Here is a 72,089-nt window from a genome sequence, read left to right on the forward strand (position 1 = left end):
GGAAATCTCCTCCCCAAAACATATATATTTATGAAAATAAAATAAATACAGCTTTTCCTAAAAGAGAAACCACTGGATGCAGTACAACAGCCAGGATATATCTACATCTGCGAGAACTCAATATCACATGAGGGGGTAAGATACAAGCACTGGCCAGGCAGGACCCGAACCTTCGGGTACCAGAAGAAGAAGAGAGAGAAAAAGGGATAGAAAGTGTCTTTGAAGAAATAATTGCTGAGAAATTCCCCAAACTTGGGGAGGAAATAGTTGCTCAGACTACGGAAGCACACAGAACTCCCAACAGAAGAGACCCAAAGAGGACAACACCAAGACACATAATAATTAAAATGTCAAAGATTAAGAACAAGGCAGAGTATTAAAGGCAGCCAGAGAGAGAAAAAAAGGTCACATACAAAGGAAAACCCATCAAACTATCATAAGACTTCTCAACAGAAACCTTACAGGACAGAAGACAATGGCATGATACATTTAATGCAATGAAACAGAAGGGCCTTGAACCAAGGATACTGCATCCAGCACGATTATGATTTAATCATATAATATAAATATGAAGGAGGGATTAAACAATTCCAAGAAAAGCAAAAGTTGAGGGAATTTGCCTCCCACAAACCACTTCTACAGGGTATCTTAGAGGGACGGCTCTAGATGGGAGCACTCCTAAAAAGAGCACAGAAAAAAACACCCGACATATGAAGAATGGAGGAGGAGGAATAAGAAGGGAGAGAAATAATCATCAAACTGGGTTTATAATAGCTCAATAAGTGAGTTAAGTTAGACAGTAAGGTAGTAAAGAAGCTAACCTTGAACCTTTGGTAACCAGAAACATAAGCCTGCAATGGCAATAAGTACATACCTTTCAATAATCACTCTAAATGCAAAGGGACTGAATGCACCAATCAAAAGACACAGAGTAATGAATGGATAAAAAAGCAAGACCCATCCATATGTTGCTTACAAGAGACTCACCTCAAACCCAAAGACATGCACAGACGTAAAGTCAACGGATGGAAAAAGATATTTCATGCAAACAGAAGAGAGAAAAAAGCAGGTGTTGCAATTTTCAGACAAAATAGACTTCAAAATAAAGAAAGTAACAAAAGATAAAGAAGGACATTACATAAAGATAAAGGGCTCAGACCAACAAGAGGATATAACCATTATAAATATATATGCACCTAATACAGGAGCACCAACATATGTAAAACAAATACTAAGAGAATTAAAGGAGGAAATAGAATGCAACGCATTCATTTTGGGAGACTGCAACACACCACTCACTCCAAAGGACAGATCCACCAGACAGAAAATAAGTAAGAACACAGAGGCACTGAACAACGCACTAGAACAGATGGACCAAACAGACATCTAAAGAACTCTACATCCAAAAGCAACAGGATACACATTCTTCTCAAGTGCACATGGAACATTCTCCAGAATAGACCAAATACTAGGCCACAAAAAGAGCCTCAGTAAATTCCAAAAGATTGAAACCCTACCAACCAACTTTTCAGACCACAAAGGCATAAAACTAGAAATAAATTGTACAAAGAAAGCAAAAAGGCTCACAAACACATGGAGGCTTAACAACATGCTCCTAAATAATCAATGGATCAATGACCAAATTAAAATGGAGATCCAGCAATATATGGAAACAAACAACAACAACAACACAAAGCCCCGACTACTGTGGGACACAGCTAAAGCAGTCTTAAGAGGAAAGTATATAGCAATCCAGGCATATTTAAAGAAGGAAGAACAATCCCAAATGAATGGTCTAATGTCACAATTATTGAAAGTGGAAAAAGAAGAACAAATGAGGCCTATGGTCAGCAGAAGGAGGGACATAATAAAGATCAGAGAAGAAATAAATAAAATTGAGAAGAATAAAAAAATAGCAAAAATCAATTAAACCAAGAGCTGGTTCTTTGAGAAAATAAACAAAGTAGATAAGCTGCTAGCCAGACTTATTAAGAGGAAAAGAGAATCAACACACATCAACAGAATCAGAAAAGAGAAAGGAAAAATCATGATGGACCCCACAGAAATACAAAGAATAATTAGAGAGTACTATGAAAACCTATATGCTAACAAGCTGGGAAACCTAGGAGAAATGGACAACTTCCTAGAAAAATAAAACCTTTCAAGACTGACCCAGAAAGAAACAGAAAATCTAAATAGACCAATTACAGCAACAAAATTGAAGCAGTAATCAAAAAACTGCTAAAGAACAAAACCCCCGGCCAGACGGATTTACCACGGAATTTTATCAGACATACAGAGAAGACATTATACCTATTCTCCTTAAAGTTTTCCAAAAAATAGAAGAGGAGGGAATACTCCCAAACGCATTCTATGAAGCCAACATCACCCTAATACCAAAACTAGGCAAAGACCCCACCAAAAAAGAAAACTACAGACCAATATCCCTGATGAACGTAGATGCAAAAATACTCAACAAAATATTAGCAAACAGAATTCAAACATACATCAAAAGGATCATACACCATGACCAGGTGGGATTCATCCCAGGGATGCAAGGATGGTACAACATTCCAAAATCCATCAACATCATCCACCACATCAACAAAAAGAAAGACAAAAACCACATGATCATCTCCATAGATGCTGAAAAAGCATTCGACAAAATTCAACATCCATTCATGATAAAAACTCTCAACAAAATGGGCATAGAGGGCAAGTACCTCAACATAATAAAGGCCATATATGATAAACCCACAGCCAACATCATACTGAACAGCGAGAAGCTGAAAGCTTTTCCTCTAAGATCGGGAACAAGACAGGGATGCCCACACTTCCCACTGTTATTCAACATAGTAGTGGAGGTCCTAGACACGGCAATTAGACAAAACAAAGAAATACAAGGAATCCAGATTGGTAAAGAAGAAGTCAAACTGTCACTATTTGCAGATGACATGATATTGTACATAAAAAACCCTAAAGACTCCACTCCGAAACTACTAGAGCTAATATCGGAGTTCAGCAAAGTTGCAGGATACAAAATTAATGCACAGAAATCTGTGGTTTTCCTATACACTAACAATAAACTAATAGAAAGAGAAATCAGGAAGACAATTCCATTCACAAAAGCGTCAAAAAGAATAAAATACCTAGGAATAAACCTAACCAAGGAAGTGAAAGACCTATACTCTGAAAACTATAAGACACTCTTAAGAGAAATTAAAGAGGTCACTAACAAATGGAAACTCATCCCATGCTCCTGGCTAGGAAGAATTAATATCGTCAAAATGGCCATCCTGCCCAAAGCAATATACAGATTCGATGCAATCCCTATCAAATTACCAACAGCATTCTTCAATGAACTGGAACAAACAGTTCAAAAATTCATATGGAAACACCAAATACCCCGAATAGCTATAGCAATCTTAAGAAGGAAGAATAAAGTGGGGGGATCTCACTCCCCAACTTCAAGCTCTACTACAAAGCCACAGTAATCAAGACAATTTGGTAATGGCACAGGAACAGAGTCACAGACCAATGGAACAGAATAGAGACTCCAAACATTAACCCAAACATACATGGTCAACTAATATTCGATAAAGAGACCATGGACATACAATGGGGAAATGACAGTCTCTTCAACAGATGGTGCTGGCAAAACTGGACACCTACATGTAAGAGAATGAAACTGGATCACTGCCTAACCCCATACACAAAAGTAAATTCAAAATGGATCAAAGACTTGAATGTAAGTCATGAAACCATAAAACTCTTAGAAAAAAACACAGGCAAAAATATCTTAGACATAAACATTAGTGACCTCTTCTTGAACATATGTCCACGGGCAAGGGAAACAAAAGCAAAAATGAACAAATGGGACTATATCAAGCTGAAAAGCTTCTGTACAGCAAAGGACACCATCAGTAGAACAAAAAGGTATCCTACAGTATGGGAGAATATATTCATAAATGACAGATCCAACAAAGGGTTGACATCCAAAATATATAAAGAGCTCACACACCTCAACAAACAAAAAGCAAATAATCCAATTAAAAAATGGGCAGAGGAGCTGAATAGACAGTTCTCTAAAGAAGAAATTCAGATGGCCAACAGACACATGAAAAGATGCTCCACATTGCTTGTCATTAGAGAAATGCAAATTAAAACCACAATGAGATATCACCTCACACCAGTAAGGATGGCTACCATCGAAAAGACAAACAACAACAAATGTTGGCGAGGTTGTGGAGAAAGGGGAACCCTCCTACACTGCTGGTGGGAATGTAAATTAGTTCAACCATTGTGGAAAGCAGTACGGAAGTTCCTCAAAATGCTCAAAATAGAAATACCATTTGACCCAGGAATTCCACTTCTAGGAATTTGCCCTAAGAATGCAGCACTCCAGTTTGAAAAAGACAGATGCACCTCTATGTTTATCGCTGCACTATTTACAACAGCCAAGAAATGGAAGCAACCTAAGTGTCCATCAGTAGATGAATGGATAAAGAAGATGTGGTACATATACACAATGGAATATTATTCAGCCATAAGAAGAAAACAAATCCTACCAGTTGCAACAACATGGATGGAGTCAGAGGGTATTATGCTTAGTGAAATAAGCCAGGCGGAGAAAGACAAGTACCAAATGATTTCACTCATATGTGGAGTATAAGAACAAAAGAAAACTGAAGGAACAAAACAGCAGCAGAAGCACAGAACCAAAGAATGGACTAACAGTTACCAAAGGGTAAGGGACTGGGGAGGACGGGTGGGAAGGGAGGGATAAGGGCGGGAAAAAAAAGGGGGCATTACGATTAACATGTATAGTGTGTGTGGGGCCCCGGTAGGGCTGTGCAACACAGAGAAGAGAAGTAGTGATTTTACAGCATTTTACTACGTTGATGGACAGTGACTGTGAATGGGTATGTGGCGGTTACTTAGTGAGGGGGGAAGCCTAGTGAACATAATGTCCTTCATGTAAATGTAGATTAATGATATTGAAATAAAAAAATATTAAACATACAACCTCAGGATGCTTTTAAAAGTAAAAGGAGATTATCTCTAGGAAACTGAGATGTATTATCACACTACATACCAACTGTTAATTTGGTTGTCGGTCTAGTTTCCCCTGCTGCGTTCATCAAGAGTCTCTCATTTAGTTTGCAGTGAGCCTTGATTTTTTTGAAGAAATGGTTGTATTTTAATAGTTATTTTTATGGGGAAGTAATAGGGGGCTGCATGACATTTTCAACTGCAAGTCATCCCTCTTCTGACATAGAGGCCAATGTAGTAAGCTGCATTATGGTTCAGCATACATACTCGTGGCCCCTTCTTGAACATCCTCTTTTAGTGGCCCTATTTGCAATATAACCCCAGATCTTTTGGTCCCAAACATGAACACATAATTGACTATGGCCAGTCATTTGCTAGGGAGATTCAAGAGAAAATGCCCATATTCATTTCCTACAAATTCTGTATTGCCTCTGACTTACATTTTCTACATGAGACTGATAATGTTCTAGATAGAGATCCTCAGTAAGCCTGGATAGTGAAGTAAAACAACATGAAACAGAGTCAGAGCCAAAGGATGATAAACATACAATTTCAGATAGAAACACAATTTTGTTGTGAGTCACTGAGATCTTGGTGTTGTTTGTAACAGTGTCATAACTTAGTCAAAACTGACAGCAGGGAATAGTTTGCCCCCTGCTGGAAGAATAAAAATAGGTTTGAGTATTACCCCTTATTCATTTATTTGGTATTGTCTCTGTATTCTTGACCAGTTCTATTGCAATTATGTATTCCATATCCATTCTTCATATATGAACAGCTAAGGATAAAAGGCCCTACCTAGTAATGATCTATACCTCTAAATTGGGTACAATTCTTAAAGACTAGCTCCCTTTCTAGACCTAATAATGATCTATACATGGAAAAACTTGGACAGGGATATTTTGACTATCGCGGGAAGCCATAATGATTATCTCCAGTGTTTCCATTCATTTTAGAGATTTTTGTTTAGTTCCTTGCCCAGGATAGGAGTTTGGAAGGAAAATTTCATTTTAGATTTTCTAAATTTGAGGAAATTTAGAGAAACTGGAGAAAAATTTCTGATTAATAAAATTGTTGAAGTGAGCATATTGTGGAATAAAATCATGTAGAGTATATATCTTAACTAGGTTCTTAAATTTTGGAGGCAAAAGGACAGGAAATCTATTTCCAGATATAATCTTTAGCTGCTTACCTTTACTTAAAGTATTATCTAGAGTTAAATTTATCCAGACTTTATCTTAAGAGGCATGTACTATACTTGTACTCTGTGGGATTGGACATCTCTCTATCCTCTCTCATCTAAGAATCCCTATTTAAAGTGAAATAAACCAGCCATCCAAAAGCCCATTGGAAGTTTAAGACCTAAATACAGCATGAGTTGCACAAACAGAAAGTCAATCAAGCTGATTTCAGTGACTTCTGAAAAAGGTATTTTCTTTTTTTTTTTTAATCTTATATTATACCTTCCACAAGCTATTGGATAATGCCTGGAAATATCCCATTGGAAATTTTGATGAGGTTTTATGGAAAGAACACTAGGTTGGAAATTAGATAATGTGAATTCCAATTCTGAGTCTATCCTTCTTAACCTTTTTGGATTTTAGTTTTACTCTTTGTAAAATGAAGTTACTTGATGAAATTTTTCATATGCTGGCCTAGCCACTAAATTCCAAGTAGGACTCTGGACATATCAAACTACTTTTCTCACTGAAAACGCCAGTGTTTGAGTTAATTTCTAAATTAGTGTTATTTTTGAATGGGAAAAGACTTAAGAAGTCACCTAATTTAATATCCTAACTTAATATATGAGGTCTTGCCTTAGCCCAAAGGACTGTAAATTTAATAGCAGAGGAAGTTGCGCAGCTCCCTCCTGGGCCAGAGAATGCTTCCTACCACCACTGCTGCACCTCTGTTCTCATTAGTTTATATCTAATAAGCTAGAACACTGTTATTTTCTCCTTCCACTTTCCTGTCCCTGGCTGCCAGACTAGGCTCCTTTCGTGAAATATAAAGCTTTTCCGGAACAAGATGGATCTTAAGGAAGACTTGTGAAACAGCACCAGACACTGGCGGTGGCTCTGCTGGCCACAGAGGGGCAGGAGGGGGCAGAGGAGCCCATCAGTGTTTGCAGCCCTGCTGAATGGTATGGAGCATATGCAAGCCTTGTGCTGTTGAGGAGGGCTAGCAGATTTAAGTAAACTCAAGCTGTCTCTTCCAGGTAGAGGGGGAGGATATTTATATAACAAAGAGAAGTGCTGGGTCCCTTTCTCAAGGTTTGGAGTATGAGGTAGAGACCACTCCAAATGTGTTCCTTTTTGCCTGAACTTCTGGAAAATTGGAGTGGATATTATGACATCAAGTTTGCTTAGACTCTTAGTTCTTAGAGATTTCATCTGTGTCCTTCTAGTATAGTAATGTAGGAGAATACAATTTGTGAGAGAAAGGAAAAAGAGAGAGAAAATATAATTAAAGACAAGGTTTTCTTGAGCTTGATTGGGTGCCTCATCAGGCACCTCTGTTAGTAATAATTTGTCCAGAAAGTAGCTCGGAATTCTTTTAGAGGGAAACAGACCAGATTGAAATCTTTCCTTATCAGAGCTCTTTTACTGGCCATCTAAAGATCCATATATCTTGGTGACCATCAGATATGCTATTTTTCTGAAAACATGTAACAGTTAGTTTAAGCTTTGAGTTTAACAAAGAAAACATTTCTAGCAGTTCCCAATAAGGATAGGATTATATGCAAATTATTTTTAACCACACAAATTTCTTATGGCAGAGGGAATGTAATATTTTTATGAAACAGTTAAGTAATTTCACAGGAGAAAGTTCAACTATATTGTTTAATTTAATGATATTTACTGAGCATCATCTGTGTGCCAAGTATTGTGCCAGGTTCATCTTTCTAGAACAGACAAAAATAGGTAATAAAAACAGTAGAGAGAAATTACTGAGTACTCACTATGGGCCAAGCATCTTTTGGTTCATTTATGCATTTTTCAGGTATTAACTCAATTGCTCTTCTCAATAACCTAATGACGTAGGCATTATTATAAGCCCCTATTGCATTCATAAGGATGCTTAGGTATAAACACTTTAAATAGATTTTTTTAAGAAAATTCAATAATTAAATGACAGAACCAGGACTCAGGTCAACAGTCCAATTGTAGAAAGAATAGTTAGAATATATTTAGAATATATTGGTTTGTTTGAAGGACTGCATCATTTCTTTCGCAGCACACTGGATTGTATTGGTTCATCCCACTAAAAGGCTGTGAGGAAGTGGCCGAGACCCTGCAGGCTGGGCATGCACTCCCAGTGCTAGGAGGCCAGGACTACCTCTAGCCTACTAACACCAGAGTTTATATGTTGTGACAAGCAGGACTCACCCAGTTGCTTCCTTGTTTTTCGCTGCCTGTCCCTTTTCTCATCTTGGATCACTCATTTCTCTTGACTTTCCAGAGAAACAGATTTCTCACCACATTTTCTCTCCTGTATACTATTTTGGGGGACAAGTATAAGACACAGAGGGAAGAGTAGCCTCTGGAGTCTTTGGTCCTGGAAGTAGATGCAGACATATTAAAATTTCTTAAAGGTTAAAAAGTCAATATTATTAAATGCAAAATACATCATCGATTTATACTACCCTAAGGGCAGAATGAATTATTTCTGAGAAACAATTCTAGAGCTAAGAACCCAATATATAAGGAATCTGATTTAAATCGTTGAAAATATTTCAATATAAAAATTTTTAAAGTACTTGACATTTGTGAAAATGTAAACAAAGAGCATAATTAACATGTCTTTTAATATGTCATTCAAAATAATTAAAAATCCTAGGAGGAATTATTATGAGGTACTTTGCAGTATGAGTTCTAGAGTAAAGACAGTCTTATTTTAAATTTAAGTTTCATCTTTTCCTTTATGTGAAACCGTCGACAAGCAACTCCTTGTAACTGGAGTTCACTTTCCACATTAATGAAAATAGGGCCAGTTTAGTGTTTCTCAGATTGGTGCTGTGAAGATTAAATAAATGACTGCCAGTAAATCACTCAGGGTGGTAACTGGTAGTGAATTATAGATAAATGTAGAGAAACCAAGAGAATACCCCAAGAATGATGGATGAAATCACTGTAATGAATGGTCACGGACATATTGCAGTCAAAGGTGTGAAACTCCACAAGAAATTCCTAGCATCACACTTGCCTGTTGTTTGCTGGGTATTTTCTACCCTAACTGGATCTCATCCCTATGCTTCTCATCAGACAATTCCTACATGTTGAGCCAAAAGTCCCGCCAATTTCTGACTTCCCATGGTTTGCACAGGGCATGTTATCAAAACTCCAGGGCAAGTGACAAGCTTTAATATTTAAGTCTTGTCATGGGTTTACCTGAAATGAATAGTCGATTCTTTGAAATAATATTTGTACAGCTTTTACAGCATCAAGATGCTTTCACCATTTGGTCCTCATAATAACACATTAGCTTCTCACTGTCCCAGCAGTCCTGTAAGGAACCCAGAATTGTCCACATTTTAAAGATGACTGATTAGAACCACTCATTCAAACTTGAACCCAGATCATTGGATTGCAAATGCTTTGCTTTTTAAACTTCAACTGGCCCATGGAGTAATTTTTAAAAAAATAAATATAGTTTCAAGTAGATGTTTTCTGTCAATGTGAATAAAGTACTCATAGAATGCTCTCAAAGCCCAGGCTCTCAGTGTTCATCACAGAACTCATTTGAAGCCTCAGTTGTATTCAATTTGGATTTGCCTAATAACTAAACCTGACTCATTTATTTAGTTTGGGAATTTTCTTTCTTTCATAAGTAGCCTGTTGAGGACAGTTTGGGTGTAGCGATGGTCACGTCCTGCCAAAGGGTGGCAAAATACTGAGATATCTATGCACAATCAATCATGCAAATACAACATATGCCCATATGTCCAGGGACCAGAAGAAACCACACCACACCTTGAGCATGCTGCACACTCTCACTAAATATTTATTCTTGATTGATGATTGCTTAAAATATGACCAGGTCATGGGAAACTGGGCAGGGAGCCAGGAGAATTTTAATGAGCTTGGCTTCTTGCCCATTCCAATTGTAATGCCTGCACTTCTTTCCACACTAACATTTAAGGTTGTGAAATGCAACCTGTCATCTCATTTACCATTTGGCACATTTGTTTTTGTTGTTTTGTTTTGTGGCTTATACTGAATTTGTAAATAAATTCTGTATATTGACTTTCAGCAAATGACTTCTGAACTATAATGTACAAAGCAGTCCCCTTGGGAAGCCTATTAAAAATACATATTTCCTATTAGGTCTCACCTCAGAGATCTGGATGAGACAAACAAATGTGCACTTGTAGAACAGGTAAATGGTTGGGGCCACATGGTAAAAGAGATGTTGTACAGAAATCTGTATATCCACTTTCGGAAGGGGATTGGAGGTATTAATGACATATTGTCCTAATAAAGTGCACTCTCATTTTTTATAGCAACTTTAACACAAATCTTATCATTAACCAACTAGATCTCTGATGATTACCAACACCATCAGGTGATTTTATTCATTAATTATGGTACAAAATTCTCCAAACCACTGAAGGTTTGATCCACAAAATAGTTGTTGGGTTAACATCAAAAATAAGCCTTGGTCATCATTAACATGGAATAAATATTCAGCCCTTTAACAGAAGGAAATAAGGAATTTTAATAATTAATTCTGTACACATAATGATTTATCATTTTATTTTTTATAAATATTAGATGCATCTTTTCCATGAATCATGAGTAAAATCAAGAAAAGGGGGTGTAGGGCATAGACAAAATAAGAAAGAAATTTTAAAATTTATTTTAATAAGTATACTGGAAGTTAATTTTAAGTAAAATTTAGTGAGAATTTAATGATCTGGTGACAATATTGCGACTCATTATTTAGCTATCAAATTGGAAAATAGTGAACATTAATGTGTCTCAATATTATCACCAGATCAAATTTTAATATTAATTTGGTTATAAAATTTGAATATAACAAAGTATCTCCTGTTAGGATACTATTTTCCCTGTGCCAATATTAGTGATAGTTGATTGGATTATTTTCTCTACAATTTTTTTTCCTTACATTTCTTGACAATGTAATTCAAGGATTAACATACAAGTCTGTACTTTGTTCTAGTCCTTTAACAGATATTTCCTTCCATCCATCAAAGTTGGTTGCATTTAGGTTTTTTATAACTCAGAAATATATTAAGCTTTCTGGCCTGAAAAGTTCTGAGTTGTGTGTTGTGGTCACCCGCAGGGTGGTCTTGTCCAGGAACCACCCACCACTCCTGCAGAGCTAGACCATGTGTCGGCCTCACAGTATCACTCCCTGCCTGTAGCTAGTAGGTCAGGGTATAGACCTGAAGAACACTGGGCTAATCAGGTTTTCTCTTCAGTAAATTTGGATTGGGACCAAATGATTGTACTCTCTGTCTGTGCTGCTCCTAAGTGGAAGAGGTACATAGTCCCTCTGTGAACTGAGGAGCAGAGAAAGTTCTGCAGAGAGAAAAGATCAAAGCAAATATGACTTTTAAATATGTATTTCCACGTGGACCTCTCCTCTGAACTCTAGGTTGTACATAGACAGCTGTCTACTTAACATGCTGACTGAGAGGCCCAAAAATGTTTCTAACACATGTCTAAGCCTGAAATTCCAATCTGCCTTTCCAAAGGTTTTCCACCTGCAATATCCCCCATTTCACTTACTGTAACTATATACTTTGTGCATCTCACACATGAAATGCTGTCATGTTTTACTCTTCTTTTATCTCATGACCCATGATTATCAGTGAATCCTTATTTCTTTAAAATATATTCAGTCAGATCACTTCTCACCATCATTACTGCTTAGTTCCCTTGTCCAAGCTCTCTTCATCACTCAGCTAGGTTATTGCAATGGTCGGCTAACAGGTCCCCATTTTTCACCCTCTGCATTCTATTCTCACAAAAGCAGCCAGAACGATCCTTTTAAAATGTAAAATTGTGTAATTTCACTCATCAGAGTCCTGTGACACTTCTCCAGTTCATTCATATTAAATGTCAAATTCATGTCTCCTGCCTAAAAAGCCCTCCTTAGAACTTGTAAACCGAAAGCCCTACTAATACACAGGGGTACTTTGATGGCCTAACCGTGGTCTTGTAAGACTGATTTTTCACTACTTAGTGAATCCAGGCAAATCCTTCAAGCTCATCTAAGTCTTGGTTTGCATGTCTGGAAAATAGGACTGACATCTGCTCTGCTACTTTCATAACATCCATTTGAGGATCAAATTGGGAAATCTGCACATATACAAACAATCATCATTGGAAAGTAACACAGATGTTGTACTTTGGTATTCAAATAATAGGAAGGCTATAACATCCAAATAATGCAGCTCTTAAGAGTAAAGAAAGCATGTCAGTTTAGTTTTCACCTTCATTAAACTACTAAATTCTCTTACAACTATTCAAAATGTAAGTGAATTTGAGAGGAAATCTGAAAGATGGTTGCAGTAGAGGTTGGGGTATGATCAGATTAACACATATAGAAAATAATGAATACAACCAGATTGCCATTTGTTAATGCAATATGAAAAAAATTAGTGAATCAAAATACATACTAGGGTCTCCTAGACAGCTTATTCTTTCCACAGATAGGGTGAAAGGAAGGATGACCTAATCAGAATGGAAATTTGTTTTCCTATTTGAAACAAAATATGTAATCAGCCAGTGTACAAATTTTGGTATACTTTGTAAGTTTTCCTCAGGTGTCTGAATTTGAGAGATGAATAAAGTATAATTTTGTCTCTACTTCTGAGTTTTGATTCAGCAAGAGCTATTCAATGGTATCAGATGATGATATAAACATTTAGAGCAATGTGATGGGGGAGAAAAGATGATCAATATAGTAGTCAATTTCAGTTTGCTTAATAAGACTACTAGGAAAATAGACTAGCACACATGAAATATAAAGTAGACAGAGAAGGTATTAACATAAAATTTTTTCATTGACTATTTCTTTATACCTTTCCATGAACAACTCCATGTCCCTGAATCTGAGGATCATCACTGTGTACTGAGGCAGCATGGCTGACACCCAATGTCTCCTCCTGCATGGATCAGAATTCTTTTGGGTTGTCTTTTTGAGTCAGTGTCAATAGAGATTTATCTCTTCTCGAGTAACTCAAAGAATCTTGCATTTTCTATTGATTCAATGTAAGTAATTAACCTTTCATGAAGTGCTGGTTTGATGAAAGTGTTTTATCTATAAGTTGGGGATCAGTCCCAAAAGTCATCTAGGCTCATCCCCCCTAGACTTGGTGAATTTAACAATATCCCTTCTTCACCTTCTTAGAGAAAATGGGCTGAGTTAGAGGTGCTGCAACTAGTCATTAAAAATGACCCAAATGGGCTTGAAGGGCAGGAGCCTCCCTGGCCATGAGGGGTTCATGATGACTTGGGAAGGCCTACTGCTGTGACACAAGGAAGGGGCTGACCCATCTATAGCTGGCAGCACTAGACTTAATCCCCAGAGGCCTTGGTTTCCCCATTCCAATTTGGGGTATTATCTTTTTCAGCCTTCACTTGCCATGTCAAAATGGATTAATAAAAGGAAATAATCAAGTGGATGTTCCTGATTGGCAATGAGCACTTTAAACAGGGCACAGGCAAGAGAATTCTAAAAAGCAGCCAGATGGAATGGTGGTGTGAGAGAAGAGACAGAAACCTCCTCCCAAAACCACATATAATATGAAAATATAGCAAATACATCTAATCCTGAAAGACCAACAGGAAAGAAGGCTGCAGCAGACTGCCTACACCTGGGGAAAAGAGTAGACCTCAAGGAAAAGGGTAAAGTACCAAAGTCCTTCCCTCACCTAAGCTCACTAGGAGGAGGAAGAGAAACAGAGTGGGGAAGGGGTGCTGGCCTAGAACTCCTGAACACACAGCCCAGGAGATCTTCTCTGGGAGCACAAACCTACATTACATCATGCTCTGGAGATTAGTGGGGTTGGAAAGCTAAGACAGGTTGAGTACTTGGAGAGATTGAGATTCCAGCCACTTGTGGAAATGCATATCCATAACTGGCAGCTCTGGGACAAAAGAAAGGTGGGCAGTCTGAGAGACTTCCTAACAGCTAGTGGGCTCTAGGCCCCCCACTGTGATATGCAGCCTGCTGCACCTTCTTCCCACTGGCACCAGCTTACAAAACAGCTGCCCCACCATTATGCCAGGCCATCTAGAGGGAGGTCCCACCTACAGCAGCTACAAGTGCAAAGCACAGAGACTTCTCCCAGCATGCTCAGCACATTGACCCTGGCACTGGAGGCAGGCACTGCAGCCAGGAAGCAGGAAAAAGCTCTTTCCTGCTGAAAGGCACCAGTGTCACTCACCTGTGACCCCCACCATTGCTCCAGGGGATGAACAGCAATAGAGGGTATAACTTTTGGCTACTAGAGAGTGTCACCCACAAATATGAAACGTCAAAGGAACCTGGCTCAACTCAAAATCCCATAAACACCAGAAAGAGGGCCAAGTGAAACTGAACTCATCAATCTTCTTAAAAGAGATTTCAAAATAAAAATTATAAACATGCTCATGGAGCTACAGAAAAATAATCAAGAAGGCATATCCACAACCGGCCAATCTGGGACAAAAGAAATGCGAGCAGTCTGAGAGACTTCCTAACAGTGAGAGGGCTGCTAAAGGGGCAAGGACTGCATAGGCCTTGTGCCTCAGGAGAAAGGACAGGTGGACAAAATTGTCCAGGTGCACTCTGCCCAGGTAGGAATTCAGGAATGAGATACAAATATTGAAGAATTCAGTATCTGAAATGAAAAACATAAAATGGAAGGACATAAAAACACAATAGATGAAGTAGAGGAAATAGTAAATGAAATAAAAATTAGAGAACAGGAATACAAAGAAGCTGAGGCACAGAGAGTAAGAAGGGTCTCTAGGAATGAAAGAATATTGAGAGAACTGTGTGACCAACCCAACCATAACAATATTTGCATTATAGGGGTACCAGAAGAAGAAGAGAGAGAAAAAGAGATAGAAAGTGCCTTTGAGGAGGTAATTGCTGAGAATTTCCCCAATCTGGGGAAGGAGATAGTCTCTCAGGCCATGGAGATCCACAGATCTCCCAACACCAGGGACCCAAGGAAGACAACACCAAGACATATAGTAATAAAATGGAAAAGATCAAGGACATGGACAGAGTATTAAAAGGAGCCAGAGAGAGAAAGTAGATCACATATAAAGGAAAACCCATCAGGCTATCATCAGACTTCTCAGAAGAAACTTTACACAGCAGAAGGGATTGGCATGATATATTAAATACAATGAAGCAGAAGGGCTCAAACCAAGAATACTGAACCTGCCAAGACTATCATTTAAATTTGAAGGAGGGATTAAACAATTTCCAGATAAGCAAAAGCTCAGGGAATTTACCTCCCAAAACCATCTCTACAGTGTATTTTGGAGGGACTGCTATAGATGGAAGTGTTCCTAAGGCTAAAGACCTGTCACTAGAGAAAACAAAACCACAGTAAAGAAAGTAGACCAATTAATTACTCAGCAGATGCAAAATAAAATCAATGACTCACAAAATCAGTCAAGGGCTAGACAAAGAGTACAGATGATACCTAATATACAAAGAATGGAGGAGGAAGGAAAAGGAGGCTAAAAAAAAGGACCTTTAGATTCTGTTTCTAATAGCATACTAAGAGAGTTGAGTTAGACTGTTAGAAAAGAAGTTACCGTTGAACATTTTGTAACCACGAATTTAAAGCCTGGAATGGCAATAAGTACATACTTATCAATAATCACCCTAAATGTAAATGGTCTGAATGCACCAATGAAAAGACATAGAGTCCCTGAATGGATAAAAAAACAAGATCTGTCTTTATGCTGCCTACAGGAGACTCACGTTAAACCCAAAGACATAAACAGACTAAAAGTGAAGGGGAAGAAAAAGATATTTCATGCATAATAGGGAGAAAAAAGACAGAGTTGCAGTACTTGAATCAGACAAAATAGAGTTCAAAACAAAGAAAGTAACAAGAGACAAAGAATGATGTTACATAATGATAAAGGGGTCAGTCCAACAAGAGGATATAACCATTACAAATACCTTTCCACCCAACACAGGATCACCTACATATGTGAAACAAATACTGAAAGAATTAAAGGTTGAAATAGAATGCAATACATTCATTTCAGGAGACTTCAACACATCACTCACTTCAAAGGACACATCAACAAGACAGAAAATAAGTAAGGAGACAGAGGCACTGAACAACACATTAGAACCGATGGACCTAACAGCTACAGGACACTCCACCCAAAAGCAGCAAGACACACTGTCTTCTCAAGGGCACATGGAACATTTTCAAGAATAGATCATATACTAGGCAACAAAAAGAGCCTCAGTACATTCAAAAAGACTGAATTTGTACCAACCAGATTCTAAGACCACAAAGTTATAAAACTAGAAATAAATTATGTGAAGAAAAGAAAAAAGCCCACAAATACATGGAGGCTTAACAAAACATTCCTAAATAATCAATGGATCAATGATCTAATAAAAACAGAGATTGAGCAATATATGCAAACAAATGACAACAATAACTCAACACCGCAAAAATCTGTGGGATGCAGCGAAGGCTGTGCTAAGAGGGAAGTATATTGCCATACAGGTTTACTTCAGGAAAGAAGAACAATTCCATATGAACAGTCTAAACTCACAGTTAATGAAATTAGGAAAAGAAGAACAAATGAGACCCAAAGTCAGGAGAAGGAGGGACATAATAAAGGTCAGAGCAGAAATAAATAAAATTGAGAAGAATAAAACAATACAAAGAATCAGTGAAAGCAGGAGCTGGTTCTTTGAGAAAATTAATAAAATAGATACACTCCTATCCAGACTTATCAAGAAGAGAGTTTACACACATAAACAGAATCAGAAATGAGAATGGAAAAATCATGATGGACACCATAGAAATACAAAGAATTATTAGAGAATAGTATGAAAAATTATATGCTAACAAACTGGATAACCTAGAAGAAATGGACAACTTTCTAGAAAAGTACAATCTTCCAAGGCTGACCCAGGAAGAAACAGAAAATATGAACAGAACAATTACCAGCAACAAAATTGAACTGGTAATTAAACAACTACCTAAGAACAAAATTCCTGTACCAGATGGTTTCACAGCTAAATTTTAACAAACATTTAGTGAAGATCTAATACTCATCCTCCTTAAAGTTTTCCAAAAAGTCCAAAAGGAGGGAGTACTTTCAAACTCATTCTATAAGGCCAGCATCACTCTAATATCAAAACCAAACAAAAAAATCACAAAAAAAGAAATTACAGAACAATATCCCTGATGAACATAGATGTAAAAATCCTCCACAAAATATTAGTAATTCAAATTCAAAAATGCATCAATAAGGTCAACCATAATGATCAAGTAGGCATTATTCCACGTATAGAAGGATGGTACAATATTTGAAACTCCATCAACATTACATACCATATATACAAAAGAAGGACAAAAATCACATGATCATCTCCATAGATACTGAAAAAACATTCAAAAAAATTCAACACCCATTCCTGATAAAAACTCTCAACACAATGAGTTTAGAGGGCAAGTACCTCAACTTAATAAAGGCCATATATGACAAACCCACAGCCAACATCATACTTCACAATGAGAAGCTGAAAGCTTTTCCTTTAAGATAGGGAACAAGACAAGGATGCCCATTCTCCCTGCTTTTATTCAACTTACTACTGGAGGTCCAAGCCATGGTGATCAGACAACACAAAGAAATAAAAGGCATCCAGATTGGTAAGGAAACAGTTAAACTGTCACTGTTTGCAGATGACATGATATTGTACATAAAAAAAATCCCTAAAGAATCCCCCCAAACAACTAGAACTAATAACTGAATTCAGTAAAGTTGCAGGATACAAAATGAATACGCAGAAATATGTTGCATTCCTATTTACTAATGATGAACTAACAGAAAGAGAAATCAGGAAAACAGTTCCATTCACAATTGCATCAAAAAGAATAAAATACTTAGGAATAACCTAACCAAGGACACGAAAGACCTATATTCTGAAAACAAGACACTGAGAGAAATTAAATAAGATACCAATAAATGGAAATACATCCTGTGCTCATGGATACAAATAATTAATATTGTCAAAATGGCCATCCTGTCTAAAGGTATCTATAGATTCAATGCAATCCCTATCAAAATACCAACAGCATTCTTCAACAAACTAGAACAAATAGTTCTGAAATTCATATGGAACCACAAAAGACTCCAAATAGCCAAACAATCCTGAGAAGGAAGAATAAAGCTGGGGGGATTATGCTTCCCAACCTCAAGCTCTACTACAAAGCCTTAGTAGTCAAGACAATTTGGCACTAGCACAAGAACAGACCCATAGATCAATGGAAAAGAATAGAGAGCTCACCCCCTCATGTTCTGAGAGAAATCTTCTGCATACATGGATGTTTATTGCCCTTGTCTAGCTCAGATTAACACATAGTCTACAGGCACACACCTGATCATCTACATTTGCTCTCTTACAACACTAAACTCTCTTTTCTACCTTTATCTCGTATCTACCTACCACCTCAGCATTTTATTAAAAATAATAATAATAGAGAAATGTGGTATCCACATATAAATCAAGTTTAAAAATCAAATGAATATTCATATTTGAACTGTTTATAGTTCATAATGCATGAACAAAACCGAAAGCTTCTGTGATGACTGCCCTTGCACTGTTCACCATGTAACTTATTCACTATGTAAGAATTTGTACTCCATGTAAGAATTTGTTCATTATGCATCAGAAGATTGGAGACGGACGAAAATTAGGCTTGGGGTGGATTAATGATTGTGCATTGAGTATTGACCCCCCTATACAGAAATTTATTGTTGTTAACAACTATTTGATCAATAAATATGAGAGATGCCCTCACACACACAAATATATATATATATATATATATATATATATAAACACACTTCCAATTGTAAAATAAACAAGTAACCGGGATGTAATGTATAGCATAAGGAATATAGTCAAAATATTGTAGCAACTTGGTATGGTGATAGCTGGTACCTAGAATTATCATGTATATAAATGTTGAATCACTGTGTTGTACACCTGAAACTAATGTAATGTAATACTGTGTGTCAACTACCCTTCAATAAAAAAAAAAAAAGAATAGAGAGCTCAGATATAAACCCAAGCATATATGGTCAATTAATAGATGATAAAGGAGCCCTGGATATACAATGGGGAAATAACACCCTCTTCAACAACTAGTGTTGGCAAAACTGGACAGCTACATGTAAGAGAATGAATCAGGATTATTGTCTAACTTCATACACAAAAGTAAACTCAAAATGCATCGAAGACCTGAATGTAAGTCATGAAACCATAAAACTATTGGAAGAAAACATAGGCAAAATTCTTTCAAATATAAATATGAGCAACTTTTTCCTGAACGCATCTCCTCAGGCAAGGGAGCAAAAGTAAAAATGAACAAGTGAGACTACATCAGACTAAAAAGATTCTGTACAGCAAAGGACACCATCAATAGAACAAAAAGGCATCCTACAGTATGGGAGAATATATTTGTAAATGAGTTATCTGACAAGGGGTTTACATCCAAAATATATAAATAATTCACACACATCAACACCCAATAAACAAATACCCTGATTAAAATACCAATGGAGGGTCTGACCAGACACCTCTCCAAAGAAGAAACTTATATGGCCAAGAGGCACATAAGAAGATGCTCCACATTGTTAATTATCAGGGAGATGCAAATTAAAACCAGAATGAAATAACACCTCACACCAGTTAGGATGGCCAACATCGAAAAGTCTAGGAACAACAAATGGTGGCAAGGAACTGGAGAAAAGGGAATCCTCCTACACTGTTGGTGGGAATGTAAATTAGTTCAACCATTGTGGAAAGCAATATGGAGGCTCCTCAAAACACTATAAATAGAAATACCATTTGACCTGGAAATTCCACTCCTAGGAATTTACCCAAAGAAAGCAAGATCTCAGATTCAAAAAGACATATGCACCCCTATATTTACTGCAGCACTATTTACAATAGCCAAGATATGGAAGCAACCTAAGTGTCCATCAGTATAGGAATGGATAAAGAAGATGTGGTACATATACACAATGCAATACTATTCAGACATGAGAAGAAAACAAATCCTTCCATTTTCAACAACATGGATGGAGCTATAGGGTATTATGTTCAGTGAAATATGCTAGGCAGAGAAAGACAAGTACCATATGATTTCCCTCATTTGCAGAATATAACAATGAAACAAAACTGAAGGAAATAAACAACAACAGACTCACAGACTCGAAGAAGGGACTAGCCATTACCAAAGGGGATGTGTGGGGGAGGGTGGTTGGGGAGGGAGAGAGAAGGGGATTGAGCAGTATTATGATTGGTACACATGGTGCGTTTGGGTTCACAGGAAGACAGTGTAGCACACAGAAGACAGGTAGTGATTTTGTGGTATCTTACTACACTGATGGACAGTGACTTCAATGGGGTATGGGAAGGACTTGATAATATGGGTGAACGTAGTAACTACAATGTTTTTCATTTGAAACCTTTGTAAGAGTGTATATCAATGACACCTTAATAAAAAAACAATAAACAAAAAAAGCAGTGAGATGGTAATGACCAGGAACACATTGAAGAAGATATCTGCCCTGTAGGTAGACAGAAAGAAGCTGAAAGTTTCAAGCCATATCTCATATTTGCATCTAGTGAACTGGGCTTCAAGAGGAAGAGAATAGACAAAGTAGACCCAGTGAGAAAGCTGGAGTTATAATTCAGACTGGAGATAATAAGGCTCTGAACAAGGACAAGCAAGTGAGGATTCCAGATGAGGGGAGATAAATGGAAAATATTCAGCTAGACTTCATGATGAAGAAATAAATTGTTGTGTTAAATAATAGAGTTTAGAAACTTTCTTGCTCTAGGGCTGAAACACCAAAACCTAATTAAGGTCCTCCCTCTGGAATTTTAGAACTAATTTAGAAAATGTTTTCCCAAATCTAATGCTTCCTCTTCCTCACCCCTACACACATAGTTTCCCATCTACAATGCTTTTAATGTAGGAAAACTCTAATGGAGACTTACTATCAACCCTTCAGAGACGTCAAGCCAGGTTGAGGTCGACCAGCCCTTTGATTAGAACCTGTCCTATTTTCTTGAAGACTTTCCAGATCTATACTTGGGTTGTATACTTCCCATGGACTTCCCTTATCTTGCATAAATTGATGATCTTGATTAATTAACTGGACTGCATCAGATCCTAACGTCAATACTGTAAAATATACTTCAGTCCTAGTTTTTTTAATCATAACCACTTTGGACATTTAAGATGTTGAAATTGCCTTACATTACCCATATCCATTTTCCTACTGAAGTTTTCATTGTTGTTCTTTGTCATCATGTTTACCTTGGGTAGTTGCTCTAGGTTCTTCCTAAGTTTAGCACTTATTTTCTTGAGATAAACCATATGGCTAGGAGACTCTGATGGACACAAATGCCCAGTTGGGCACTAATCCATTTAGGAGTTAGAAGATACTTATGGAAGAGGTTCTCAATGTTGGTTTTGCATCAGAATAATCTGCAGAATAAAAAAGGAAAATTTAAAAAAATGAGGGGAAAAATAAGAACTCAAAACAATATATAAATGAATGGATTAATTTCTAGATGGATCATCTTGTTCCCAGAGGTCTAGATGAAAATTAAGTATCTCTAGTTTTATCAAAAGCTTGTCAAATATTTTGCTGAGCTACAAGATTTAAAGAAGTTTTTTAACAAGTTATCTAGTGCTACTTCTAACTAGTCCCATAGTTAGAGATATAAGTAGTGTACGGAACTTTTTCTCAGACTAATGTGTTTTATATTGCCAGCAAATCCCTTGTGTTAAGTACTTAATTCAAACAGCAACTAAGAATATGTATCTCACATAAAATTGAACCCATAAGTTCCTTTCACTTGGTAGTTCAGTAAGCATTGGAACCATATGCCCCCACCTATTGCTCAGCCAGACCAGATGACTATATTTAATAAAGCCTTAAAAACACCAAATCTGGTTATAATCAGACTAGCAGCAACTACTTATGTAATCAACCAAATGTGCATAGCTAACACTGTCAGGAATTGTCCAATAAATATAACATGGACTCAAGTGTTTAACTGCCAGTCTTGCCCGTAATTGTCTTTTTTTCAGTGTTTAGGAAGTTGAGCTGCTAACGAATGTCTGTTAAGCATTACTCCAACCTGTTTGAAAACATGTTATACCACTTATGATGATGGGTCTGTGTTCACACCAGATGACAAGAATCTGTTTGCAACCTGTTATGTTAGTTTTGAGCCTCTTGAGAGATTATGGTAATAAAAGTGATTGCAGGCTTATCTCCTGATCATGCAATTCTTTCTTTATTCTTGAGTTTGAGTATGCTGGTAACCAGCACACCCCAAATAAACATTATCTTTTCTTCTTTTGTATGCAAGTTATTATTTAAACCTATTTTCCTCTGATCCATTAAAAAAAGCACACAACTGATCTAACAAACCCCTCTCTCATGCCAACTTTTACCATAATTATTTTTACCAAGTAGGTGCACCATATTGTGCTGCGGATGAGTGCCCTGAGATGACTAAGTGAGTAAAATTGTCTTTTGTCCTATATCTTGGCAGGGTTGTCTTAACTCAAAAAAATGTTCTTCATTCTGTGATTTTTCCCTGAGGCATGGCCCAGTGGGACTAGGCCATCCTCCAGTAAATGCTGCCATACTGGGAGATCCTGTTCTGGATGACTAATCTTCTCAGGGTATTCTGTGGACTGCTGTTCATCTACTTAATACTGTGCAAAATACTTAGAGGACACCAAGAAAAGATGCTGACTTGAGCACAGGTATTTACCTTGCCATATACTCTCCTTTCCATTATACAACTAAAATTTATGGAAATACATATGCATATGTGTATGAATAAATACATCATATGCTTGCATATAGAGATATACATATATAGATATTTCCAGTCTGGTTTGATAAGATGGACTTCCTTAGCAATGAAAATTCAAAAATGGTGTTAACTAAATGGAACAAAGTGAAATCGTTTTGATGAGCTCTAGAGTAGTGATATTGAGGAAATATGAAGGTTGATTTATAAATCCCTACATTTTCTAAAATCCCTAAAATTACAAATTTTCTATAACTCTGTACCAAGAAAGTGGTACAGAGTTACAGAAAATAATTAGAAGAAATCCTGAAAGAATACCAAACGAAGACTGTAATTGAAAGTATTGACCAAAGGAATACAGAGGGAGTACCCAACTTATCATTAAATTGGCTGAGATTAAATCTTATTCAGAAATAGATGGCTTAGGATGCTAAAGGACATGCAAAAGAATACCAGTAAACAAAAATGTCTCCAGTGAGATGGTTGCCCTAGATGTGGTTTTTAACTGAAGTCACAGGTCAAACTGTTACCTCAAATATTGGAGAGACAGAAAGGTAGATACAGAGAATCATATCTAATGAGAGCAGACATCTCCACAGGAATCAGTGCCTGGCTAGGAAATTCTGAATTGTACTTAGAAAATTGCTGGGGACTGAATTTGGACAAGTCTGAAAGTTTGAAACTCTAAGGTGAGGGGGTTTCCTTGTCATACGGGGGCCGCCCCACTTTTACCTCCAGGATTGCCACCAGGTTCTCACAGTGAAGATCAGAGAAAAATCCCTTCCTGCTTGCTGCCTAGGGAGGGAAAAAATGATCAATCTGAAATACTCCCAGAGAATTCTGGTCTTAACAAGGCCTGACTTCAAAAGAAAAAAAATTTACAAGTCTAAATAGCTGAGATTTTATCCAAGCCTCACCAACCTGAGGGAAAGGGGATACCCACCCACAGCCTGCTCCAGCCATGTATATGAGGGAAGAAAAATACCCATTTCCTTCCCTAGTAGCCTTCCACATGGGGGAAGGGAAATAGCCAACTCCAGCCCCTACAGCCTTTCAGCCTCCACTAAGCAGGTGGTGGGGAACTGGCAAGCACCTGAGAAGCTCACAGCCCAAGGATACAGACTCACTGAAAGACTGAAACTAATCATAGGAGTGTATCCTGCTTCTCTCCCCTCTTCTTACCACCACATCTGTAGGGCTACTGTGTAATAACAGGAGAATACACTAACTAGAAGAATGGCACATATAATTTTATTCAAGAATGAGTCTCTAGGGAACCCCAAAGACAACAGGGGAGATAAAAATAAGGACATCAGAGGAAATTTTAGCCTGTCACCTACAGCATAGCCACAGCAAACACAGCCAAACTCCTTGTCAGATAATCATAAAATGTAGCATTAAAGGCCTGTTTACCTCAGATCCTTTTACCAAGGTCATCATACATAGCTTTCAAAACACTTCAAAGCATGGTAAAAGACAAAAACTCAGTTTGAAGAGATAGAACACACATCAGATCCTGACACAGATATGGCAGAGATACTGGAATTATCAGACAAGAAATTTAAAGCAACTATGATGAACGTGTTAAGGGCTGTAATGGAAAAAAATGGACAACATGAAAGAACAGATGGGTAACATAAGCAGACAGATGGAAATTCTAAGAACAAATCAAAAGGAAATACAAGAAATCAAAAACACTGTAACAGAATCAAAGAATGCCTTTGATGGGCTCATTAGTAGACTGGACAGACCTGAAAAAAAAACCGTGAACTGGAGGATATGTCAATAGGAACTTCAAAACAAAGAGACAAAAGACTCTAGAAATCCCCAGAATATCCAAGAAATGTGGGAGAACTATAAAACATTTAACATGTGCATAATTGTATACCACAAGGAGAAGGGAGAAAGGCACAGAAGTATCTGAAGCAATAAAGACTGAAAATTTCCCAAAACTAATGATAGACACTAAAGCACAAATCTGGGAAGCTCAGAAAACATCAAATAGGATAAATGCTAAAATAAAAAAAACTATAACTGGGCATACCAGATTTGAACTGCAGAAAAAAAGACAAAATTTCAAAAGAGACTAGAGTAAAAAACAACACAGGCACACTTTACTTATAGAGGAGTATAGATAAGAATTACTTGGAGTTCTCTTCCATATGCAAGCAAGGAGACAGTGGACTGAAATATTTAAAGTGTTGAAAGAAAAAACCCAACAACCTAAAATTCTATATCCAGTGAAATTATCCTTCAAAAGAAAAGCATAAATAAAAATGTCTTCAGGAAAAAAAAATGAGAAAATTTGTCACCAATAGATCAACTTTGCAAGAAATGGTCAAATAAATTCTTCAAAAAAGAAAAGAAAATGATATAGGTCAGTAACTCAGACCTACATAAAGAAAGGGAAAGCATTAGAAAAGGAAAAATGATGGTCAAATAAAATATTTTATTTTTCTTACTCATAATTGATCTATCTACCACCTTTCTGGTTTAGTATATATGAGGAGAATTCTATTATTATTGGAGAAATCAAGAAGAATGCACTGTCCTCTTCTGTAGAACAAAACAAACCATAATAGAGCACCCTCAGATGAAGAATAAAGTCTTTGGAACCTAGAAACAAAACCAAACCTGAGCCTGCAAAATATTTTTGCCACCCCACAAGAAAGAGATAAATAGCACGCTTGAGAGGCAGAAAAAAGCATATTTTTTGCCCACAATAAAACTTAACTATACTATACATATAGTCTATGAAGCAGTAGATAAAATATGAGCTAAAACATGGAAAGAATATGATGAGAAAGCAGAAAAAGAATGGAAATACAAAAGAACTGTTTGGAGGAAAGATTTTAAGTTACCTAAAGCTAAGTTAATAAAATCAAACATTTTATTTGAAGCAGTAAATGGAAATTAACAAAAGAACTGACTCAGAGACAGGGAGGGCAAATGACAGACTCTACCAGAAGATAGAGGAAACTGAGAAAAAGGGAAAAAGGCCCGTTTAAATACAACAGACAAGGGGACAATGGATAAAGAGTGTATTGACGATGGCAATTCTTAAGAAGTGACAAGAGCAACAGAAACAGAAGCAATTATATGCTTAAATAAGTACTAACATCAACAAAGAGATAAATAAAATTAAATGATACATGAAAGGGAAACTCAGATACTAAATTCTTAAACACAGTATAGACTAAATTTAAACATGGATAGGAAAAAATGTGCAGTTTTTGTGTGTAAATATACTCTATGTAAAAAATGCCCCAATATATTAGGGCAAAGAACCCAGGTTTTCAAAACAAAAAAAAGTCTAAAGGTAGAGATTAGGATAAAAAAATTTTGTTTAGTCATTTTTTAGAGGAATGGTTGCTAAATGATATTTCAACTTTAATTCTAAAATTAGATAAAGACCCATAATATTTTCAAACCCTTAAAATTAATTCCTGATAGAATTTAAAGACACATGTTGCACGAGAATAGATTTTCTCAGCAGACTGAGTGGCTGCTATAAAACAATACTAGGGGATTTACTAACTGTAGAGAGGATGTTCTATCTTAAGGGATTATATCCAATTTCTAAAAATATCAATGGATAAGGAAAACACATCTGTAACCAGATTATGCCTGGGGCCTCTCTAATCAAAGAACTTGAGACAATAATAAAAGCAATAAATCTAAAAAGCAAATGACAGAAAGAAAAGAAAAATGTATATATTTTTAAAACTAAATATATGTGTGTGTGTGACAGAACATCATAAACACATATACTTTTATTTCCATTATTAAAACTAGAAGACACATATTCATATAGGAAGTATAATGAGAGCTCACTCCTCTCACAGCTGAATATCCAGCACGGTGCCTTGAACTGACACAAGGGAGCTATCAAGGTCTTGAGAGGTTTTAAGAGCCTGTTTGACTTGACTATAAGAATAGGAATCGCCTACTGTGTCCCCATTGAAAGAACTCTCCTTTCATTTGGTCCTCATAGCTCGTTCTAATTTCTAGCTTGTTCAGGAAATCTTCCCTTGATCTATTACTTCTCTGATCACCTACATTCTAAAATTTTTACTGACCAACATCCTTCCACCTAATGTAGTCTTTAGCTTCCACCGCTTATTCATTTTCAAAACCTGGTTTTCATCTCTGCTTAGATTTTGAGCTCACTGAGGAAAACCTCACTTTTTTTCTTGATCATCAACAATTTTGAGCACTGATCTTGAAATGATCCTAAAATAAGCAATCAGTTGATTGATGGGTGTGACATGTGTGACAAATTTCCACTTGATGTACAGAGAAAAATTAGCAAAAGAGAACCCTTTTCTGCATTCTCTGCTCCAGTAACATTTTGAAAGGCAGTGACTGAGCCTTCATTAAGTCTGGGACACAATCAAATTGTGACCTTCCACCATAATCGTGTTTCTGTGTCCCATAATATAACAACTGAGCCTTCATTAAGTCTGGGACACAATCAAATTGTGACCTTCCAACATAATCGTGTTTCTGTGTCCCATAATATATAAAGTCGTGGGAAAATTCAAATAGCCTTGGTTTGATGCACAAGAGTCAAAATTTGAGATTCTCTTTTTTACCTATCTCTAGTAAGCCTAAAATATATGTTTAGTACACAAGTAGCCTTGGAAACTGGATTAAAGATCCTATGTTAGTAAAATAAAATTAACCTATTTGTACCTTATCAGATGTTTCATAAGCTATTCAATAGCTGTTTTTAATTTGATGTAACTGTTAGGCATGGAATGTATCATGGAAATCCTATATACTGGCAAGCTTCTCCCACAACCTACCAAGCACAACTGGATACATAGAGAAAGACTGGAAAGTTGACAAATATAAAATCCCCATACTTTAAATGCATAGCTGACAAGAGAGCCAAGTAGTGATGGCAATAACTCTATGAAATATTTTTTCTGGCTCTGTGTTAGATGCTGCAGTCCACTATTAAAGCAAAAGTCTCTGTCTGGAAACTAGTTCAAGAAAAAGAAAACTGTTCTAACTAGAATATTTAGTATTAGGACAAATGGTTTGTCTTTTGCTGTCAATTTATGTCTACAAGTCATCTAAAAGAAAGAAAGCAGTTCAAAACGTGCTCTTCTAGAAGGTAGCTGGTGTGTTCAGTGACATTTCAAACTCTCCTGAGGCCAGTGAGATGTACCAGTATCTGACAGTTCACTTGATGACTTTGAAGGGAAGTGATCTGGGGTAATGGTGGGTGATACAATTTAAGAGATTTCTTTGAAAGTAGAATTAATTCTCCACATGTATTTTGGATCTAGTGCTAATTTTCCTAAGCTACAAACATGGAGCATTACAGATGGTAATATGAATATATATATAATCTTATACCCAAATTCATGGCATGTCCTGTTAACTCTGGGATGTTCAAACTTTTGGGGACCTTTCAATCTGTGTTTCCATGCAAACTGAACCCATTGTCTTCTTGTTATTGGCTGATATGGGCCATTAAAAATCTTCCTTTAATTTTTCATTCAGCCTTCTGCCTATGTTCCAAATTACAATAAACTTGGAGATAGGAAAGTACTTCAAAGGAAAACTACTTCAAATGATATAGTCTGTCATTATGAAAGAATGGATAGCTTATAGATCATCTGTACCAATCTTAAATCATTACAACCAAAACTTTACTGGACTGTATTAGAAAGTAATAATTTCTAAACTGTATTTATACTTGCAGGATTCTTAATTACATGGTATACTAAAGGACTTCTTTTTAATGAAATGAATATGTACCCTTACATATGAACCATAATGCTAAAACTAAATTAATAGTTTTATAATATAAACTAAATAAAGTAATAAAATAAACTACAGTTAATTTTGATAATATATTGGTTCCTCACTCTTCCCACCACTCACACTGCTTTTCATAATATCTAGGCAGTTTCCAAAAGAGAGGAGAGAGTTTTGGTTGTAATGAGTTGAGACCAGGACAGATCATCTATAAGCCATCTATTTTTTTACAACTGCAAACTATGTCTGCCACTAATAATATAATCTACTTAGTACTTCCTTTGCAATACTTTCCTGTCTCCAAGTTTATTTTAAAGTAGAACAGACAGAAGGCTGAGAGTGAAAATTGAAGGAAGGTTGTTAATGGTCAATATCAGCTGATAACAAGACAATGGGCTCAGTTTGGGATGATGGAAGTAGAGGTTGAATGATCCCAAAGTTGGGATATCCTGACATTAATGGGAGATGCCATAAATTTGGGTATATATTTCTGAGAAGGGGAGACAGGGGAGGATCAAGCCTGGGGAATCAGCCAAGCTGGCTATAGGTGAGAAATCAGAAGAGTGAGGCTAATTTTATTGATGTGGTTACATAGCACTGTTTGCTCCAAAAAAAATTGATATCTCCATGATTTATCTTTAAGCAAGCATTTATCTGGTTTATTCTTGTACCTCAGAAGCCTAAACCAGGAAAAGACCTGCAACTTGTGAACCCACAGATGGTGTGCAGTGATGTTTAGTGACTGTGGGCATGGAGATTTTCCTGGGTATAATGCATCTAAAGTTTAACTATAAAGCAAGGGAGTTCTTGGGAGCAATGAACAATCTGGACATTCAAGCTAAGAAACCTAAATCCTCATCTAGTTGCAGCGCTGAATGTTAAGCTCTCCTGAATGTGTTTATATGCTGACCACTGGAGTAAATGTTTACAAAACTGAGGTGGTCCTTAGCTGGAATGGAAAACAACAGTGGACCCAGCTGTGTAAAGGGAGAAGGAGGATTTGAAAATAGTCTTGCCTCTGCTATCATCCTCAATAAATCATACAGGTCATAGGAGTTTTTTATTTTTAAGTATATTTTAGCTGAAGGACCTCATTTGCCAAGGAAGATGTGACATAACTGAGGACAACCAGAATGATAAGAGATCAGCAATTGGGTGGAGTTCCTGAAATAAACGTTGGGAATAAAAAATAGTAGGAATTATTATTAATGTGACCCTGCTTAAAATACTGAGCTGTTGGGGAAAAGTTAAGCAGGACTCACATAAACAAATATGGGCCAGAAACCTCAAACAAAGAACAAGACATACATGACTTGAACAGGGGAAGTAGATGGTTTGACCAGAGGAGAAACTACTGAAGGTAACATTTGCAGTACTGATCAACTGAGGAATGGGAAAAGAATTCCAATGGGAGAAACAGTAGGTCAAAGGAAAAGACAAAGACATAAGAGGAGAGCACTTCTTGATATATGGGGAAATTCAGTATAAGTTAGAGTTTGGAAACCTGGAGGTGATGTTCATGGATGGAAAATGTAAAGGGTGGGATCATGGATGGCAAAGAAATAGGATAGATTATCAGGAACTTTGCATATTGTGCTAAATCGCATAGAATTAATTTCATAAAGAAGAGCCATATATATGACTGGCTTAGTAGATAAATGATGGGATTAGATTTGCATTGGTAACAAGGGGGGTCTAAACATGGAGCCCAATGGATGAGAGATTATAAAAATTCAGATGAGAAATGATGAAGATTTGAGCTAAGTATGCATAGGTAGGATCAATCATAATGACCCATTAGTGAGTAAATATAGAATAAATGATGAAGATTCAAATGATGGGAATTTTTCTGGAAATGTAGAGGAAGAAATACAATTGCTTGGACAAGGTGATCCATTGGGTACAATTGAAGAAGGTATCTTTCCTCCATTTTTACGGCTTGAATAAATGTTGATACAAAAAGACCAAGTCCTGGAGTACAAAGAAGAAAAGATGTTGAATTTAGTTTTGTTCTAATATGAGTTTGGCTGTAAAAAGGTGGATCTTATTTGGAAACATATATGAGATGAAATAACATACAGTTATTAAGTTATAAAGTAGCTTATCCTAGGATATCCTAAAACACTTAAAAAGACATTTGTAAATTTTTCTATTTTCTTATTCATCATGTAATTGGAAACTGCACTATATGTTTTTTATATCAGTGCATATCTACATTTTAATATTTTGAGTGTTGAAAAAAGAATGAGGGCAAAGGGAGTTTTATTAATAGGGTTTTGTATCAGGTCAGGAGTGAGAGAGGAAACATAAGCTATATTTCATATTTCTCCAAAATCTTTGATATTACCAGGGATAATGATAATGGTGAAATCTCCAAGGGGGATATGATGTTCTGAAGATCAAATACATTACTCTAAATTAGCATTATTCCCATGTGGGGACTCCTGCAAGACTTAAAAGGGTCTGGTACAGAGGAATGTTGTCGGCACTTGTGGCTGCCTTCAGGAACCTGCTGGATGAGAAACCTTCTGCTCCTACCGACAGCTCTGCCATGCTTAAATCCCTACCACCTTCTCAAGAAAGCCTTCCCAAACACAAAGCAAAGCTGAACCTCCTTGTCCTCCCTTACAGGACTTGGGGCATCCTCTTGTCAGTAATTATCTTCCTGGGATGCACCTGTCTGATTGCATGGCTGATCTCTGTTCTCTGGCTCCCAGAGTCCTCCTTTGTTGGGGCCACTGTTGTATTTCTTTCAGCATTTCGAGTTGCTAGCAGAGTACGTAGCAAATATCTTAAGTTCTTAAAATTACGTTCAATCAGTGAATGAGAGAGAACCCTGTACCAGTTGAATAGTTAGAACCCTCCTTAATTTTGAGGAAAACATATTGCCAGGGGGTCAGACTGGCTCTAGCTTTGCCAGAAGAACCCACACCACCACGTGGAACCTCAGTTTTCTCACCTATCAAAAGTAAAGTGATATATTTTTCTCAAAGGCTTACTTTGATGATTAATTGAATACACATATTTAGAACACTTGCCAGATAGTAATAATCCAGTAAAATGTAATTCTCATCCATTTTCCTATTCTTCTCTGAGATTCTCAACTTCAATTCTATACAAATACTCATGGTCCTAAAAATATGTATGTTTCTAGATGCAGTAATAGTGTGGCACTTGGAAATTTGTTTTTACCTTTTAATATTTTCTCCTTTGTCCTTGTTGACACATGCCTAATCTCTAGTCAAAAAATATAATAATAAAAATCAATCATAATGATCTCCAAAATGATTTTCCTGGATGGCTCATGAGAGAATGATTCTATCTTTATAAGTAAACAGATAAATTATGGAAAATAAAAATGACAGGAGAAACTGCTTAAATACAATATTCATAGCTTGACCATAGAGTGCCCTAAAATGTTCCAAGGCCTTACATAAGAAAAGTCAGAATTAGTATGCAGTTACATGAACCTTTGTTAAATGCCTACTACTGTGTTACTACTTGAAAAACTGTATTTATTTGCCATCATTTCTTAAGCAATAGTCTAATATTACATATCAAAGGAGTGACAAGAATATGCAGCCTCAAACAAGCTATTCCCTTACTGTCAAGTGGCCATGGGGCTAATTGTTTGGTGCTTATATCAGCCTTCTTCTGCAAGAGTGTGAATCCTTGGGCGTGTTAGTGAGCTTCAGTTTGCACACATATTAAATGGGTAAACAATAGTCTACAGAATTTTTGTTACAAATAAATGAGATAATACATGCAGAGTATCTGATACATAGATAATGCTATTAATAATTAACAAATATTAATGATTTACCATTAATATTAATATAAAATCCTAAACACCAATAGAAATGACACTGAAGCTACTATATGAAATATGTTTTAATTAAATAGTATACATATGTATACATACATTTATATAAACTATAATTTTCAGATCCCTTTACTACTGATGATATTCTCAGCTCTATGAGAGCCTCTACTAGAGGAAGCTAGGAAAGCAGGATGACAGGAGAACAGACATCACCTTCTGTTTACAGTTCATCTTAGTATCACTTCAGATGACAGTTACAATGTCATCCTTCCAGCCCCAGAGATACCAGCCCCGGCCATGCTTCCCTCAGTCATTCATGTACAAATCATGCAATGCATCCCTCAGAGGTCTAAGACATGGCAATCAGAGCTCCTCCTAAGAGCTCCTAGCTTTAGATAACACCACTTCCAGCTCTCAGCTCCCTAGTTATTAACAGCTGGGTTACCATAGTCTCATGAATAATATGTGCTTCTTGCAGCAACTCGTTTGTCTATTCAAACCTTTGACATCTCCACACCAATTTCCTGTACACAACCTCTTGCTGAAATGTCTAGGGTGGTTTGTATTTTTCTGTGTTCTGATGGAGTTAGCATCTAACCAGCATTGTAAAAAAACACAATTAATTTCATTCCCTTAAATATGAAGTCCTAATTTTGTCTTTGCTTTGTTTTTTGTAGAGATTTGGGAATTATTTTGAAAAGTCTATATAGCACTCTCTAGTCAAACTTTCTGAGATGGTAAAAATATTCTTTAACAGCACCTATGCTGTTTCATTAACTGTTCTTATGGTAACCACTGGTCAGTCAAATGTGGCTATTGACCAGTTGAAATGTGGCTAGTGTGACTAAAGAACATAAATTTCAATTAATCTTAATTTAAATAGCAACATGTGGCCAGTGGCAATGTTGTCCAGCACAAGCTATGCAGTTGACTGGGGGATGAAATTTCAAAGACTTATAAAGGTATGTTCTATCAAGCAGATAAAATATCACCTAAAGAGCTAAAAGATCCCAGTGATTGCATCTAGACTATTAATAGTCCTATGAAATCTCAATAATATAGATAAGTATTTTATTCAAAAAGCATAGTCATAACCTAAGCTATTATTTAATATCTTAAAAACTGGTTATAAATTTTTATCTAAGAAAATAAATATAAATTAAGATTGTTATGATCTTCACATATACATTTGCATTTTTCTCAAGCCCTTACATATTTTTTAAGAATGTTTTGTTAATTGTTGCATATTATTCCTTTACAGGAGAGATCATAATTTATTTCACCATATGATAAAGTTGGACATTTAGGTGATTCACTATTATAAATATTGTTTTGATATATTCTTAAAACAGAATTATTAGGCCATTAAAATTAATATTTTTAACATAAAAATCACATATATCTTATGAATAACAAAAGAAAAGAAACAATATTTATAAATATAAAATAGTCAGTAGAAATCCATTATGTTAGGCAGAAAGACAGACATAAGAGGGTGGGGGGAGATAAGGCCAGTGGAGCCTATTAAAAGGGACTCAAAAGTTAACCAGATAAAACCAGAGAGTCAGAAAGACTCACAGAGTTAATTAGTTGGAGTTTCAAGGACCTGGAGTGTCTTGGAATGCCTAGACACTCCCCAGATAAAGAAAATACCAGAGGATAGTCACAGCAAACATCAGAACACAGCCCATGTTATCTTTTTACCAGTTAGACCAGGCCTCCTAGGCCAAAGATGGTCAGTCAAGGACTTCTCTGCCCTGTCAAAAACCACATAAAAAAAGCCTCACAGTAAGCAGTCTGTCTTTGCCTACCTTGACTCTGGCCCACTCCTCACTTGGAGTTCATTCAGATAAAACTTTATTCTGCTTTGCTGCTGAGTCCCTGCCTTTCAGTTCTTGGTTGTGGTGGGGACAAGGACTGAGGAGAATGAACTCAACCCATAACAATCACTCAGAGATAAATACTTTTTAAACTCTGTGTACATATTTCAAGTAAATTTTCAAAGTATTCTCATTTATTTTATTAAAAATCATGTTGAATTCTACCTATACTTTAGTGCCTTGCTGTAACTCCAGGGGGGTTGGGGAAGGAATCTTGGGGAAAAATATCTTTGAAACCAAAATCAGTCAAAGGGAGAAATAAAGTGGGAGAAACCCGTTTATTGCTTACAAGCTGTTGTGCACATATGCTCACCTGTGTCTCTCACAACCCAGCTGCAAAAGGGACCCCAGCCAACCTCTCTGGTTCAGATATGCCTTCACTCCCCTTTATAATTACCTATTGACACGGAGATGGACTATGGCCAGGCAAGATATTCTGGAAATATTGCAATTTTGCCCACATTTGCTTTTCTACAAACTGTTATATTTTTTCTTCATGTTAGTATTCTTTTACAACATAGTTTTTGATTCTACATTCTATTTTAATACTACATACTATAATTTGCCTAATACTCAGTTGTTGAGTATTTAGATTTTTTTCCATTTTATCAGTTACATCTACTTACGTATACAAAATACTTTCATGAACATCTTTTCATGGACATCTTTGCACAGTTCTTCATAATTTTCTTAGAATAAATTTCTAGACTATGAATTAATAAGGCAGAAAGTATAAATATTGCCAGGATATTTATTGACCTTGGCAAATTGCTTCAGAGAAGTGCCAAATTTGCACTCTCATCAAGAGTACCTTTCTCTAATTTTCCTATAAAACACTGGATAACCTTGGGCATATGCTTGCTAATATTTCGAATTACATTCCATTACTATTGTAAGGCTGCAGGCACTGGAGGGATAAGGGTGAGGACAATGCAGGTGGAGCAGAGACAGCACTAAGTAGCTCTGTGCCATATGGGGAAGGAACGAACAGCTCTTCCTGGATTCCAGTCCTATGATGTGCCGACAAACTCCAGATGCAGACCCCCTCCATCCAGAAGGAGGAGACCTCTGGCTGTCCATCACCCGACCCTGAGCCAGTAAAAAATTCCCCACCTACCCCTAGCAGGGCCCACTTCCCCCTCCCTTCCCTGTTCTCTCAAAAACTCCATGCCTCCCCTCCTGGGCACGACTTCCCTCGCCTGTGATAGCCAGACCGGGGAACCTCACCCAGAAATTGCACTCAAATAAACTGCCTGGCTCTTTGTTGCCTCTCGTTGCCTGCTTATTTCGGCTAGAATTTATCTTACAACTATTATCTGATTATTGTTGGCATATAGAACATTTGTTGAATTTATGTTTTACCAAGATACTTCATTGAATGGTTATTATTGTCATCAGTTGCTCATTTCTGACAATGTGAAAAAGATAACCTGAATATCTTTTAGGCACAAACATAAATACTGTAGGAGATTTTTAAAAATAAATAAATGAGTATGTGATGCATAGAACTTACAAGAAACAATGGAATATCCTCAGGTGCTAGAAATAAAGAATTGAAAATTACTATGATTGCATTAGAGTGGAATTTGAGGTGATTATCCATTCTGGCATATTAGCGCCTGAGTTTTAATACCCAGGCAGGTAAGGCAAATGATGCCTTCATACTGAGTGAGCTGTGGAGTTGGAATAAAGGCCCCATATTTGGTCAGGACTGTTCAAAAGTCTGCATACAACCTTCATGAAAAGACAATATTCAAAAAGCTCACCTACCCACACTGATAGACTGTGGGACTGTTGAGAAAATACTTCATTGTTTCTTTAAGGTTAGGGCTTTCTAAACAAAGAAACCAGAAACCTGGATTAAGGGACAGGCCTTGGAAATTAAAAAATGATTTACATCTCTCTGGAGCAGAGATTTACCTCCCTGTAGGTATGTTTACCATATCAAAGGGGGATTATACCTGGGGCTATCATTTACATTACAAATGATTTGTTTACTTTAACATAAAGTATTCTTTTTTCTTGGAGTGGAAGAGGGGAACCTGTGCAAGCTGTCTTAGAAAAACTGAATTCCAGGTTTAAGGTCCCTCTCCTATAGAGCATAACTTTAGAAGATGGAAGAATTGGGGAAAGGGAGCAAATGATTTCTCTGTAATAATGATAATCTCCATTGATCCAGAAATTTTGTTCACTTTCATAAATAAATATAAATATTAAAAATTTTTTCAGAGATTCTTAAGAGTAGGTAGATAGCTAAACCTAAACAGGGAGAGGGCAAGGGGCTTCAGCTAGTGTTTACATTTGGCTAGATTCTTATATTCTACACATTCCATGTAAACTGTTCTCAGGGATGGGGGAGTGAGAATACAGATAACAGACTGGCCAAAACCACACCACTTGTTTCCAACATGGAGGAGATGTTGACCCAAACTTCACCCAAAATTCATTGAGATGGTAAAAATCACCCCCCTCCAGCATTAGCATAGTAAAAAATCATACCTCCCTGCTGCCATGGCAGTTCTGATGGGAAACAAATAGAGTCAAAACTTTCCCCTTCCAATGTGAGGGTGGAGCAAGGCTGGACTCCAAAAAATAATCCACCTGGTCCCTTTGAAACCTAACCCCACTTGGTGAATATTTATCTCCCTTCATACAAAAAGGGCTCCTCTTCTGTTTCCTCGGCTTACCTCCTTCTGGGTCTGCCTGCACCCCAACTCTCAGATGTGTACTCTTGTCTTTCTTGGAACTTTGATTTCCCAAATAAACTCTTAATGCTCAACTGCTTTTGCATCCATTCTTGAGTTCTTTCTTGAAACCAGACCAAGGACCCATCTCTGGTAACAAGATGGCAAAAATGGTATGTATCTTCACTTGAGGTCTAGTGTGGAAGAGTCTGCCCATAGAATTTAAAACCATTAGTATACAATTTCCCTAAGTTTGTTGTTTCGATTTATGCTGCCGGAGTGATCCTGCAATGTTTAATTTGAGAAATTGTAAGACCCAACGGCCTTATTCTGGTCTGCGCTTCCCCCCAGTGAGGAGACGAGGGCCATGGCAGATCGATGCAACAAGCAAGAGGTTTATTATTCCAGCTAGCTGGGGTCCAAGTGTCTGCCTGGCGCAGCGGGTTTCAACAAGGACCCCGAGCACTCAAAGCCAAGGGTTTATATAGCATTTTCAAAACACTTAACTCATAGTAATTTTCCACAGCTGCACATTATTTTTGCAAGTCATACATCCTGGGGTTAAGCGAGAGCAAGATAAGACCACTCCTCAATTGTTAAGGAGGTTCTGCACGATAAGCTTGGTATGTAAGATTAGCTGACCAAGGTTAGCTGACCAAAGGCCACAGCTGCCCCCAACCCGGTGTTCATGATTAACTTGTTTTCCAAGGCCTTACCCAGTTCCAGTTTTTCTTTTTAAGTCACATACCCAGAAAATGGCTTCTAGGCCCTTAAGATGGCTACTCTTATGCTAACTTATTCCCATTCTTACAAAATCAATATGGATAGTGGTATTTTGTTCCTGGGAGGACTCTGTCAAAGACACTTTGAAAATCTAAGGCATAAGAATTCAAAATGAAAAAAAATTGAAGGCAAATATGAACTATAAGAAATAACAAAATATACAAGGCAAGAATAAACAGAGTAAACATAAAAAGCAGTAAGAAATAACAGCAATAATAAAAAACATGTATTTCAGATTATATGAAAAATATCAGAAAGAAAATATGAAATGTTTTTTACAATGATTAAGGGCATAAATTATTGAACCACAACTCTAAAAAAAGTAGTTAGATTTAAAAAAGAGCTAAACAGAATGTCTAAAAATTTGAAACATAGAAATGAATTAAAACACCCTGTGGATGCACTGCATAATAGATTGGACAAGTCTAGCCAGAGAACTCATCAATTTCAAGTTACAGCTGAGGAAATTATGAAGAATGAAGTATAAAAATGCTATAAAACAGATTTAAGGATAAAGTGAGAACATACTACACATGAACATTAGGACTTAGAGAAAAATATATTGAAGACATTGGGGAAAAGAACAGTAGAACTGATAATGGCTGAGAATCCTCCAGGATTGGTGAAAGTTTCAAGAAAAATAAATAGAATTTAAAATATATCCCAAATTAGATATATAATAGTGAACCTGCAGACCCAAGAAAATTGTAACAGTACCTAGAAAAAAAAGGAATTACAAACAGACCAAAAAGTTGTTAGATGTAAACCTCATCTATAATGACAGCAATCCTTGCCAACCAAGAAAAGGAGGCAAAACTGAAAAAGAACAATGGCCTTTTCTTCAAGGTTTCAGAATTGCAATTTGGGGATCACAGATTTCAGAGTAACCATGAAAGTGTCCTTCTCATAGGGTGAAAACATGAGGTTTTTATAAGGAAAAGGAAGATAGGCAATTACATGAGCTGAAGAGAAAAAGGTTTATGGGTGTTTTCTAACAAGCTAAAAATACTTTGGGTTATACATTGACTGACTACTGATTCTGTCTTCAGAAAGTCCACAACCATCAAACATGTGATCAGAATGTTCATTCTCCTGCTGACTTTTCAAACAATTACTTAAAACAATGACTGTTTTGCCCAGTCCAAAGTTCCTGGCCCAGTACAAGCAAGGGCAGGTAAGGAGGTTACTCTCCAATGGCCATTCCAACTCCATTTTAAAATGGCTCCGTCATGTCAACTTTTCACAGCCTGGTGTTGAAGAGAAGAGAGATTCATTAGGAAGGTTTACATGGGATTTTACGGGATGATGGACATTTGTACACCATGACTGTCAAAAGTCATTCCACAGTTATATTCAAAATGAATGCATTTTGCTGTCTATACATTATACCAGTATTAAAAATGATTTAAAAAGCCAGTTTAGGTGTCATAAAGTTAAGTCACATGTTGGGACCCACAAAATCGAGGCCACTGCAGTGGCCTGGCTCACATCACAAATCTAAACCTAAATCAGCCTGTGCTTATTGAAATGCCTGTCAAGAAACCTAACATACACCAGTTGCAGTCTTCTGAACTCAGTGTTAGTGAGCTCACCTTAGGACCTGCCTGCCTTAACAGGAAATCCCTGGCCTCCTAGTAATCCACATTGCCTCTCCTAAGGCTCTGTAAAACTTGCTTTTGCTCAAAATTCCTCAGGATGAGTGCTCCACTGAATGAGAGGTCCTGTGCTCACCCATTCCATGGATTGTTTCCCCTTGAATAAAGGACATTAAAGTCCTTGCTAAATTGCTTTAGTTCTGTCATTTGTCAGACAGTACAAATAAGCTTTATTTAACACTTCATGAAGCAGGCAGTCGCTGCTCCAAAGGGTCAAAGAACTGAAAAATAGAGTGGAACGCGGGAAGCTTTTTTAGGATAAAGAATAAAGAATAACGAAGGGGAAAAAAAACAGAAAATGAATAAGGAACAAAGAAGTAAGTATCCAGCTGACATTTAGGGATTGGATCACCTGATAAACTGCATTCCTGATCAAGCAGGGAATTTACAGGAACAAAAATGTTATGTAAATTTTGGTTTGCTGACATGGCACCTGGGCAGGAGGGGCTCCATCTTGGAAGTAGAACTTTATTTCAAAACAGGGAAATAATGTCCATGTCAATGAGACTTTCCACCCCTATCAGAATGGGAAACTAAGTATTAGTAGGGATGACCAAACTGTAACACTGCGGGAAGAAAAGTAAATTTGTATAACAATTTAGCAAAGTCTGACTATACTGGAGTTGAATGTATTGTCAAATTCTGACAGTTCACTTCCAGTGGGCAACTCCAGAAGTATTTTTGTGTATATGCACAAAGGGAACTGCACAGTGGTGTTTATTGTTTATGCCCCTTCATAAAATAATCATAAATCTTTTGTGGTGTATTCACATGGTAAAATATTGTTTTAGCTCTTAAAATGAATGAATTGGTTCCTAAATCTTCAAAAATACATTACTGTGAAAGGGACATATATAAGAAAACAAGAAATCCACTCAAGTAAATTATAAAACAAATAGAAATCATATCATGTAATGTTGATAAAATAAACATCTACTTAAAAACATATTAAAAGCTTGTTTGGGAAATGCTCATACAAATTTAAAGATGGTAATAGAAACTTGGAAATGCGGTGTGGGGCAGTGTCCAGTGTATGTCAGGAGTGAAGCTTCAGTTTTATCTGTAACATCCCATTCAATTTTTTTTTAATAGAAGAAATCAGACAAATACCTGGCAAAACTTTCATATCTGTTTCATTTTGGCAGTGGATATGATGCTGTTGCATTTTTATTCATATGATTTTGTTTTTTTTTTAGATAATTATTTTTTATTAAAGGGTAGTTGACACACAGTATTACATTACATTAGTTTCAGGTGTACAACATAGTGATTCAACATTTATACACATGATAATTCTAGGTACCAGCTATCACCATACCAAGTTGTTACAATATTTTGACTATATTCCTTATGATATACATTACATCCCGGTTACTTATTTATTTTACCATTGGAAGTGTGTACTTTTTTTGTTTGTTTGTTTGTTTGTGAGGGTATCTCTCATATTTATTGATCAAATGGTTGTTAACAACAATAAAATTCTTTATAGGGGAGTCAATGCTCAATGCACAATCATTAATCCACCCCAAGCCTAATTTTCATCAGTCTCCAATCTTCTGAGGCATAACAAACAAGTTCTTACATGGAGAACAAATTCTTACATAGTGAATAAGTTACATAGTGAACAGTACAAGGGCAGTCATCACAGAAACTTTTGGTTTTGCTCATGCATTATGAACTATAAACAGTCAGTTCAAATATGAATACTCATTTGATTTTTATACTTGATTTATATATGAATATCACATTTCTCTCTTTATTATTATTTAATAATTATTTTTTTTATTGAAGGGTAGTTGACGCACAGTATTACATTACATTAGTTTCAAGTGTACAACACAGTGGTAGAACATTTATATACATAATTCGAGGTTCCGGCTATCACCCTACCAAGCTGTTACATTATCTTGACTATATTCCTTATGCTATACATTACATCCCGGTTACTTATTTATTTTACCATTGGAAGTCTGTCCTTTTTTTTTTTTTTTTGGGAGGGCATCTCTCATATTTATTGATCAAATGATTGTTAATGACAATAAAATTCTGTATAGGGGAGTCAATGCTCAATGCACAATCATTAATCCACCCCAAGCCTAATTTTCGTCAGTCTCCAATCTTCTGAGGCATAACAAACAAGTTCTTACATGGAGAACAAATTCTTACATAATGAATAAGTTACATAGTGAACAGTACAAGGGCAGTCATCACAGAAACTTTCAGTTTTGCTCATGCATTATGAACTCTAAACAGTCAGTTCAAACATGAATACTCATTTGGTTTTTATACTTGATTTATGTGTGGATACTACATTTCTCTCTTTATTATTATTATTTTTAATAAAATGCTGAAGTGGAGGTAGATACAAGATAAAGGTAGAAAACATAGTTTAGTGTTGTAAGAGAGCAAATGTAGATGATCAGGTGTGTGCGTGTAGACTATGTGTTAATCCAAGCTAGACAAGGGCAATAAAACATCCACGTATGCAGAAGATTTCTCTCAGAACAGGGGGGTGAGGATGTAAGCCTCACCTCTGTTGATCCCCAATTTCTCACCTGATGACCCACCTGCGACTGTGCCTGTCTTAGGTTGTTCCTCCCTTGAGGAATCTTACCCGTCTCTGGCTAACCAGTCATCTTCCGGGGCCATACAGGGAAATGTAAAGTTGGTAAGTGAGAGAGAAGCCTTATTGTTTGAAATGGTTAGCTTTTTATTTCTTTGCATATTTATGCCCTGTAGCTTCTATGCCCAGCATTTGTCTTGAGGTATCTTTACCACTTGGAAGAATTATGATACTCGGTAAATTTGATATGAGGCACGAATTCTATTTAAGGGTTGTAATTAGGAAGGAAGAAGAAAAGCCATAGAGGTAGCAGGCGGAAGAAAACATGGGAAGATTGATTATTTCTTTGATATATCTTCTTGTAGAGTAACTTCAGCATGTATAGGTTTTAAGCTACTACTTAAATTGCACACACACATTAACATAATAGGAGTATAGTTACATAACCAAAGCATATCTGTAATTACCAGCCATCTCCAGTGAAACCAAGAAAACCAGTTAGGCACCTTAGGCATTTGTGAAAACTTATCTATGATATGGTGGATATTGTCCAACTGAACTTGAACAGTCTGAGAGAAATCAGACAAATTAAAACAACCCATTCCTGGGGAATGTTCACATCCCATATGTTCTTTTAACAGTAAATAGTATGTTGTTGTAAGATTTTGGAGCGCTACAATTTGCACTTCTCCTAATTCTTGATTGAGTTCCGACAGTATAGATCCAGTCAAATTTGTTGTTTTACTGTATGCACAGGCCAGCTTAGATATCTCCTTCTTCATGCATGGCAAGTGCAGGAACTGGTGGGATGAGTGCATCTACACCTGTAGCAGGGCGTGGATCTTTGTTGGGGTTTTTTGCTGATCGTCTTTTGTCATGAGTCTTCCCGAGAGTGCTGATGTTGGAAGTTCTTTTTCATATCGTATCTTAGTTCATTTTCGGGGTAGCCCAATTAGGCTTTGATCCTCTGTATAAACACAAAAAGGCCCTTTGCTTACACTTTTATTTGCCCTTTACATCCTTGTGTAGAACTCATTGGAGGTTACAACACAGGAACTGCCTTTTTTTTTTTTTTTGGTATCACTAATCTACACTTACATGACGAATAGTATGTTTACTAGGCTCTCCCCTATACCAGGTCCCACCTATAAACCCCTTTACAGTCACTGTCCATCAGCACAGCAAAATGTTTTAGAATCACTACTTGCCTTCTCTGTGTTGTACAGCCCTCCCTTTTCTCCTACCCCCCCATGCATGCTAATCTTAATACCCCTCTTCCTCTTCCCCCCTCCTTATCCCTCCCTACCCACCCATCCTCCTCAGTCCCTTTCTCTTTGGTACCTGTTAGTCCATTCTTGAGTTCTGTGATTCTGCTGCTGTTTTGTTCCTTCAGTTTTTCCTTTCTTCTTATATTCCACAGATAAGTGAAATCATTTGGTATTTTTCTATCGCCGCTTGGCTTGTTTCACTGAGCATAATACCCTCCAGCTCCATCCATGTTGCTGCAAATGGTAGGATTTGCCCTTTTCTTATGGCTGAGTAGTATTCTATTGTGTATATGTACCACATCTTCTTTATCCATTCATCTATCGATAGCCATTTAGGTTGCTTCCAATTCTTGGCTATTGTAAATAGTGCTGCGATAAACATAGGGGTGCACTGATCTTTCTCATACTTGATTGCTGCATTCTTAGGGTAAACTCCTAGGAGTGCAAATCCTGGGTCAAATGGTAAGTCTGTTTTGAGCATTTTGATGTACCTCCATACTGCTTTCCACAATGGTTGAACTAACTTACATTCCCACCAGCAGTGTAGGAGGGTTCCCCTTTCTCCACAGCCTCGCCAACATTTGTTGTTGTTGGTCTTTTGGATGGCAGCCATCCTTACTGGTGTGAGGTGATACCTCATTGTAGTTTTAATTTGCATTTCTCTGATAATTAGCGATGTGGAGCATCTTTTCATGTGTCTGTTGGCCATCTGTATTTCTTTTTTGGAGAACTGTCTGTTCAGTTCCTCTGCCCATTTTTTAATTGGGTTATTTGTTTTTTTGTTTTTTGAGGCGTGGGAGCTCTTTATATATTCTGGACGTCAAGCCTTTATCCGTTGTGTCATTTTCAAATATATTCTCCCATACTGTAGGGTTACTTTTTGTTCTATTGATGGTGTCTTTTGCTGTACAGAAGCTTTTCAGCTTAATATAGTCCCACTTATTCATTTTTGCTCTTGTTTCCTTGCCTGGGGAGATATGGTCAAAAAGAGGTCACTCATGTTTATGTCTAAGAGGTTTTTGCCTATGTTTTCTTCCAAGAGTTTAATGGTTTCATGACTTACATTCAGGTCTTTGATTCATTTTGAGTTTACTTTTGTATATGGGGTTAGACAATGGTCCAGTTTCATTCTCCTACATGAAGCTGTCCAGTTTTGCCAGCACCATCTGTTGAAGAGACTGTCATTTCGCCACTGTATGTCCATGGCTCCTTTATCAAATATTAATTGACTATATATGTCTGGGTTAATGTCTGGATTCTCTAGTCTGTTCCATTGGTCTGTGGCTCTGCTCTTGTGCCAGTACCAAATTGTCTTGATTACTATGGCTTTATAGTAGAGCTTGAAGTTGGGGAGTGAGATTCCCCCCTACTTTATTCTTCTTTCTCAGGATTGCTTTGGCTATTCGGGGTCTTTGGTGTTTCCATATGAATTTTTGAATGATTTGTTCCATTTCATTGAAGAATGTTGCTGGTAGTTTCATAGGGATTGCATCAAATCTGTATATTGCTTTGGGCAGGATGGCCATTTTGATGACATTAATTCTTCCTAGCCACGAGCATGGGATGATTTTCCATCTGTTAGTGTCCCCTTTAATTTCTCTTAAGAGTGACTTGTAGTTTTCAGAGTATAAGTCTTTCATTCTTTGGTTAGGTTTATTCCTAGGTATTTTATTTTTTTTGATGCAATTGTGAATGGAGTTGTTTTCCTGATTTCTCTTTCTGTTGGTTCATTGTTAGTGTATAGGAAAGCCACAGATTTCTGTGTACTGACTTTGTATCCTGCAACTTTGCTGTATTCTGATATCAGTTCTAGTAGTTTTGGGGTGGAGTCTTTAGGGTTTTTTATGTACAGTATCATGTCATCTGCAAATAGTGACAGTTTAAGTTCTTCTTTACCAATCTGGATTCCTTGTATTTTTTTGTTTTGTCTGATTGCCGTGGCTAGGACCTCCTGTACTATGTTAAATAACAGTGGGGAGAGTGGGCATCCCTGTCTAGTTCACGATCTCAGAGGAAATGCTTTCAGCTTCTCACTGTTCAATATAATGTTGGCTGTGGGTTTATCATAGATGGCCTTTATTATGTTGAAGTACTTGCCCTCTATTCCCATTTTGCTGAGAGTTTTCATCATGAATGGATGTTGAACTTTGTCAAATGCTTTTTCAGCATCTATGGAGATGATCATATGGTTTTTGTCTTTCTTTTTGTTGATGTGGTGGATGATGTTGATGGACTTTCGAATGATGTAACATCCTTGCATCCCTGGGATGAATCCCACTTGGTCATGGTGTATGATCCTTTTGATGTATTTTTGAATTCAGTTTGCTAATATTTTGTTGAGTACTTTTGAATCTACATTCATCAGGGATATTGGTCTGTAGTTTTCTTTTCTGTTGGGGTCTTTGCCTGGTTTTGGTATTAGGGTGATGTTAGCTTCATAGAATGAGTTTGGGAGTATCCCCTTCTCCTCTATTTTTTGGAAAACTTTAAGGAGAATGGGTATTATGTCTTCCCTGTATGTCTGATAAAATTCCGAGGTAAATCCATCTGGCCCAGGGGTTTTGTTCTTTGGTAGTTTTTTGATTACCGCTTCAATTTCGTTGCTCGTAATTGGTCTGTTTAGATTTTCTGTTTCTTTCTGGGTCAGTCTAGGAAGGTTGTTTTTTCTAGGAAGTTGTCCATTTCTCCTAGGTTTCCCAGCTTGTTAGCATATAGGTTTTCATAGTATTCTCTAATAATTCTTTGTATTTCTGTGGGGTCTGTCGTGATTTTTCCTTTCTCGTTTCTGATACTGTTAATTTGTGTTGACTCTCTTTTCTCCTTAATAAGTCTGGCTAGAGGCTTATCTATTTTGTTTATTTTCTCGAAGAACCAGCTCTTGGTTTCATTGATTGTTGCTATTGTTTTATTCTTCTCAATTTTATTTATTTCTTCTCTGATCTTTATTATGTCCCTCCTTCTGCTGACCTGAGGCCTCATTTGTTCTTCTTTTTACAATTTCAATAATTGTGACATTAGACCATCCATTTGGGATTGTTCTTCCTTTTTTAAATATGCTTGGATTGCTATATACTTTCCTCTTAAGACTGCTTTTGCTGTGTCCCACAGAAGTCAGGGCTTAGTGTTGTTGTTGTCATTTGTTTCCATATATTGCTGGATCTCCATTTTGATTTGGTCATTGATCCATTGATTATTTAGAAGCGTGTTGTTCAGCCTCCATGTGTTTGTGAGCCTCTTTGCTTTCTTTGTACAGTTTATTTCTAGTTTTATGCCTTTGTGGTGTGAAAAGTTGGTTGGTTGGATTTCAATCTTTTGGAATTTTCTGAGGCTCTTTTTGTGGCCTAGTATGTGGTCCATTCTGGAGAATGTTCCATGTGCACTTGAGAAGAATGTATATCCTGTTGCTTTTGGATGTAGAGTTGTATAGATGTCTATTAGGTCCATCTGCTCTACTGTGTTGTTCAGTGCTTCCGTGTCCTTACTTATTTTCTGCCCAGTGGATCTATCCTTTGGGGTGAGTGGTGTGTTGACGTCTCCTAGAATGAATGCATTGCAGTCTATTTCCCCCTTTAGTTCTGTTAGTATTTGTTTCACATATGCTGGTGCTCCTGTGTTGGGTGCATATACATTTAGAATGGTTATATTCTCTTGTTGGACTGAGCCCTTTATCATTATGTAATGTCCTTCTTTCTCTCTTGTTACTTTCTTTGTTTTGAAGTCTATTTTGCCTAATATTAGTACTGCAACCCCTGCTTTCTTCTCGCTGTTGTTTGTTTGAAATATGTGTTTCCATCTCTTGACTTTTAGTCTGTACATGTCTTTGGGTTTGAGGTGAGTTTCTTGTAAGCAGCATACAGATGGGACTTGCTTTTTTATCCATTCTATTACTCTGTGTCTTTTGATTGGTGCATTCAGCCCATTAACCTTTAGGGTGACTATTGAAAGATATGTACTTATTGCCATTGCAGGCTTTAAATTCGTGGTTACCAAAGGTTCAAGGTTAGCCTCTTTAGTATCTTACTGCCTATCTTAGCTCGCTTATTGAGCTGTTATATACATTGTCTGGAGATTCTTTTCTTCTCTCCCTTCTTATTCCTCCTCCTCGATTCTTCATATGTTGGGTGTTTTGTGCTGTGCTCTTTCTAGGAGTGCTCCCATCTAGAGCAGTCCCTGTAAGATGTTCTGTAGAGGTGGTTTGTGGGAAGCAAATTCCCTCAGCTTTTGTTTGTCTGGGAATTGTTTCATCACACCATCATATTTGAATGATAGTCGTGCTGGATACAGTATCCTTGGTTCAAGGCCCTTCTGTTTCATTGTATTAAATATATCATGCCATTCTCTTCTGGCCTGTAGGGTTTTTGTCGAGAAGTCTGATGGGTTTTCCTTTATAGGTGACCTTTTTCTCTCTAGCTGACTTAAAACTCTTTCCTTTTCCTTGATCTTTGCCATTTTAATTATTATGTGTCTTAGTGTTGTCCTCCTTGGATCCTTTCTGTTGGGGGTTCTGTGTATTTCCGTGGTCTGTTCGATTATTTCCTCCCCCAGTTTGGGGAAGTTTTCAGCAATTATTTCTTCTAAGATACTTTCCATCTATTTTCCTCTCTCTTCTTCTTCTGGAACCCCTATAATACGGATATTGTTCCTTTTGAATTGGTCACACAGTTCTCTTAATATTGTTTCATACCTGGAGATCCTTTTGTCTCTCTCTATGTCAGCTTCTATGCGTTCCTGTTCTCTGGTTTCAATTCCATCAATGGCCTCTTGCATCCTATCCATTCTGCTTATAAACCCTTCCAGAGTTTGTTTCATTTCTATGATCTCCTTTCGGGCATCTGTGATCTCCCTCCAGACTTCATCCCATATCTCTTGCATATTTCTCTGCATCTCTGTCAGCATGTTTATGATTCTTAGTTTGAATTCTTTTTCAGGAAGACTGGTTATGTCTGTCTCCTTCTCTGGTGTTGTCTCTGTGATCTTTGTCTGCCTGCCGTTTTGCCTTTTCATGGTGATAGGAATAGTTTGCAGAGCTGTGACGAGTTAACGGCTGGAAGAACTTTCCTTCTTGTTGGTTTGTGGCCTTCTTCTCCTGGGAGAACAGCGACCTCTAGTGGCTTGTGCTGGGCAGCTGCGCACAGACAGGGTTTCTGCTTCCTGTCCGGCTGCTATGGAGTTTACCTCCGCTGTTGCTGTGGGCGTGGCCTGGCTCGGGCAGCTACTCCAAATTGGTGGAGTCGTGTTGGAGGGGGAGCGGCCGGGAGGCTATTTATCTCCGTAAGAGGCCTCCGTGCTCCCTGCAGCCCAGGGGGTTAGGGTGCCCAGATATCCCCGGATTCCCTACCTCTGGATTAAGTGTCCCACCCTGCCCCTTTAAGACTTCCAGAAAGCCCCCACCAAAACAAAACAATGAACACACAAACACACACACACACACACACACACACACACACACAAAAAAAAAGGTGGCCACTCGTTTTTCTTTATTCTCCGGCGCCAGCCTCAGGCATCTGCTCACCGGTCTTGCTGCCCTGTTTCCCTAGTATTGGGGGCCCTATCCCTTTAAGACTTCCAAAAAAGCGCTCGCCAAAACAAAACAGCAAAAAAAAAGAAAAAAAATTGGTCGCTCGCTTTTCTTATGTTCTCCGGCGCCCAGCCTCCGGTGCCCGCTCACTGTTCCTGCTGCCCTGTTTTCCTATTATCCAGGGCCCCCTGCGCACGCACTGTGTCTGCGCTCTGGCCCGGATGGCTGGGGCTGGGTGTTCAGCAGCTCCCACCGGTCCAGGGCTTGTATCTTACACCCTTCGCGAGGTGCTGGGTTCTCTCAGCTGCGGATGTGGTCTGGATATTGTCCTGTGTCCTCTGCTCTTTATTCTAGGAAGAGTTGTCTTTGTTATATTTTCATAAGATATATGTGGTTTTGGGATGAGATTTCTGCTGCTCTACTCACGCCGCCATCTTCCGATCCGTCTCCTATTCATATGTTTTGAATGTCTTATAAAAACAGTATTAAAATAAAACCAAAATAAGATGATCTGCTTTACAATGTTTGAGTTCTTAATTACTGATGCACAGAGAACTACAATACAGTCCTAAATAATGTTGCAATAATTCTGTATTATTTCCTAATATTAGAAAGAATGCTTCTGGTGTTTCATGATCGTGATCAGCATTATGTGTTGACTGAGAAAAAAGCAGAACTGAAATTAAAATTACTTATTTGCGGTCACTGAATTGCAGTTTGGGGAGCACAGATTCCATGAACAAGGCAAATTATGACCCACTAGGGAACAAAAGTCTGGGATTTTAAAAATAAAACGGAATGCTTGTATATGTTGTTTCCAAAAGTTTTTATTGGTATTACAGGAAGAAAAATAATCATGACTGAATATAATTTGCTGAGGCTATCACTAAGTAGAGTCTCTTATGTAGCAAGTTGCAAGTGTTCAGAATATTTATGATTGGGACCAGTTCTCAAGTTCATGGTTCTATCAGTGAGGACATGCACAAGGCCCATCTCATTAATGGCTTCCTAGCTCCATTGAAAAACCCCATGACGTAAGTGACTCATTTTATTGTACCTTTCACAGATGGTTCACCATAATGCTGGTGCATATGTCTATCTATCTAATCCATCTGTCTGTATTTATTTATTACATGAAAAGATGCTCCACATTGCTAGTCATCAGAGAAATGCAAATTAAAACCACAATGAGATATCACCTCACACCAGTAGGGATTGCCACCATCCAAAAGACAAACAACAACAAATGTTGACAAGGTTGTGGAGAAAGGGGAACCCCCCTACACTGCTGGTGGGAATGTAAATTAGTTCAACCATTGTGGAAAGCAGTATGGAGGTTCCTCAAAATGCTCAAAATAAAAATACCATTTGACCCAGGAATTCCACCTCTAGGAATTTACCCTAAGAATGCAGCACTCCAGTTTGAAAAAGACAGATGCACCCCTATGTTTATCGCTGCACTATTTACAATAGCCACGATATGGAAGCAACCTAAATGCCCATCAGTAGATGAATGGATAAAGAAGATGTCATACATATACACAATGGAATATTACTCAGCTGTAAGAAAAAAACAAATCATACCATTTGCAACAACATGGATGGAGCTAGAGGGTATTATGCTCAGTGAAATAAGCCAGGCGGAGAAAGACAAGTACCAAATGATTTCACTCATATGTGGAGTAAAACAACAAAGAAAAACTGAAAGAACAAAAGAGCAGCAGAATCACAGAACCCACGAATGGACTAACAGTTACCAAAGGGAAAGGGACTGGGGAAGATGGGTGGGAAGGGAGGGATAAAGGCAGGGAAAAAGAAAGGGGGCATTACGATTAGCATGTGTAATGTGGAGGGGGCATGGGGAGGGCTGTGCAACAGAGAAGACAAGTAGTGATTCTACAGCATCTTACTACGCTGATGGACAGTGACTGTAATGGGGTGTTTGTGGGGGACTTGGTGAAGGGGGGAGCCTAGTAAACATAATGTTCTTCATGTAATTGTAGATTAATGATAACAAAATAAATAAATAAATAAATAATACATTAAATAGAAAAAATTTTTTTTAATAATGAATATTGAATTTCATTAATTGCCCTTCTGGCATGTTAATCATATGAACAATACACTACAGTTTCTGGAAATTTATAGCCAGACTAACTTCACTGAATTCCAGCTCCAACACTTTGTAACTTACGTGCTCTATACCTCCCTTTACTTAAGTATTGTTTGCACCCATTTCGTAGGTAGGTGTGGAAATTAATTCAAGTAGACACAGCAATTAGAACAGTACCTGGTAAAAAGTAAGCAATTGATAAAATGCTAGCTAGTACTGTTATACATTTAGTTTTTCTCCTTCACTTATGGATGATTAAGAGTCATTCAGGTAGTATTTATAGAGCAGTTAACATAAAATAAACATCATTATAGTCTCTGGGGTTGAAGTAGTATATAAAAACAGACAAGGTCTCTGTTCTCCTATGCAATATAATTAATGTAATAATTTATATTAATGTATTTTCTAATATTCCACCACCTTTCCATTACTAGAATAGATCTTACTTGGTTATACAGTTGGCTTTGTTTGCAAATATATTTAAGATTTTGTACTCCATATACATAACTTAATTTTTTTGTAATTTTTTAATGAATATTTTTATTGAAGTATAGTTGATATATAATCTTAGATCATTTCAAGTGCTTCAAAAGAACTAATATCATAAGCTTTTTTTTAAATGCCCTGAGCAGTTAGAAGTGAATTTTCATAAACCTAGTATTAAAACCATTTGCATGAGATGCCACTTTTCTACCTTGTTCTTTCACAACTCTTTCAGTGCCTTACACTATTATTCAACTATTAGTATTAGTTATTAAGTTATTCTACCTGTTACTGAATAATATTTTTAAATGATAATTTCCTTCAAAAAGGTCTATTTCACTGTAATTTTCAATTAGCATTTTAGAATATTTTTAAAATCACCTCCATATCAGTGTTAATATATTATTTTTCTCATACATAATATATTAAGCTTTTGTCTTCATTCTGTGTGATATGATCTGAGTTTGTCTATTTTATTGATGTTGGCAAAATTAGGTCTGGTCTTCACTTTGTCAATTATTTTTTTCTGTTATTGAATAAATTACATGCTGATTTTATCTTAATTACCTCCTACTACATTTATTCCATCTATCATACCGTGCTTGATTCTTTTTATTTTTTCTTGTTTCAAAATTTTAAAAAACGATCCTATTAGATATTCTTTTTGTCAGTACAGCTTTTCCAATATCTTAATAGTTTTGGTAAATGTTATTCTTATTGGTAATAATTTACAGTTACTCTGAAATGTAATTTATAGTTTTGATTAATTCTTTGATCCAAGTACACATATTTTATAAACTTCAAAGTGGTTAGATTCTCTTATTTATTGTTTATCCAAAAAGTCTACCAGTTTCTGAGTAATTGCATTGCTTTGAAGATGATATGCACTCAATAAATAATTACTGCAGTTAAAGTATACCCTACTGATTGAACCTGAAGAATATGGTTGATAGAATTTCCAAATCAAAAATATCCTGCAATATTCTTAGTCCCTAATACATTATCAAGTTTTATTCTTCTTCCAGGGATATGTGTAAAGCAAAAGCATATGCATTATTTATAGGTGAAATGTTTGATATAAATAGGTTTATATATGATGTAATTATCTATCTATCTATCTATCTATTTATCATCTATGTATATCAGATGTGAATGTCACTAAATTTTTTGATTATCTGGCACAAATTTTCCATCAGTCAATTTTCTATATCCACCTATCAATCTGAATTTGTGTATGTGTGTGTATGTATGTTTGTTGCCTGGGTGGTCAAAATCTTAAATATATATTCATGTCCCCCAATAATACTAATGTTATGCTATATCAAATGATCTTTTGCACTGCAGCTACATTTTTTGTTTTGATGCCCTTATGATATATATATATTTATGTGTGTGTGCATATATACATATATATGTATATATATATATGTTCAGAAGTTGTATAACTTAACTGTGAATTTTGTATTTTATGAATGCAGACATACTAGTCAATAAATATTACATATTATATATATATATATTTATAAATATGTGACTATAAATATATGACATATTAGTATATTACTATAAAGAGCTTTTTGGCCTTAATTACATAGATTTTTAAAATATTGCTCCATGATTTTTAACAGTAAGTATTTGGGAAAGTAAAATTTAAATGCATATTTTCTTTATTTACATTTAAACTGTATTTTTCTATCTAAATAAATTTAAATGTCTTTGTCTTTATTTTTGAAGTTTAGAAATAAAATTACATTTCACCTATGTTAGTTGTCTTTTAATTCATTTTACTGGATATTTGATGGGCTCTTTTAAGTTGAAGACACTGATCTTTCCAAGGAACTTTTCTTTTAATATATTTATTTTATTATTTCTTCCTTGTATTTGCTGGGTTCCAGTTTTATAGATTTCTATATTCTTATAATAGTTTGTATAATTACTTGGTGTTATGCATTTTAGTGAAAAAGAGGCATCATCACTGACATACTTGGGGCAATACAATGAGATGAGAAATAAGTGAATAAAGTTTTAAATCATTTTCAATTAAGGGATCTTAATTAAGCATTGCTCCTGAACTTAAAATTTAAGAGTTTATTCTTCAAAATAAGATTTCCTATTTTTAAGCCTGGTATTATCCACCTTCTATATGGAGAACTTGGGTGAGTTACTCATCGTTTTGACTGTGGTTTTCTTACCTGATGAATTAGTATAATATTAGTATCTATTTTACTAAGCTATCTCCATAAATGCTCAGAGAAATAAGCCAGGCAGAGAAAGACAAGTATCAAATGATTTCACTAACCTCTGGAAAAGGAGAACCAAGACAGTCCCAGTTATCCTGAAGAGTACAAAATACAGGAGGTGGGTCTGCGGGACAAGACAATATCTATCCACCCTAGTCCCTTTCCCTTTGGTAACTGTTAGTCCATTCTTGGGTTCTGTGAATCTGGTGCTGTTTTGCTCATTCAGTTTCTCTTGGTTCTCCTTCTCCAGAGGTTAGTGAAATCATTTGGTACTTGTCTTTCTCCGCCTGGCTTATTTCTCTCAGCATAATACCCTCTAGCTCTATCCATGTTGTTGTAAATGGTAGGATTTTTTTTTCCCGTAATACTGAATAATACTGCACTGTTCATCTTCTGATGGACACTTAGCTTGGCTATTGTGAATAGTGCTGTGATAAACATAGGGGTGCACATGTCTTTTTTAAACCGGACTGCTGCATTCTATTAATTATTTACTTACTAATTTATGTATGTATATGTATTTATTTACTTAGTTACTTACTTACTTATTTGTTATTTATTTATCATTAGTCTTCAACAACATGAGTAATATTATGTTTACTAGACTACCCCCATCAACAAGATGCCCCGAGATACCCCATTGCAGTCACTGTCCATGAGCATAGTAAGATACTTTAGAGTCTCTACTTGTCCTCTCTGTGTTGAACAGCCCTCCTTGTGACCCCCCTCCCACATTATACATGCTAATCACATTCCACGCTTTCTTTCCCTCTCCCCTTATCCATCCATTCCCAAATATCCACCCCAGTCCCTTTCCCTTTGGTAACTCTTAGTCCATTCTTGGGTTCTGTGAATCTGGTGCTGTTTTGCTCATTCAGTTTCTCTTGGTTCTCCTTCTCCAGAGGTTAGTGAAATCACTTGATACTTGTCTTTCTTCATTTGGCTTATTTCACTGAGCATAATACCCTCTAGCTCCATCCATGCTGTTGCAAATGGTAGGATTTGTTTTTTTCGTATGACTGAATAATATTCCACTGTTCATCTTCTGGTGGACACTTAGCTTGGCTATTGTGAATAGTGCTATGATAAACATAGGGGTCCACATGTCTTTCTCAAACTTTGCTGCTCCATTCTGTTTATCTATCTATCTATCTATCTATCTATCTATCTATCTATCTATCTATCTATCTATCTACATATTTATCATTAATCTTGTTACATGGGTAACATTATATTTACTAGACTCACCCCATCACCAATTTTCCAAAGGGTAAGGGACTAGGAAGACTGGTTGGGAAGGGAGGGAGAAGAGTGGAATGGGGGCTTAATGCTAAGTTCCAGAGTGTTAGACCAAAGCTCTTTAGGTTCTTCCTCCTACATTTAAGATTCTTGTAGAGCTTAAGACATATTGAGCCTGCAGCTAACAACAAAAGGTTGGATCTATAGAAAGAAAATAGTTACAAAGACTGGGAACCAGGAAAGGCCTAATTAAGGATTTGCCTAAATAGAACTGAATGTTGGAACTGAATATTTTAATATGTAAACATTGTACTGCTACCAGAATTTGTCCTACCACACTTAACTCAATCTTACACCACCAAACTAACCTGCCTTACCTTTCAATGCCCCTGATTCCCATGGAAGTGGAGAAAAGGTAGACTGGTGTGGCTCGCAGGCATTTACCAAATGTCATTAGCCTCAAATGAAATTATTACGTACTAATATCATGGAAGAAGGCTATCAGAGATATGAAGCTTAGGGAGAAAATCTTGGGAAAAATTTCTAAGCTTAAGTTCTCTCTCTACACTTCAATATCCTTCACCCCATCACTGAAAAGACATGTATCTCCTAATAGGAAAAGTAAGCCAATAAGTGAAATATGTGTCTACAAATGAAAAAGAAGTCCCACCTATGCTATATCTTCATGTGGGTTTTTGGCATCTCATATCACATACCTCCTGCTCCTCACACTGGGAAAGTCCCTAGACAGATCAGTCTAGGCACCTCTAAAGGCATACCACCAAGGAACAGATCCATAGATTTCCTCCACCAAACCAGCTTCCATCACATAGATCACTAGTTACTCATCCCTAACTCAGTTTATCACAGTCACAGAGCCCTTAGTGAGTTCCACTAAACAGGGGAGCAAAAACAGAAGCAATCCAGCCACTGAAGGCAGGCATCTGTCTTTATGTTTGCATGCACAGTGTGACTCACCAAAATGACCTTTTCACAGACTCCTTTTTAAATCTCTCCACTAAATCCAGCAAGTCAGGTTAGCTCATGACGCTTCAAAATAAACAATCATCAAGAGGAAAACATGCAATATGTCATACAATGTTGGATTTCTTAAAAATGGGAGAAGGAGAAACAATGTAGACAAAACCAGAGCTTTTTAGAAATCATCTACAGTGTACGAACATACCAGTGAGTGAGGAAATAAGGTGCTTTGACATCAAACAAGGTGGGAAAATATATTTAAGATTATTCTCTTCAGGGTACAGAATTCATAGCAATTACTGCACTATCAAGTTATCTAAAATATATGTAATATATATTGAACTGTCTGTTCTGTTAATATGAGGCTAAAAATGTGTCAACTTGATTCTCACAGAAACTGAAAAATCCACGAGTCACTCTTCCTGTATCTGCTCACCTTGCCTGTTCCCTGTTCTCCAGCAATGTCCTCTTTCTCTAACTATTCTCCTCCTCAGCTTGCCTGCATTGTGCCCAAGCATGGCAGGCAGAGAATCCTAGGGTTCCAAGACTCTCCCTGTTTGCAAGGGGGTAGGAGGCGACTCTAACTGCCACACTGGATATGCTATGTGAGAAGGAAAAGGGAAAATATCAGCAATGCCTCTCGTGTATAAAAGAGTGGGATGGCAGGATACCTGTGCAGCCTAAGAAGCCAGAGATAACAAATTATGGGCAAAAGAACTGCAACCGAAGGCTGGAAGAGGAAAGGTTTGCAATCAGTGATGTATTCTAGCTCTCTGGTGTTCGCATCTAATGGGAAGAGCTCATTTTGGGAAGGATCAGGCACTTAAAAACAGCACCCCTGCTGCTGGAAGCTGACAGAAAGTAACATCCATGAGCTTGAGAGTGCCGGATCAAGGCTTGTCCCAGAAACAATGCCTATAATGAAGAAAAAGAGGAAAGCAGAACAGAGGTGCAAGTGCAACCTGGCTTACCCCAGCAGAGCCCAGGGAAGATCAGTTTCAAGGAGAGGAAACTAAAAGGAAAGATCCTTGGACCACATCTTTCCTCACAAGGTGCACTCAACAAATTCATCCAATTCTTGAACCAAGTTACAGAAAGAGCTCCTTAATCCCCTCCTGGGCAAGTTCATTAAACGTATCATAAATCAACTGATATGATTTCAGAACAAGTGTAACTGTTCAACCTAATGTTACTCCTTCCTAAGGATATTAATGAACAGTACATATAATTTAAAATGTGTCATATATGTTATAAAATATATTATAAATAATTAGTTTTTTATAGTAATGAACATGTATAAGAAATGTTGAGATGATTTCCCTTACATAAGATCCTGGGGGGAAGTGAGGTTATCACACCTGTCTTGTAGGATTCCGCCTTCACAGACTCAGCCATTTAGGTGTTGTTTTAGCTCTGCTACTACTCCCTCCATCAAATCCTGCCTTCTAGTTGGGAATCTGACCTCCATATTGGCTACCTCATTCTGTTAAACTGCCTGCTTTCTGACATCATTCTCCCACCAACCTACCGCACCTGCTAGAATCTTGGGGTTTCCATGGAGCTGCTTATAAATAAACCTGGATCATCTCAAGCAACCAGCGACCAGTGATCTTCATCCTGGACACACCTGCTCTTTGGCTTCAGCCACTGAGACATCATCTAGTGTATTATCCTAATCTCTTGTATTATAGTTGTTGTTTCCTCTTCTTCTCTGACCATGTCTGGTAAGGAAAGAAACCTTTTAAAGATTTTCATTAGAATTTTTTGCCCCTAAATGTAGTACAGATTTAAAATAGTATGAAATAATGGGGGAAAGTGTTGAACTAGAAATCTGGAGACCTAATTTCAGTTTTGACTTTGACATTTACTAGCTGTGTGACTTTGGACAAGTCATTGACTCTCCAAGAAAATCTGTTTTTTGCTCATCTGTTACATTAGGATGGCAGATTACTTCTCTCTGGTCCCTTTCTTTAGCAATATTGAGTTTTAAAGGGCACCCATGTAGAAAATGAAATCAGAGGTATTTCAAAAGTGCTTCCACAGAAACAGAGAAAACAAGGTGACGTAAGAAACTGGCAGTATATGTTGAGATGTATCATCTGTAGTGGGCTCCCTCCACTAATGTTTCAAATTAACTATTTTTAATTTAATGATGTTCAAAAAGTACTATCCACACATTTTGGAGTGTTCTATATAAACTAGGTGAAAATAGAAAGTAAGGAGAGAGGACAGAGAGTACTGGGCTATTCAAAAGGAAAGAAGTTGAAGATTTTTTTCATCAGCACAGGCCAACAGGAACCAAGAGGGTAAAGAAAATATAAGAATGAAGGCAAGCATGGATCAGCTCTCAAGAAAAAGGAGCAGTTTGAGTGGAATGTTAAAGGAATCAAAGATTTTAAATTAAAGCAGAAGCATAGAGTGAAATCTGCTCAGAGCAGGGCAGAACACAGTTGATTTAAGCAAAAGCTTCCACGAGTAGACTAAGAAGGAAAGCAAGGCCAGATAGGGTATCACACATCAGAAAAAAGGAGCTTGTCAGGAGGCATACACAATTGTTTGTTTTTTCCCTGTTGCCTCTCTGAAACACAGATGACACCTTACAGTTTTGAATATAAAAGTTTTAGAAGTATGTTTTAGAAATCATGCTTCCTATAAACAAAAAACTAAAATGGTTATCTAAGAGAGTGAAGGAAACAATTTTCATTATTTTGTCATTCTGATTTTTAGACTATGTAGATGTTTTGCCTATTAAAAATAAAATTAAGTCTTTTAAAAAAATTTTATTCCCTAACTTGAATCAGGACTAACTGCTTTTGTGATAAGTTCCAAGTCAAGACTGCTTTTTATCTTTAGTTATTTTCTTCCTAATACAGAGAGTACACTAATAAACACCCATTATCTGCTTTTAGATATTACCCATTCTAAGAAGGAAAAATCAAGCCCCACAACTTTAATTCCATATTTATCAAGTAAAATTTTGTGGAGTCCTTTGGGTTTTCTTAAATTATAAAAATTAAATTTAATTCTAGCCATGATGGTTTTCTGGGCTTTGGGGACGACATTTTCCTGGATGTTGAAGATTATGATGTAGGTTTTAAGATAAATACTAAAACCTTCATGATACTTGTTAAGTGTTCTTTTCTCTTATGTGATTATATTAACTGAAATATACATATTTCTACTAGGCTTTATATCTGTTACTTGCTGGCTAATATTCAGACAGCTATGAAAGAGCACAATAATAAATTCCTTTATACTTAGTATCTTGCTCTCTGCTTTGCCTCAGTTTTTACTAAAATATTTTTCTACAAAAATTGTAGCTACCTGTACTTGCACATTTATTGCACTTTGCTGCTGTTTATGATATTATCTTCTCGGTCTGAATGTACTGGCTAGGAATTCATTCAAAATCACCTTCTACTGTGGGCTGTTTTTTGGTTAATAGTACTCACCAGCATACAGTAGGCAATATTCACTCTCATAGTTTTGCACATATGATACAGAACTCCACTTAATAGTAAACTTATGCTTAATGCTTGCTCCATACATACCCCAGTTTCCATTAGTATCTCCATATCTCTTTTTTAGTTTTGTGATATGTTTTTCATAATTTTTCTCATTATCTTTCCAGAACTTCTATTTTCCTCTATATAAATCATATGTAATATCACTTTTATACATATATGAAATATTACTGTCATTATTGTTACTATTATAACCACTTTATAGATGAAAAATCTAAAGGTCACAGAACTTAAATAACTTTTTTCTCTCAAAAAGCACTTTGTGAGAAACTCACTCTCAGGTAGTCATTTTGAGGGAGGATCAGAAACCTGGCTAAGAAGGTTAAGAGGGTAAGAATGACCCCTTAAATTTACCAACTGGACTAAGCTATACATGAACTCTGGGTAAGAGCATGTGAACTGCACAAGCAAAATCAGATACTGAGGATTTCAATGGGAGCAGCTGTGCTATTTTTCCAATGGACTAAAAAAAGGGGGGTGCCTTAAGAAAAGTTCTATTTCTCCTGGTTTGGGGCAGTGTAATGCTCAGAGCAGAGTCCTGGCAAGGAAGTCAGGATACTTAGGGTCCTGGAACCTGGTAATGACACTAACATAATGGAAGAACTCGAACAAGCCCATCTGACCTATCTAAGCCTGTTTCCTCACTTGTAAAACAAGAGTATTAGAAGTTCTTGAGGGACCTCCCAGTTCTAAAATGCTTCAATTCTAGGAAATAGCACAGGAGAAGATACTAAAGCAGGCTCGTAGGGAAGAAGGGCAGGGAGAAGGTTGCTTCTAGCCTAGAGAATGATGAGGAATCCCTCTCCTGGTTCTTCTGCACATCTGCCCAAGCTGGGAGCACAGGCAGTGAGTACTGAAGGACACCAAACTGCTCCAGCACTGAGAACCGTCAGAAACGGACTGATTCTTACTATCTCCAGTGAGCTGGTATTACAGTCTTCCTGATAGCGGGAACTTTAAGGTAATGCTGCTACTCTGACAGAGAATTTTCAACCTCACTGATTTTTTTTCCCTACAGAAAATTTCCAAAATCCATCTTTACTTGGAACTTCAAATTCTCTGCAGTTCTCTGTTCCTGTGGTGAGCCATGCAGCTTCTTCCTTAACAGGAAGAGTCTGCGATTTCTCCAGAGTCTCTGCTCACACTGCCAGTTCAACATGGCTGCCGCCATCAGCCGCTGGCACCTCTTTCCAGTCACTCATGGAGAGTGCCTACTTTTACCAACATTCCAGCACAACTATGTTGTCTTCAGTTACCAGTCAGCGCCAGATCTCCACTTCAGTTGGAGATTTCACTATGACTGTCACTAACCAGAACAAAGCCACTTGTATGGCAACTCAGTATGCTCAGACTTCGTATGCCAATTACATGGTCCCTGTGTATCCATCACTTCCTGGCAGGCTTGTTCAGGGAACACCATCCCAGATTCTAAATCAGGGACATAGTCTGTCACATCGTTACCAGCAAGGGAGCCAGATATCTTATTACAATCAAGGCACAATGGGGACTCTGCAATCTGGAGAACTTGTCCCCTGCCTGCAATCCTATGGCTCTGTGACAAATATAGGAAGTAGGGCCTCTGCCCCTCGACCAGAAATGACAGTGGTGCTGCAGGAGATTCAGCCTGCAGGTATCCAACCACCAGTCTCCACATCTGGAATCTACTATGTGTCTGCTCAAACCATCACAGAAACACGTTTTCAAGGTGAGTGCAAACAGCAAGTATGGAGAGAAATAAGGTCAGCATTCAAAAGAAAGGTCCAATAGGTAGAGTTTAAGTCCTGAGACTTTAATAACCACCACTCTCTCTCAGTGCTCTTCATTTCCAGACCTAATAGAGGTGAGAAGGCAGGACACTGTAATGGCCATCTATGCCACATGCACACAGAGCGTGCCAAGGGATACCATGCTTTTCACAGCCCTAGCTCATCAGTACCCGTGCACACTTCCACACACTGCAAGAAACTCCCGTTTTCTGATCTAGTCCTGATTTTTGGAAGGCATCTCACTTATTGTGCTGGGACCAGTTTAACTTTCCCTCACATCCTTAATGGACACCAGGATTTAAGACCTTTTGTTCTGGGATCTTGTCCAAAACAAGCAGGCTATGAATCTGTCCTTGCTTATATATTTCATCAGGAAGAACTCCATTCTCTCTCTTGGTCTATGGGGTGAGGTGTTCTTAACTTCTCAGGGAAGCAGACAGGATTATTGAAGACTACATAAAAGACTGCTAGGCATTTTAAAACACTTCACATTTTTAAAAACACTTTTACCTTTTACTTGACTTATAAAAATCCTATAAAGTACAAAGGAAATCAAGCAACAGTGACATCAAATGATCAGCAGTAAGAACTAGAACAGCTGCCTCCTCTATCTCCTAGCACAGGGTGCTGCCCATGACTTTTAAGAACTAGTAGAAAAATCTTGTCCATGTTGAGCAGTTCATGGTTTCTGTGTTGCGTCTAGAAGCACCTCACTTACCAAAGACTGACTTCTTCCTTGTTCCTTTGTAGTGATACAGACGTCCCGGGCTTTGCAGCCTCCAAGCCAGAAATTTTGTCTGCCACAACCTCCACACAGCCAGACACTTGAGAGTAATCCACCACCTGAGGTTGGGGGCATTTCAGTGACAGCTTCAGTCCAGAGTTCTGGTAATCCCTTGGCACTTCCTCCAGCTAAAAATGAGGAACTAACAGAGAATAACAATTTGGAGGATAGTAAAAACAAGCTTTTGAAGCCTCTGGATGCCTCCCAGATTCCAGTAGAAAACCAAGATGATGTACTACTCCCTATACACATCTCTGATATTCACCATCTCCAGGCCTGCACTGATACCCTCAACCGAGAGAAGCAGCCTTGTTCTGAAAACACTGATCTGGGGAAGAACCGCCTGAGCCTTGAGGACCAAAGCACACTTGGAAATAAGAATGAACTGAGCAGCAGTTTTGCAAACGTTGCTGCCCAGGTGGGAGACAGTCACCTTCCTCAGTTCTTCAGTTCCTTGAAAAACCTTATTCAGTCCAAAGGTCCCAAGGTGATCATAATCCAAGATACCAGAGCCACCGAATTAAACCAAGTGCAGGAAAGGTCATGCGCCAAAAAGAGGTCCTTTGGTCAAGCAAGGAAGAACAAACATGAAGCCTCTGAGCCTCTCAGTGGTGCTCCTGAGGCACCAGAGGGAGATGTGAGTATTTGCAATCTTGCGGATGGTGACGAGGCTCCTGTGAACAAGTTCAGGTGTTCTAGATGCAAATCTCCAATAACTGCATCAAGCAGGACCAGAAAAACTAGGAGCTGTGTACAGGAGAAGACCACAAGAACCAGAAAAAGGAACTCCAGGAGAGCTGAAGAGGGTGAGCAGTCTGGAAACAAAGTCACAGCAAAAGAAAAGCCAACCATTCCCAGGATGAAGTGGAAGAAAAATGAACCTGAGCTCAGCCAAGAGAACTTTAAAAAAACCTCTAAGCACGCTAGGCATGCACATGCTGAAATCTGTGCAGGTTTTTCATGCACTGGGGAAGAAGATTGATAAGAAACCTGGATTCTCTTCTTCCCAGGACTTGGGAAATTCAAGGAACCCCAAAGACCCCCAGCCACCCCCAGCCACCAACCACGGCTGAATACTCTATGTGAGGGTAAAAGGCCTCAGAAAACTCATGTCAATGCCCAGAAACCAGATGGCAGTGTCGAAAAAGAGTGTCCATCTCCATCTCAGAATGAACTGCCACCTCCTGGGAAGCTCAAGTTGGCACCTTTGCCTTTTCTGATGGAGGAAAGGTCTCCAGTTCGCCGAGTTCCTCATAGGCAACGATCTCCGGCCTCAGACCAGCCAGCTTTGGCTTCCTCTACCCAGCCTGGCTCTACAAATGCAGCTCAGTCTACTGCAGTCGATTCATCCCAGCAAGCTCCTGCATCTTTAACAGATCATGCCTGCTCATCTCTGGGTCCAGTCTCGACCAACTCAACCCAACCAGACCTGACCAAGTCTACCCAGCCTAGTGTCACCCAGTCTGCTGCTTCTAGACCTGTACCCTACAGAACATCACTTTGCACTTCTCTCCAGCAGGAGCCCATTTCCACTGCTGTGCCCCAGAACCAGCCTCCACCCAAGCCTAAAAGCCCGTATGTAAACAGAGAAGTCTACTACTTCATACCACATCCATGGAGAACATGATATTCTTGGGCCAGAAGTGTCAGAGCCCATCACAGAAGAGCAGAGGCCAGAGCGGGAAGCTATGAAGAGGTAGGATCAACAAGAGCGTGAGAATGCTGCCAAATACACCTCCTTGGGGAAAATACAGTTTTTCATTGAAAGGGAAAAGGACATGGAAATTGCTGACTTCTATGGCTATATAATAATGTAAGAGCTGATAGGATTGTTGGTGCCACTTTGGTTACCAGCTGTACATAAACAGATATGTTTCCACACGTAGATAGATAGATAAGTTTCCACACGTAGATAGATAAGTTTCCACATGTAGACAGATATGTTTCCACATGTAGATAGATAGATATAGATAGATATAAGTTTCCACACGTAGATATAAGTTTTCACATGTAGATATACCTGTCCACACTTGTTTGGGTTATAATTCTAGAGGCAACTATGTGATTCTCGAGTATCTATTCCCTCCCTAGACTGGGAGGATTCAGAGAAGGCTGGTCAAGTCTCTCTGCCCACAAAGTGTCACAAGTCTTTTTGCCAGCACCCAGCATAGTGCTTACACAAAGATGCCTAATACATATTTTCTGAATGAACATAAATTGCCACAGTGCAGCAACATCCACAAAAACACAAGGGTTGCTCTGATTCAGAAATTCCATTCTGAGTGAAATTGTCTCTGAGAAGATTATATATATATATATATATATATATACATATATATTCACTGATGTTCATACAGGAATATTCATTACTTCAATATTTTATAATATCAACAACTTATGACTTTCTTATGTTCATCAGTAAGTGAAGGAGCAATGCAACCTTAAAAAAGAATGAGGTCTCCAAAGACTTTTATACGAAGATATCTGCCATAAACTAAATTATAAAACAGGATGTCTAAATATTATACCATTAACCTGAAATTAGTATGTCAACTATACTTCAATGAAAAATTTTTAAATAAAAATAAAAAATAAAATCCCTTCTCAAAATAAATAAGTAAATAAATATCATACCATTAAAGTACATGTATATGCTTATGTCTGCATTTTTAAAGTCTGAAAAAACAGGTTAAACCATTGACGGTGGTATCTCTGGGCGGGGGTAAGACTCCTTTCTCCTTCATAAGTTTCTACACTGATTTTCTGCAACCAGCTTACATTACTATTGTAAACGAAACAACTGGAACAGGGTCTGCCTCTCGAGGTTGGCAACTCACCTGCAGATGAGGTAGCCAGTTCTGTTTACACCATGGGCAGAGTGGACGCCGATAAGTTTGTCTGTACAACAGGGAATAGAGTTAAAGTCACGTTGACACACTACCAACAAGTGATGCACCTTTCTGGAGAGTGACATTTCTTAGTCACACAACACTACCACTACCCCGAAAAGGAGTAACTTTGAAGAGGAATGTGATTTAGTGTTTAGGAACATACTGTAAAGAATTATCTAATACCAAGTCAAAATTTACTATCTCTGGGAAACTGTGAAGAGCCCCCAGTTAGATGCAAGGGTATAGACTGGAGAAGGCCTGGTCAGGTCCGAACAGCTTAACCATATTGAGATAAACCCATCTGTCTTCATAGAGAGTGCCCATCAGTCATTGATTTAAGTACAGGAAAATGGAGTGGAAAAAAAAAACAGGCTAGAAGAAGAATGAAATTTGGTTTTGAGTGACACAAATGGGAGGCATTCAGTTTTGATGCTGAGTTATTAAAAAGAACATTTCCCGTAGCACTCCCTTCAAGGCCCCAAGGTGCTTCCACTCCTCCTCTCACTGTGTGCTCCCTGCACACCACAGGCCCCTGTGCCCCGGCAAGTACTCAGATGAACAGCTCTGCCCCTTTTTTATGATGAAAAAGCAAAACTTGGAAATATGTAAGTCTAAGCTACACTGCAGGCAAACAGAACAAAGTCTAGAATCAAATCTAAGATTTCTCCAAGTATGCCACAGTATTTCTTAGGCCATTATTTAAAAACATTATATAGAAATTAAATTTCAAAACTGTAGTTTTTTATTTACACCTGCAAAGGTCAAAGGTCTGTGACTAGCTGGTGTCTCATAAGAAAGGACTTGTTTTTTTCTGTCTGGATTACTACCTCCCTACTTCTAATCGCTACTATTTCAATTGCTCCTCCATATGGAAGATGTTATCTTTCCTAACTGTAAACTTGGTTGGGTTACTCCATTGCTTAAAAATCTTCATTTAGCATATAGTAATGCCCACACTCTGAGCATAGCATTTAGAACTCTTCATAAACAGATATCAATCTGTGTCTCCAACTGACCAGTAGTTCCACAAGGATCCAAACTATGACTTACAAGGGCCCACATGACCCACCTCCTTCCTGCTGACTGCCAGCCTCTCTGATCCCATTTCTACTGCTCTAAACTCAGTGCTCCCTCCCTACTCCAGCCACATTGACTTCCCTACTAGTCCTCAAATATGCTGAGCATAGTCGTGCCTCAGAGGCTTTGTACCACTATTCCCTCTGCTTTAGGACACTTTTCCACCACCCCTCTAATACCCAGTGGCTGGGTTCTTCATTTCCTTTTAGGCTGGGCTCAAACAACATCTTCATGTGCCTTCCCTGACCACCCAGCACACCCCTTCCCTTCTTCAACCTGTTTGGTGCTCTCCAAAGCACTTATCGTCATGACATTCCATGTACTCACTTCATTCTCTCTTCCCGGCTAGAATGCAGAGGATGGAGGAGCAAGAACTGTCCTCTGCTCCTACTTCCCAGAACAGTGCCTTCAACTTAGCAGGTATCACATAAATATTTGTTGGAAGTGAACATAAAAATTCCACACCCTTTCACACTACTCCCTCACCCAGCAGAGGCTGCCTCTCCATGGCACATGTTCAAGCTCTCTACCTTTTGTACATTTCCTGATACCTGGGCTGTCCTTTCCTCATTTTAGTGAAATTCTCTCACCACCTAGCCCAGATGCTGTCTCCTCAGTGAGGCCTTCCTCAGTCTCTCCTCTATATTGCCATTGCACTTAATTCTTTTATTATAATTAACCCACTGTCTTACAGTTGTTACATGTTTAATGTCCTAGATAACTATACATTTCTATTGAACAAAATCTTATTCACACTGTATCCCACATCCTAACAATAAAACTAAGAGACTCTTAGCATTTACTGACTCAATTTATTTTCTGAGTCTCTACCAGTTCTAGGAGGTGGAAAATGTCTTGTCCTCTTCCTCTGGGAGCTGGTGTCTGTTGGAGGGGCCTATCACAGAGGTGGCCAAAATAGACGATAAGCAAGGCCCTGAGACCGCTATGGCAGAGCCCAGTCAAGGTAGCACCATGGGAGCAGACGACTACCATGGGGCTAGCCTGTGCAGTGGACTGCACCCGTGAGTGACAGAGGTTTACCAACATGTTCTCGTGCACTAAGACACTTAAATCAAAGTATCAAATGATCATTTGTCTCATACCAAAAAATATATTACCAGTTGGAACAAAAGATGGTGCAACAGTTATGCATTGATTACCTGGAAGTAGAATTTTATATCGACCAGTGATTTGTTTACTGGCTTTGTCTGATGAATTAATGCCTTAGCAACTCTCTTTCCAGGTTAGCTTTACTAAATTTGTCTCTGGTCTTTAGAGTATAGATGGGACAGTAATAAGTCTTAAATTTTGGACATATTATTTGATAGTCTAGATTATGGAATACTCTATGGAGTAAATTACAGAAATAATGTCTGTCCCAATGAGTTTTGCCATTTTACATTCCCATCAGCAATATGTGAGGTTTACAGTTCCTCCACATTCTTGCTAACACTTTTCTGTGTTTGTCTTACTATTTTAGCCATCCTAGTAGATGTGATGTGGTGTCTCCTTGTGGTTTTAATTTGCATTCCCTAGTGAAAATGATGCTGAGATCTCTGCATGATCATAAGTTATTTGTATATTTCTTCAGAAAAAGATTTTTCAAATCCTTTGCCCATTTTTAAATTAGGCTATTCATGATTTTATTATTGAATTCGTTATATTTTCTGGATACAAGCCCCTTTACAAATAAATAATTTGCAAATATCATCTCCCATTCTATGGGTTATCTTTTCACTTTGTTCATGGTATTGTTTGTAGCACAAGAGTTTTTAATTTTGATAATGACCAGTTTATTTTTTCTTTCTTTTGTTACTAATCTTTTGGTGTAGTAGCTAAGAAACCATTGTCTAACCCCAAATCAGAAAGATTGATATCTTCATTTTCTTCCAAGGGTTTCATAGCTATGTAGCTCTTACATTTAGGTCTATGATTTATTTTGAGTTGAATATATATGGGATAAGGAATGGGTCTAATTTTGTTCTTCTTCACGTGGATACTTAATTGTCCCAGCATCATTTGTTGAAAAGACTATTCTTTCCCTCAGTGAATTGTTCTGGGCACACTTGTCAAAAGTTAATTAACCGTAAATGCAAGGATTTATTTCTGGACTCTCAATTTTATTCCACTGATCTGTATTTCTATCCTTATGCCAGTACCACACTGTCTTGAGAATCTTTCAACTTTTAATAACCGTTTTTCTCACAAGAAAAATGTGTGAGTGTATGTGAGAAAAAGAAAGAAAATGAGAGACACCTTATTAAGGTTACCAAGAGGAACAAGGAGAGCTTCTTTCCTCCTGAGGGAGAGAATTTCCTTAGAAGCTCTGATATGTTAGGAACATTTTGGAAACAATTTCCACCATTTTCCCTGCTGGGGCTGGGGCTGGGAAGAGGGAGAAACAATGCACATTAGTTTAGTATAAGATTCTGAGAAGTGTTTGCTTTCATCTAGTTAGAGTTTCCTAAATTTATTTGGCCAAGAAAGCTTTGGCTTTCTTGTTTACATATGACATGTATTAATATCCCAGAGAAAAATCTTGGTGAAATTCTGATATAAACCATGCAGAGTGAGGATACAGCAAAAATGAAGGGAGAATGAAGGTACCTGGATTAGTAAGGTTTAAACTCCAGGGACTGGAACCTAATGGATTATTTAACTGTGCAGACTTGGAAGCCAACTCTGAAAACATGATTCTTGCATGAAGGATTTTTAGGTAGCAAATATCATGGGAGTCATCTCTTCTTTCATTTCATGTCTTTGCTCTTATTTTCTTCTATTTTATCTCCAAATATTTTCTGGAAAACTTTCCTTTATTAACCCCAACTTACAAGGAATGTGTTTTCTCAAGTACCTGGTATGATGTGTACTGGGTATGATGCTGTATGTATTTTACTCTTGCAATAACCCATAATGTGGATGTTATGTCTGTTTTACAAATGAGGAAATGAAGACTGCAAGTAAATTGCCCTGAGCTACATGTTTAGAAATTCAAAGTTGGAGTTAGCAAAAAGGGTTTGGGACAGTAGAAGAGCAGTTGGTTTTCTATCATAACAGAGCATCCAAGAAACTCTCCTTGAACTCAGAAGCAAAGAAAGGAGGAGTATTACTTTCTCTCACCACCAATGGAATATATGGATGGCTTGATTCCAGGGACATTACTCACTCTGCTACATTCTACCATCAACTGTTGCCAACATACACAGCCATTACCCACTCCTCTCTCTCTGCCCAGTTCCTGAAATTAATACCTCTGCAGCCTGTGGCATTGCCTCAAGGATATCTTTCCTGACCTCTAAGTACTCTGCACTTCCCCTTTACCTTATCATGATTGCAATTTAATTATTAATTATATCCTGTATCTCCTCAACTACAATGTCACCTTTTTTATTTGTCTTGTTCACTGCTATGTCCTCAACACCTAGAGTACTCATGGCCTTACCAGCAGTTGAAGTAAACTTTAACTGTGTATGCTGATAGATATATTAACTAACCTTACTGTGGTAATCATGTTGTAATATATACATATATCAAATCATTACACTGTTTATCTAAACTTACACAATGATATATGTCAAATACGTCTCAATAAAGCTAGTGGGGATGGCAGAGAAAGAGATGTTGAAATGATTTTTGTTGAATGAATGGGTGAATGGATGAAATCATTTGAATTGTACCACCTGCCCAAACAGGAGAGTTATTTTATAGCCTCTTCTGATATACGGTATTTGTAGTAGAAGGTGCACGCAATTGTAAAAGGCAAATAATTCCTTGAGCGTATTTGTATTTTTATCAAATTTATATCTCTCCCACCTCTCTGCTTCCCTCCCTCTTGCTCTTTTTCTCTGTCCATCTGTCTGCCTACTCTTACTCCTTATGATGCAGGTGAATTATTGAAAACTTGAAAGCTACTTGGGCAAAGGGAAAGAGAATGCCAATTTAATTCCCAGAGTAGATTAACCCACCCTGTAAATAGGTGAGCCGTAAGTAAGTGTGTATTGTGTGTTCAAAATTCAGAGCTCACTGAAAATTTGCTCTGGTCTAAGCAGTGATAAGAAAGCTATATTTGTGTAATTGTGCAGGTAATACAGCAAAGTGTCTCTTTTGCTCTTTACCTCTGGCCCCGCTTTTGAGTCTCCACTCTAGACAGGAGAAAAGTAAAGACAGATAGAGGCAATAGAATCTGATGTCATGTCATTATTGTGCATAAAAGTCTATCTGAGTATGAAGTATGGATTTCATTGTTCACACAGGCTCAACTTCAGTTTTGAGGTTGAGTTCTGTACATTTGAACATGCCATGTATGGATGAGTATGACTTCTTTTCTCGACCAGCTCACCATTGCTTAATGTGGACCTTAAATCAAGTCCTCTGGTACAGGTTGTTTATTTGCAGTGTATTACAGACCTGCATTGATTAATTTCATATCTGGGGCTCAGACTCAACCCGTTCAATCTTACAAACACTGTATAACATGACTACTGTGGCCAGACTTAAAACATGCAATCTTCTTTTCAATTCTAATTTTAATATTTCATAATAGGCTATATGCATCTCATTTGTATTTATAAATGAGATCGTGTGAGTTGGAATTGAAACTGCAAGCACATGTTAATCATATATGCGGGACTCCAGTACCAGGCATTAATATGTACCCACCTATGTCTTTAAGCCAAAAAGAAAAAAATGCAAGGAAATGAGGGGTCAGAGGTTCAGGCTACTTTCCTCTCCCATGGCTGAACTGAGACTAAATATACTTAGGATAATTTACAGTAGTGGGTGGCTTCTAAAATTTAAATCACACAAGCAAGTTTTAACATTAGTAAATAAATTATTTCTAACCCAGGGATAAAGGTATTTTTATTTAAAAAAAAAGAACGACTGCAAATTGTTTCTACTTAACAGGTAAATATACACTCCTTCTTTGGGCTCCTACCTCACAAAAGGTGGTTATCCTGTCACTATGGCTGATTTCTGAAAAGTGTGATAAGCATTTAGTTGTCAGTTCCTATTAGCAGCATTCAGGAATCAACATTACATCAGCATCAAGACACACCACTTTGTGCTCTTTTTGAAGATAATTAGAGTTCCCTTTTGTTGCAAATAAGATGTAAGGCAGCTATAACTGCTGGAGAACGTGATTAAAGTAACCTCTATAGAACCCCATTATTCTAGACAGATTCCTTCAGATGCATAATTTTCCCAGTTTAAGAAAATATAATGCATGCATATAAAATACAAATTGTCAAGACACCTCTAACAAAAAGTAGTACTCTATTAAGGCATTCGTAGTAGCTGGTTAACATGTAAAACTCTTTAAGAGTATTTTAACATAATCATGAAATAATAGCATGTGTCACAAAAGGTAAACATTTTACACTGAGAGGATTCTTCAGACAAGATCCGTGTACTGAATCTCTTTTTTTTTACTTACAAAACTTCTGACAGATAATGTGTGAGGAAGCTGTATCCAAACATCCCAAACCCATGGAAACATGCATGCGGACTTCCTATCATCATGTCCTTCAACTCTAAGATAGGTGGTTATGTGCACATAGACACAAGTTTATACATGCACACAAACACACATGCTTGCACGTGTGCATGCACACATGTACACATAACACACACACCTTATTTGCTCAGGCACTTATGTATCATTTATTTGAAACACTAACACTCCATATATCATTCTTAATAGGCACTCTTATAGAACCCAAGTATATCTAATTCAGATGAAATAGAAGACACACCAAAATCGTATGTATCACAAGTTTTTTCTTAATAATTGCTTTTAAAAATATATAATTTTCCAAACCCTATATGTAGTAAAACATGGCTTTAAAATTGATTTTTAAAATCAGTTTCATCTCTTGTTGCAGGTCTCATCCATTTCCAAATACACCTAG

General features: G+C 37.4%; 1 long non-coding RNA gene across 2 annotated transcripts; it reads right to left on the reverse strand.

The window, feature by feature from the left end:
- Positions 1-7,558: 7,558 nt before the first annotated feature.
- LOC130682937 (uncharacterized) lies at positions 7,559-32,776 on the reverse strand. 2 transcript variants are annotated; one of them, XR_008996404.1, is made up of 4 exons: positions 32,101-32,776; positions 21,620-21,790; positions 9,444-9,558; positions 7,559-8,610 (listed from the first exon to the last, which is right to left on the reverse strand). It is a non-coding gene; the product is annotated as an uncharacterized LOC130682937 (long non-coding RNA). The 2 variants fall into 2 exon arrangements; XR_008996403.1 differs by lacking the exon at positions 32,101-32,776 and having other exon boundaries at positions 21,620-21,990.
- Positions 32,777-72,089: the final 39,313 nt, after the last annotated feature.

This window comes from Manis pentadactyla, chromosome 3 (genome assembly GCF_030020395.1).
Source record: "Manis pentadactyla isolate mManPen7 chromosome 3, mManPen7.hap1, whole genome shotgun sequence".
NCBI classification, from domain to species: domain Eukaryota; kingdom Metazoa; phylum Chordata; class Mammalia; order Pholidota; family Manidae; genus Manis; species Manis pentadactyla.